Genomic DNA, 72,089 nt, shown 5'->3' with positions numbered 1-72,089 from the left:
GGTTTCCTTTTTTTTTTTTTTTTTTTTTTAAATGGAGGTACTAGGGATTGATTGAATCCAGGACCTCGTGCATGCTAGGCATACATTCTACCACTGAGCTATACCCTTCCCCTCCCTCGAGAATTATGTTTTATTTGGCAGACTTTCTGAGGACTTAAGCCTTGGAGACAGCCTCTCAGATCACTCTGAAGGACTGCTCTGAAGAGTTAAGAGAGGAGCCCAGATATATAGGAGTTTTTGCAACAAAAACTAGGTAGTTGAACATCAAAAGATTACTGTTAATTAAAGAAAACCTAACATCTCAGGTTAAGGAATTTAGTCTTTTTCTTTGTATGGGAAGATGCAAGAGTCTGGGCTCACTGAAATCATTCCTTTGATGTGCACCTTAACTATCTAGGGCCAGTGTCCTGTTCTTTCCCATCCTGAATCCCCTCTGGGTGCACAGTTGGGGCAGCTGCAGTGGCTGATGGCTTGATGGCTGCAACTTCCTTTGTTTACTGTTATGGTCCACAACGTTCTTTGTCCACAGCCCTGACTGATCAAGTAGGAACAGCAATCAGATGATCATGGAGCTAACTCTGTAAGAGCATGTCTGGTTTGTGCCAGATGTGACCAGCGAGAGCAACACTAGGAAGCAGCAGCTCCAGGTAGAGTGTGTCCTAACAAGGAGGGCCTCATTTGTGATCTCTGTGGAGGTCGGATTTTTATTTTGGTTGTATTCAATAAGGGAGGAAAAATGGATATGCGTGACTCATCAGACAGAAGAGTCTAGATAAGCAGAGGATCACAGTAGGGGAAGATCCAGGAGGGGCTCATTAAATCCCATGGCTGGTAACCTCTCCATTCCAGTGGACAGCCAGAATTTATTCTTTTCTGAAACCAGTGCCAGTGTCCTCTCTTCAGATCCAATTTCTGCCTCTTCCTGTTACCAGTAATTGCAAAATCCAGCCTTCCCTCTGGCCTCCTCTGTTCAGCTAAATATTGTTTAAAATTCTTTATCTGCATGTATAATACTTTGTAGCAAACCCATGCTCATGACAGTTTCTTTTTTATGTGTTGTTGGATTCTGTTTGCTTATATTTTGTTGAGAATTTTTGCATCTATATTCATCAAAGATATTTCCTGTGATTTTCTTTTTTGGTAGGATCTCTGTCTGGTTTTGGTATCAGGGTGATGGTGGCTTCACAGAATGAGTTTGGGAGTGTTTCCTCCTCTTTAATCTTTTGGAAGAATTTGAGAAGGATTGCTGTAAGTTCTTTGTATGTTTGGTAGAATTCCCCAGTGAAGCCATCCAGTCCTGGACTTTGGTTTGCTGGGAGTTTTTTTAAATTACAAATTCTATTTCATTTCTGGTAATCAGTCTATATTCAAGTTATCTATTTCTTCTTGATTCAATTTTAGTGGACTGTATGTTTCTAGAAACTTGTCTGTTTCTTCTAGATTCTCCAGTGATGTTTCCTTAATAACGATTTTTTTTCTACAATGGAAGTAATAGATATAGGAATCTTGGAAAATATAAACTTACAGAAAACCCCAGATTGTCCAAGTTCTTATCATTCAAAACAACCACTATTAATATTTTAGTGTATTTCTTTCTGTTTTCCTCTTACTAAGCATTTAAAAGTTTGTTTTTATTAAAGCAATATAAAAACTTAGAAAACCTTTGACATTATAAAAATTTCTCTGTTAAGCCTCCTTGCCCCTCCTCCCACCTCCTATGCCAGGTGTCACTTCTCAGGGGTAATCACTGTCCTCAGTAGTCTACTGAATGTAAGGGATTTTTGTTTGTTTGCGATGGTTACTCTTTAATCTCAAATAATACATTTCACTTCTAATTTTTCTTATTAATTTTAGGTAGCATTCATCGACTTGTTCTGAAAGATGAGGAAATTGGAACACTTACAGATACTCTACCTTTGTCCTTCCTGAGTTTTGTTAAATTTTTTAAATTGTTGACATGTGTCAAGTTGATATTGTCTCATGGCTTCGAGGAGCTCTTCCATGCTGTGTTTGTAGACTGAGTTTGGAAATGTAAACCCAGGGGAAAGAGAAGGAAGAGAGGAACAGAGGATCAGGGAGGGCCCAGTTGTCTCAGTGCTTCTTTAATTAATTACGCTGATCATTTCCCCTTCCCTAACTGACTTTTGCCAACGTTGCCTCTGAACTTGGAATTTCTCTGGGCCTCCTTTACAGAGGCCTCCTCTTACCTATGAAGTTTTGGGTTGTAGTTTTTCACTCCTTTATTGGCTCCTTCAGTCTGATCCTAATTAGTTTCTATCTTCTAAGATTTCTGCAAACTTGATCAGCCCTTTCCCCAGCCCATGGAAGGATTTTATGTTTTTAATCTTTAAAAATATTTTTTAAAATTTACATAGTGTCTCTTCTGTTATTTCCCTGGGACTCTGGGGGGGTGGGGGTGGGGTGGGCAGTCGATCACTAGGCAACACTAGGAATCACTCCCCCCCAAATGGCCATTGCGTGGTTTCAACCATATTATTATGAGCCTGATGTCTTACTAATTGAATTAGGTTATTTAGAAATCTTAATACAAACAAAACTAAAGAATCACATCGGGATTTATTCAGATGCTAGGATCTGAAGCTCCCTCTTCCCCATCATCTCTATCTTCTGCTGTTGGCCTTGCCTCCTCTCATTTTCTTCTGTTAGAGCCATTCTTATCCTAACCACCTACTTACGTGGTTCCCATAAATGCACTCTGCCAGAACCAAAGGGAAATTGAGAAGTAATTTACTCCTACTTAAAACTACATTAATTTTTTTTTAAGTATTTATTTAGTGCCTACCCTGTGCTGGGCCCTGTTCTAGGTGCCAGGCATCCGGCAGAGAATGAAACAGAGACAAAGTCCCACCCTTGTGGTTGCTTGTATTCTACAAGGCAGGGACATGTTATATCCTGTAGGACAACAGCCATCAGCTCCACACAAATTGGCAAACACCAGAAGGATAAAATGTGTAATGGTGCCAGCTTAGTAAGCACGTCGTCCAAACTCCTGGCTGGCTTATCAATACCCCAAACTGGGTCTATGAATTACTAGGTAGTCAGAATCTCTTTGCCCCTGAATCAGTGGATATTTAATCATGATAATAATAATCACACTTAAAGGAACAAATAAGTATTATCATTCAATTCTTAATGTTTGAAAACAATACCAATGTCTTACAATAGAATAATGATTTAAAAAGTTGTGACATACCTTTAAAATGGAAATATGAAACTACTATAAATAATATTTATGAAGATTTTTTAAGATGAGAAAATTGTTATTATTAAGTGAAAAATCATGATATAAAATCATGTATATAGTTTGATTCTGTAAGTTAATTAAGCTGTCTCAATATTCAAAGCTATAATGGTACCTTTTTTTTTTTTTTTTTTTTTTGGTAGTCACTGTTTTCAGCTGTGCTCTATTCCAGACTAACATCTTGGACAGATTCCATAACATTGTGGTTACTGTCAGGTTTTGAAGTGCAGTCCAATTTTAAAACTTCAGTTTCACTTCTGATTGAATCTCTTTACCTTCCCCCACGCAGGAGAAGCAAGAACTCTGAACACAGCAGAAGCAGGGGAGGCGGTACAGCAGGATCTGGAGGAGAGAGAGGGACTGTATCCTCCTTCTTCTGTGAGTGGCCCACGGGCCAGAGGTGGGAAGGTATCACTGGTCTCATGCTGGTTCAGCATGTTCTCATCTGATGCCAGTGCCCCTGAGGATGAGATGGTCTTCAAGCAGGTGAAGCGTGGGTCCCCTCTGTTGCTGGGAGGAAGAGAAGAGCAAACTAGACTTCCTTCAGGATTCCCAGCAGTTCAGCGTCTCCGCTGCTTCTCCGGGTTGTGCATATCCCACCCGTCGGCCTCCCGGGCATCCCTGTGCCCTTTTGCTTCTCCTCGAACTCCCCACCCCTTCACGTGGAATCATGAGACCCCTGATGTCCTGGCCATGTCCTTTAAAATCATGGCAAAGAGACTGGAGGCAGAGAAGTCCTCACTTTCTAAGCATTCTGTGTCTTCAAGCCTTATTGGGAGTGGCTTTTCTACTCTCACCTTCAGAAATTTCTAGACTTCTAGTGGGACAAGAGTCTCTATGCATGTCCCATGAGCAACGGAAAATACTCTCAAGAACTGGGAATGCTTTGTTCCAGTGGCAGCACCAAGTTGCAAAGGGGCTGCAACTTAGCAGGCACCAGTCAGGGAGGGAGATGCCGGTCTCCCTTTCTTCAAGACACTTCATGAATCTCTATGAATTATTCTCCTGGCTTTCTTCCCTTCATCCACACCCCCCGACTAAGCTTTTCCTTTGCTGAGGTGAAGCTAAGAAAGGAGTTTCCTAGGGTGGTGGTGGATTGTAGTAAGGTTGCTTCTATACTTTTTTGTTTTATTTTTTGTTTTAGGGGAGAGGGGAGGTAATTAGGTTTATTATTTATTTTCAGAGGAAGTACTGGGGATTGAACCGAGGACCTCTTACATGCCAAGCACGCACTCTACCACTGAGCTACACCCTCTCCCCCGGTTCTATGTTTTTTAATAAGCCCTAGTGGATGGGTTTTGAGCTCTTTAGAGAATGATCTCAGCTTTGGGCAGCAGCCACAATTCTGGGGCAACAGGGAAAATCCAATGTCACATTTTACTTAGCAGGAGGTAGGTCAGGGGAGGACTAGAGACACTTTCAAGCTTAATCATTTTTACCCCACTGTTTGTATTAATTTGTATTATCTGAAAAAAAGTCTTCTCAATTCATCCATTACAGTTTTCTTTTTTCATATGATTATCATTTTGATTTCAGCTTTATTGAGTTATAATGGACATACAATATAGTAAGATATTTAAAATGCATATTGTGATGGTTTGATATCCATATACTTTAAAAAAAATTTGTGGGGGAGGTAGTTAGGTTTGTTTGTTTGTCTGTTTATTTTGATGGAGGTACTGAGGCTTGAACCCAGGACTTCGTGCATGCTGAGGACGTACTTTACCGCTGAGCTGTACCCTCCCCCTGATATACATACATATTTTAAAAAGATTCCGCCATCTAGTTGATTAACACATCCTTCACCTCACACATTTATATATATATATATATTTTTTTTTGTGAGAATATTTAATATACACTCTCTTAGCAAATCTTAATTATATTATGATTTTCTTAAATATCTTGGATAATACCATAGTGTCAGACTCTACCTGGCTTCTGTTTCCTGTTACTAATGTTGGTGTCAGTGGTGGGCCAAGGCATATGAAATGGCTACCCTGTTCTCCCTAACCTGCTACCTGGTCCAGATACCAGGACCTCGACCTCACTCTTGTCCTGTCAGTAGGAGCAGGCAGGTGGCCTCTATGCCTTTCAGGGATGCCAGGCAGGACAAGTGGGATCTGGCTTCGGGCTGTCGGACTCCTTACCTGAGCCTGCGCAGCGAGGTCCCTTGTGCTTGTCTCAGCATCCAGCACCGTGAATTGTGTAGTGACTAATACTCGGCCACAGCCAGACTGGTCCTGGCTCCTGCTTTGCCTCTGAATTATCAGGAAGGGCAGCCTGTGCACGGCACCTTCCCAGAACTCTAGTGCTAGACCGTGACGGAACTCTAGCTTCCGCCTGCATCAGTTCACTAAAACGTCTTCCACCCAGGATAAGAGCAGCCATGAATTGCAATATTTTTTTTTAATTGTGGTAAAATACACATAAATATATATAAAATTTACCATTTTAACCACTTTTAAACCAACAATTCAGTGGCATTAAGTAAATGCAGATGTTGTATAACCACCACCATTATCTATTTCCAGAAGGTTTTCATCATCTCAAACAAAAATTCTGTATCCATTAGACAGTACCTCCCACCCCCTCCCCATCTTTTGTTTCTCGTTCCCTCTATTCTATTTTCTGTCTCTGTGAGCTTGCCTAATATAGATATTTTTTATTGTATTTTATTTATTTATTTATTATTGTATTATTTTATTTTATTTTGGTGGGGGGGCAGGTAATTAGATTTTATTTATTTTTAGAGGAGGTACTGGGGATTGAACCTAGGACCTCAAGCATGCTAAGCATGTGTTCTAACACTTGAGCTATACCCTCCCCCCTAGATATTTCATACGATATTACTGTTTTTTCCTCCAAGGCTTACTCACCTCTGGTTACACTGATCATTGAGTGCCAGATTTTGGGGGTTTTTTTAATCTTTTTTTTCTTTTGTTTTAATTGAAGTATAGTTGATGTGCAATATTGTATGTTATAGGTGTACAATATAGTAATTCACAATTTTTTAAGGTTATACTCCATTTATAGTTATTATTGTACAATATATCCTCATAGCTTATTTTATACAGAATAGTTTGTAATCCCCTACCCCTATGTTGCCCCTCTCCTCTTCCCTCTCCCCACTGGTCACCACTAGTTTGTTCTCTATAGCTGTGAGTCTATTTCCTTTTTGTTATGTTCACTAGTTGGTTGTAATTTTTAGATTCCACATGTAAGTGACATCATACAGTATTTGTCTTTCTCTATCTGACTTATTTCACTTAGCATAATGCTGTCCAAGTCCATCCATGTTGCTGCAAATGACAAAATTTCATTCTTTTTTATGGCTGAGTCTGTTGTGTGTATGTATGTGTGTGTGTGTGTATGTACCACATCTTCTTTATCCATTCATCTGTTGATGGACATTTAGGTTGCTTCCATATTTTGGCAGTTGCAAACAATGCTGCTGTTAACATTGGGTGCACTGACCCAGCAGTTCCACTTCTGGGTATATATCCAAAAAAAACGAAAACACTAATTCAGAGACTGCCCAGACTTTTGAAGCAGGAAAATGAGAGGGGTAATAGTTAATTTAAGAAAAATGTGCAAATATGTGTCACCCCCTCATCCACTTGCCCACCAGCCAGGCAAGATCTCGGTTTTTGACTGAAGCACAAATGTAGAGAACTGAGCTTCCCATGTCTACTAGCTTCATGAGTTTTGCTAAGTATTTATTATATATTTTTTAATATAAGGAAACTTTATATCACTGGAAAGTCAGTGACATTTATAAATGGAAGAAAACTATAAAAATTGATAGAATGGAAACAGTTATACATTTTAGCTAGAAACTATTGCTTGCAAAGGTTGCACACATAAAGCCTTACTGTTTTTTTAAGAAATGATTAGTAGGTATTTGCAAAGTACTAAAAACTGCCACCAGGCTGCAATTTTCTCTTTCCTGAATTTAGAAAGATTTAAAGCCAGCTATGTAATACTGTATCTATAGGCCACTGAAGTGATTTCATGTACCACTTGTATTAAGAGGCCAACACTTTGGGCAGGACTTCTTTGTAAATATTTTACTGTTTAGCTCATGTTTTCCCTTGTGTTATGTGGGTCCACCACACTTTACTTAGCCTAATATAAGTTCCTTATATACCTGTAGTGAGAAGGAACTTTAAATAATATCTTTTATCATTTCTTTTCCTTGGGAACCAGACTTCTGAAATCATTCACATATTGATTTAATTATCAAGAAAAAAATTTCAGGTGCTGAGATTTGAACTTACCAAGGCATAAAAGGTAAAAAAAAAAAAGGAAAGAAAAGAAAAAGCATGTTCATTCTTCTTTAATAATTCAAGATTTCAGTGATTTGAAACTCTTGCGGGGAAAAAAATCACCTGAGTAATAGAGCATGCATCATTTGAATGGATTAAAGTTCAAATCACTGCAAAGCAGCTTATTTTTCATCCATCACCATGGATACAAAAGGACAGCTCAAGTGCAGGCATGTGACATCACAAGCATGTCCAAACAGGCCAGGGAGGAGAGCTGCAGCAGAACCACAAAGGACGACGGGAGGAAAGCCCGAAGGGAGGGGAGGAAGAGGCAGAGGGAAAGGGTCATTGTTAAGATGATGAATCAGACGTTCAGTTGGGAGGATTAAATAGGAGGAGGCACGAGGCCAACTACAAAGCCTGGAGACCTATGTTGTTTACACTGACCTTTAAATACCTTCTTAGCCAGAAATAGAACCACGGGGAGACTGAGAGAAGGTATATCAGATCCTTTGCAACTCGATCGGCAGTTTCGATCGTTTCTTTTGTGTTCTCCTTATTTTATGTTGAGGCTTTAATTGTAACTAATGTTCTAAAGCTTTCACCTGCCTGGCTCACTCATTAAAACGCAATCCCCAAAGTTGCTGAAGTCTCCGAATAACAGCTTGAAAGACTCGATGTAAGCAGTACCCACGGGACAATAGAAAGTGGTAAATATTGAGACAAATTGCTGTTTTAGGTATTAAGTTCTTCTTCATGGGCAGACACAATTTTTACTACAGTGTAAGTATTTTTATCTGCTTAAAATTTCATTTCCCGTCAAGAGGCAGTGCGTGCATCTTATTCTCAGGTTGCTGCCTAACGTATAAAGACCTGGACTTGGAAACCCTGGGTTCAGAGGTGTGCTGGTCAAGGTTCAACAACCGGCTCTCTGGGGAAGGTCCTGATGTGTAGCATTTGCTGATTTCTGTGGTGTAAATGTTTTCACCATGGCTGATCTCTAGCTACCAATGTGATGTCAGCTGGTTTGCTGACTTTCTGAAGAGGTAACAGTTGGCTCTTGGGAGTTGGTACCAGTGGATTGTTTTCTGTGGCAGCTCTGACACCAACTTGCGGTGGGACTTTGGGTACCTCACTAGGCCTCAGATTCCTGATAGGATGAAGGGGCTGGAGCTGGGCTGAGACACTGGTTGTTAAAATTGTGTTGGTTTGCCCTGGACCCCAAAAGGTAAAGACCCCAGTCCTTGTCATACCTGAAAGATAAGTTAACAGTCAGGAGATGGTGCATTGTGTAGTGGAAGATTTTAACAGATTTACCTAGAAAAGGAAAAGCATGCCTCCAAGAACGGGAGGCGGGGCTGGTCCAAGGGAGGGAAAGCTGCAGTCTTTGTCCTTCCTTTTAAACCCTCGCTTAGAAGTGGTCTTTTGATTGATTGACAGCTTTTGTCCCTGGAATGCTTAGTAATGTTTGGCCCCTTTTGCACATGTCCTTACCCCTGGTGTACGCAGAAGAACCCATGAGGGGTGGCCTAAACCGAAATTTTAATTATAATGCAATGAACATTTGGTCATGTCTTGTTAAATCCTTTCTGCTACCGTGCAGTCGTGGTTGCTGGGTTCTAACTGGTGTCTTACTGGCACTCATTTAGAAGAAGTAAAGTCCCTTTATGCTGGAGGCGAGCATAACGCCACCTTCTGGACTGTGGTCCCTCTCCTCCACCTGTCTGCCCGGTGCCCCCACTTATCTAACTACCTAACAGCTTGAGAGAGAATTCTTGGGGGCCCGCTTCTGGGAGGGGGCGATCTGGGTTTAGGAGATCCTCACATGCACTTCACCTTTGCAGGGCTGACCTGAGTATATTTTAGATTTCTGGGTAAACTACTGTTTGAAGAGAAGCTTCTATTATTAAGAGAAAAAAAATTCAGAAAGCCGCTTGAATACTTGCTCTTAAAGCCCCGCTTCCATTTATAAAAATTGATGATTCCGTGAAATTAAAAATGTGAGTCAAACACCAATATACTGATGTCTGTGGATTGTACTGGACTTAAAATAGTAGTTTCTTTTCTTGTTGAATCTGAAACTAAACGCTGGTTGAAAGGGTCAGCTACACCTGAGTGGAATTGTATCCAAGAATCCTAGACTGTAAAATGAAAAGGATCTTAGAGATGATTTCCTCCAAGAGTTTACAGATACGCCGGAGGGATTCATCCAAGTCCCCTCAGAAGATGCTCTGTGTGTGTGTGTGTGTGTGTGTGTGTGTGTGTGTGTGTGTGTGTGTATGTGCATGCATATGCGCGCGTGTGTGTGCACGAACACGTGTGAATGCTGAATAGGTTGTGGGCCACTTGTGACCCTCCTCTCCTCACTGCCATTCCTCCTTCAACAGAGGAGCAAATCTTACGTTTTAAATACTGGCCTTCCATTTAGGATTTCACTTGAGGAAAGGATTCTCCTGTGTGTACGTGGAAGAGGGAGGGCCAGGAAGGAAGTAAAGATAACTAATTAATGCCATTTGCTTTGTTTAATAAACCAGGAACCAAGCTGTAAAGAAGAAAAATGCCTTGTCCACTATCCCACAACCAGTAAGAGGCTTAGTGATATCTAGAATTCAGGTCTTTAGGTTTTCAGACCACTATTTCCCTTTTCAGAAGCTGGCTACCTCCTTACTGAATGCCTCTGGGTAAGTAATCTAACTCTGTACTCTCCAGCAGGGTAGCCACAACCCACTGCTGAGGGCCTGAACTGTGACTGGTCTGAACGGAGATGTGTTGTAACTGTAAACTACACACTAAGTGTTACAGTCTTAGTAGAAGAAAAATGTGAACTATCTCATTGATAATTTAAAAATACCAACTGCATGTTGAAAATGATACTACTTTAGATACAGTATGTTAAATAAAAATAAAAATTTCACTTTGAAAAACTTACTTTAATGTGACTACTCAACAGTTTAAGGTTAAACATGTGGCTCACATTATGTGCCTGTTAGACAAATCTGATTTAACCTCAAGGTCAGTTTCCCCATCTATTGAAGGTCAGTTTCCTTATCTATTGAAAGTGGAAAATATCTGCTGTGTCTGTTTCTCAGGGCTGTTTTAAAATCAGATGAGGTAGTCTTTGTGAAAGTACTATGCCAAATGCTACCCCAATATAAGGTCATACTCCCAGGGTGTTTTAAAATGCCTTGTTGGATTACCCATTGTATTAGTTGCTCCCTGGACCTCGGTAAGGGTTTTGTGGAGTTTCCTTTGTCATCATTTATATGTTTTTGGAGGGTGGGGCTGGGGGAGGTGAAGTAATAGTGTAGCCTACAGACATAATAATGAGCACATCCATTCAGTCTTCTCATTTATATTCTGTGTGTGCGCTGAGTATCAGCTCACTAACCTCAGTACTGAGCCATGTAGATTGTAGATGCTATTTGCATGCAGTGAGGATCTCAGCTGGAGCCATGGACCTCAGAATCCTGCTGGGAAAGAACTTTTCCAAGGGGAAGAAGTACAGCTCCCTTGATCAGGAGCTGTCTGAGAAGGTAGCCTCTGACTCTAGCACTCTGATCCCTCCCAGTCCAGCTTCCTACTGTGTTTGCATCATAAGGCAAGAGAAATGAAAGCACTGTTTCACTAAGTTATATAAAACATCTGGGCATAATAAGTATTTTAGTTCAGGTTGCTATAAAAAAACAAAAAAAACAACACTGGACCATAGACTGGGTGGCTTAAACAAACAGGAATTTATTTCTTACAGTTCTGGAGGCTGAGAAGTCCAAGATCCAGATGCCAGTAGATCTGGTGTCTGGTGAGAACCCACTTCCTGGTTAGCAGATGGCTATCTCATTGAATTCTCACATGGCAGAGGGCAGAGAGCTAGCTTTATAGTTTCTTCTTATAAGGGCACTAATCCCATCTGTGAGGGCTCCACCTTCATGACCTAGTTACCTTCTAAAGGCCCCAATTCCTAATACTATCACATTGGGGATCAAATTTCAACATCAGTTTGGAGGGGGACACAAACCTCCAGTCTGTAACAGCAAGTAACACTTCACTGAGATGCATCTAACAGAGAGTAACACATAGGGAAGGGGGCATATCACCTTCACCTCCAAAACTTGGCTCTAGAACACTAGATCAGTCAGGATGCTCTTGGGAAAACAGAAACTGCACTAGATTTAAACGGAGGGTATTTAATACAGGGAATTGGTACATAGGTGTTGAAAGGCTGAAAGGTCACAATGGGAACACTGAGATAACCCAAATATTGTAACTGCAAAAAACAACTAACCTGTATGGTTAAGAGAACAAAAGAGTAGAAGTGGGGTCCCCAGGACCTAGGAACTCAGAGAAAAGGCCCCACAGGGCTGATATCTACACCCCTAGGAGAGAGCTCTAGGTACTTAGTCCTAGGAGCAGCAAAAGACAAGTTATACCAGAGCCAACTGCTGCTTCTGGAGTAACACTGATAGGAACAGGGACATGAAGAAGGAACTTCCCTGTCCTCAACACCCGCCTTCCAACCTTTCCCTAATGCCTCCTGCTGTCAGAACCTGACAATGAGCCAGCTTACAAGGGAGTCTGGGAAATGTAGTTTGCCGAGTCCTGGCTCTAGCATCACATAATAGAATACAGAAAGGCAGCCTAGGAACTGAGAAACAATAGGCATCTAATTGGCACTATTCCAGTTCAACTTTGGTACTGACATAAGTGGTGGTACTCAGTGAATCAGTGACAGCCACCAGTGGAAACTGGGGGGTTCTGCAGAGAAATGGGATAGGGCATGTGGCCCTGTTGCCTTTCCTAAGAAGGATGACCAGTGAAGGTAGATGTGTTTGTAAGTATGAGACATTCTCTGGAAAGTCCCAGAAATTACTGGTGGGGAAGTCTTTTGACAGTGGAGTACCATAAATCAAAAGGGGTCAAAAGACAGCAAAATTTGATTGATTCTTATTTGTAGCGACAGACTGGGGAACTTAAAATTACATATGCTTTTCTTCTTCTTCTTCTTCTCCTTTTTCTTCTGTTTTCTTTTTTTCTTTCTTTCTTTTTTTTTTTTTTTTTTTTTTTTTTGGTGGGGGGAGGTAATTAGGTTTATTTATTTATTACTCCTAGAGGAGGTACTGGGTATTGAACCCAGGACCTCATGCACGCTAAGCATGCACTCTTGAGCTGTACCCTCCCCCATTACATGTGCTTTTCTTAAAAGAATTTAAAAAACACCAGACCATATGAACCTATTTGAATAAAATTATCATCATCACTTTTGGGGACAGCTATTGGTTTTGTCTGGTATTCTTTCTTCTAGTAAAAGCATTCCAGTTTTCCTTTGGAGGAAAGGAGAACCTCTCTCAGCTCCTCTAGGTTAACATGAAAACTCAGATAACGTGATTATACCCTTTCCACCTCCCCCATCTCAGGGAACCACTTGGCTACAGTAATTAGTTTATAGTCAAGTATGGGCAGAGTTAATACCAGGATTTCTGCTGGACCAGTCAGGAAAGAGGTGGCCTTTTCCCCATGGGGTTGTTACGTGAATAGAAAGTAAGTGTGGAGCTTTGGTGGTCAAACCTGGCAGGGAAAGCCGGCCTGGTATAAAACCAACACATAGGAAACTATGTGCAAGAGATAAAGAGAAAACCAAATTTTAATAACATTGAGCACTTGTATCCAACCATATTTGGAGCCAGGCCTACTTCCAGACTTTTCTATTATATAGCTCAATTTATTCCTCTTTGTCTTTTACTAAGCCATTTTTTTAAATTGAGATAAAGTTCACATACAGTGAAAAATACCTATCTTACGTATAAATTTTGACAAGTTTTGATAAGGGAAACACTTTTAACTACTGCTCAGTCACAATATAGTATATTCACATCACTCTAAAATTCTCTCTCATTCCTTTCTGGTCCATTCCTATCCCTACGCCCGTGGTCGACTGTTCTGATTTTCACCAGAACTTCACCTGTTTTTGCACTGATTTTTAATGAAAATATGCATGATATATTCTTTTATATGATTTATTTTGCTCAACATCATGTCTGAAATTCATCCATGCTGATCAGTAGTTAATTCTATTGATGGCCAGTATTACATTGTAAGGATATACTATATTTAAAAATTTTACTCTCATGTTGATGGATATTTGGGTTGTTTCTTGTTTTGCCTGATATGAATAAGCCTGCTATAAACACTATTCAGTATTTTTTGCATACATGCTTTTGTAACTCCTGTGTAAATACCTTGTAAGTGACATTACTAGGTCATATTAGAAATGTATGTTTAATTTCATAAGAAATGCCATCTGCATTTTCACCTGGATGTCCCACAGATATCTCATAGTCTCCAAGCCACTTATGACTGTCCTTTATCTCACACTTGCCCTTGTGTACTCACTGTCTTTGGTGAAGGGTACCAGGGGTCTTTTCCAGGAACTTGGGGTCTTTTCCAGGAACTTGGGGTCAACCTAGGATTCTTCTTCCCCAGTCACCCTCCCACAGTCAGTCACCCAGACTTGTAACACAGGTTGTACATATCCATTTTCTTTCTCTCCTCACTACAGCTGCATTATAACAAAGTACAGTCATTTTCATTTTTTTTTATTTTGAGCCATAGTAATAGAATATTACAGGTATATAAAATAGAATAGTAATAGAATATTTACAGGTATATAACTGAAACAAGTTTTATAGAATGATACTTATCCTTCCTGTACACAATATATTTTCTTAGTTTCTGTTCTCTATATCCATTAAAAAATGTGGTTATAAACCATAAATTGATTTGATGATTCATTAATGAGTTACAATCACAGTCTGAAAAACAGATGGTTGAAAACCCAGGTCCTGGAGTCAGAGAGACAAGGGTTTAAACCTCTACTCTGTTTCTTAACTCTAACCTTGGGCAAGGTCCTTAGCCTCTTTTAGTCCCAGACTTCACTTGTAACAAAGAAAATAGCAAAAATAATACTACATCAGAGTCATAGTAAGGATTAAAATGGTTTGTAGCAAGGGTTAAAGTGAATGTGTAAAACTATAAGCTCAGGGCCAGGAATAGAAGATGCTCAATTGATGTCAGTTGATTCAGGCCTTCCTCATTTCTTGCCTTTGTTATCAGCCCTTTTCTGAAGTTTTAAAGTCTCACCCTGCGTGGTGCAACCCTGTGGGATAATCTTTCTTTTTATAGTCTCACCCTGCGTGGTGCAACCCTGTGGGATAATCTTTCTAAAGTGTAGATGAAATCGTATCAGTCCTCTGTTCAAAAATTCATTAGTCATTACCTATGGCTTTTGGGATTAAATATAAGCCTACAGAAGTGTTTGAACATCTAGCTTCCTCTCCAGCCATACGCTGGAGAGAGACAGAGGACCACTCCCTCTTCCAGGAGCACGCTCCCCCTTTCCCCATCATGGTTTACTAAAGAATTTGCCCTGCCTCTCTAATGCCTCGGTATATACTGATTTGTTTCTACTTTGTGTATCTTCCCACTTCTGGTTAGCTTTATGTAACGTAAGCTTTAATTCAAGAGTGATTTCCCCTGGGAAGCATATCTGGGCCACCAGGCTGAGTTAAGAGTCACTTCTCCAAGTCCCCTTAGCACCATAGGCATACCTTTATAACTGCCCTTACTCCACAGGACCTGTAATCAGAGAAACTTACCTTTCTTGTTCATTAGATAGCAGGCAGCTGGAAGACAAGGACTTCATTTTTCATCTCTGAATTCTCCAGGTACTTAATATGTATTTAATGAATGAATGAAGGTTTCTAATGTAGACATTTTCCATGGCGACTCTACTATGCCATTTTTTTTTGTTTTCATTTGGAGAAGTAGGTGGCTGTTTTATTATACTGGAACTCCAAAGTAGTAAAAACACTTTTTTTTCCTTACCTAGCATATTTATTGTGAATTAAAAATACAGTCACTGATTTTAACAGAATCACCTATGGATTATTCTCAGTTGAGAACAGGCAATTATCTACTAGGAAAATTGTATTAACACTCTCCCTTTCAAATCTAACAACATGAATACAAATAGAATTACAGCTTCTTTTGATGCTAGTCCTGTTGCTTTGGAGACAGCATTTGATCTGTGGGTCAATTTACTTAAAGATGTCATTGTGGAGTAACAAAATACTGAAAACATGTATTAAAAACTAGCTTAAACTAACTTTTGGTTTTGTTCTTTTTACGCAAAACAAAAGCAAAAGCCCCCTCTCCCCCATTCAAATAAACTCCATGGAAATGAGAAACTATCAATGATTTATTCACCAATTATGAAAGAAAAATAGTAGTAAACATCTCAACAGTTTTCTTTCTCCACTAACAAAATAATTGTAAATTTCATCAAGTGTTCAAAAAAGATTTATCCTTTCACTAAAAAAAGGCAATAATCAAAGGATATCAGCTTTCTGTACTGCAAAGGCAAATAACAACAATAATTATAGTAAATTTGTTTTTATAAGAGCAGATCACTTTGTCTCCAATTCCGCTGTTCTTCACACCCAACTTAAGTTTTCCTAAGCCATTCAATTTCCTTTAAACACCTGATGTATTAGATATTATTTAAAAGTTGATTTTATCTGCTAACAATCTACTACTTACCTGGACTTTATTAATAAATTTTAAAATTTCTAGCAATATACATTTTAGAATTTTTGAATTTTGTATTACTTATCACATACCTAGGTAAAATACATAAAACTGTGGCAGGGTTTTTTTGGTTTTTTGTTTAAGAATGGTATTAAATGGACAACTGAACTTTAGCTAAGAATAATTATATGTAGGTGTGCTTTCCAAGTTGTAATTATTTCTAGTATAGCCCTTTTAAATTATAGTTATTGTAATTTTTGGACTGTCTACAGTTGGAAATTCTACTTATTATTCTGCCTGTTAAATTTATGAAACTTCTAACAAATTGTTCAAACTCTTTCACTTCCCTATATGGAAAATGGGAATAGTTCTATTGGTAAGCATTTCTAGGAAGATTTTAATTAATATCATCTGTATCATTGCCACAGCATTAAACAAGGAAAACTCCTGCAAAAAATTAATATTCCGTTAAATCTGGAGATATTGAAATATCAATATAAGTCCAAGAATATTAAAAATAAAAAACTCCAAAGTCCTTAATGATTATTAGCATAATTTTTTTCATAAATACAATCTTTAAAAACAATACGAAGCCTGGTTCCTGTTGACTATAATTTCAACTGGCAGAAATTTTAAAATGTAGTTTTGTTGGCTGTGTTCCCTTTTATTTCTGAAAAACAAAATTCTACATAGTATATAATGAAATGAAATGGCAAATGGTATAGACTTAGAAAATTCCAGTCCCATCAATATGATTATATCAAAACCATGTAAAATCACATAAAACATTTGAAATTATCTCATTTGGGATAACATTTTAAAAAATTAGTTCAATAAACTGATTTTTTAACTTTCGTAGGTTTATAAATTCTTTCGGTCTTTTTTCAAGGTCAAATAAATTGATAATCACTGTTATTCTGAATATGATAGAGTGAATAAAACTGCACATTGTAAAGATTTTGAAAATGTGTTACACACAATAAGACAATTCTTTTTGAGACTCCTGAACTTTTAAATACAGTCTTGCTTTCCAGCAGCGCTACTAACCTATAGATGAAACACATTAAAGGCATTAAATCTGAAACCTGGAATTTAGCCCACCTACCTTGAATCTTGGCCCTAACACTTACTACCTTAGTATCTAGTGGTATATCCTTTAACCTCTCAGAATCTGTTTCCTCAGGTAGAACGCTGAATAACAATACCTGTCTAGAATCTGAATGAAGATAGAATTATATTACACTGCCTCTCACACTGTGAGGGCTGAATAAATATTGCTTTATTCTCAGCTGTCCTTGAGTGCTAGCAAACCCCAGCTGACTCTTCGGGGAGAGACACCGGTTTTTTGTTTTGCTTTGTTTTCTTTAGCTAATTACAGCATATTTTTTGACTGCTTATAGCAGCTCTCCTCAAAAGTAATTCACCCATGCGTTTATTAATCTACTTAGTATTAATTTTAACGAAATAATAACCAGTGAGCTATTTTAACAAAGAGTATTAGCTGATTTAAACAAATTAAAGTTATTTCAGTGCAGTTTTTGGTATTACTCATCTTAATTTTTCACTAAGATGATTGCTATCTTCTACTGATTATAGCTCATGCAGAAAAATTACATTTAATTATGGTGTTGTTTAGGTGGGTTAATCTTTAGCTTGAAGTAAAATATATTGATAGGATAAAATGAAAGTTTTGAAACAGTGCAAAATTGAAAACAAGGTCAAGCAAGAAACGGAATTACCATAATTCATGGGCCGAAATTGATTAGAACGCCTTTGTTTCAAGAATTAGATTCTCTGCGGAATGAAGGTGCTAGAGAAACTAACAATGGCGACAATAGCGGAGTACGGTGTTAAACCATCTTGATAATCAGACGGCTCAGAAAGGCTTAAAAGAACCTTCATCGAAGAAAGGATTTTCTTTTTACCTTCCCTGTCTTTCATAATTAATGCCGTTTAATACACTGTCCATGTTTTTTACAGGGGGAAAATATGCCATACAGTAGCTCTCAATAGGTTACTGACATGCGCCACAGACGTTTCCTTTCCAAAAAAAAAAAAAAAAAAGTGCAAATGTTTCAAATGTCATTCCACTTCAAACCCGTTCCAAAACCTAACAATCAGTTTCAAGCCAAACTCAGGGCGCTTTCGGCATTCACGAAAGCCAGAACCTCAAGACAGGAGCATCCTGCCTAACTCCACATCTTCCTGAAAATCAGCAATTTCAGTGTTAAGACAAAGACGCGATTAGAGGATTCCAGACAGTTTTCAACGTTTTCATTTACGCAGTCTCTATTTCTACAATTCATGAACCCCCTTTCCCATCTGTCTGTGCCCGTCTCTTCCCATCATCCAGAGCCCTGGATGCTCTGCGGTCGCCCCTGGCTCCGCGGAGCCTGAATGGCTGGGGGCTCTTCTCCGAGCTTCCGAGCTCTCGCTCGCAGCTACAGCCAGAGCGCTCAACCAATGGCCGCCTTCTCTCGTACTCATCGTTCCGCCTTCCAGTTCCACTGAAACCAATAGAAAGAGCCCTCTGGCGACAGAGGCCAATGGGAGGTCGGGGCGGGCATATCATTGGCTGCGGGCGTTCCACAGTGCAGTCTGGGCCTCCGCCTCCGTTACCCTGGAGCCGAGGTCGCCGCGCCGCAGCCACCCAGGAGCTGTCGTCTCCGCCCCTATCCTAGCCGAGTATTCAAACTTCCCGCACCCCTGCCACCTCAGCGCCCGCCCCGCAGCCCCCGTAGCCCGCGCAGGAGTCAGGCACTCACTCTTCGGCGTCCGGACGCCGAGGCACCGCGGAGAGGAGGAAGGCAAGGAGGCGGGCGCCGCGTCGGCCCTGAGGAGGGGCCGGAGCGGGTTGGAGGTGGGCTTTGGGGTGGGCGTGGAGGCAGCAGGGAGTTAGGTGTGCGAGGTGGGACTGTGACTCGGGCGTGGGGGAGCTGGCGAGGTGGCGTTCGTGGACGGGGAGTAGCGAGTGGAGTTGTTAAAGGATTAGGGATGGTGGAGGATCTGGGGACGCGGGGAGAAGAAAGTCCTAGGAAAATAAGTCGAGAGAGGCCCCGGGAGGGAGGGGAGGTCTACCGAAAGGTAGGGGATTGGGAGGTTAGGCAGAGAAAGAGTTGGGGAAGGGCTGATTTTGGGGATCAGGAAGAGAAGGCAGGGAGCGCATTTCAGGAGGATCTAGAGAATGGGTTAGGAGTTAGAAAATCCTAGAGGCCTGTAGGCACTGAAGATGGGGAAGGAGGCCGTGAGGCTTTGGGTAGATCTGGGATTATAAATAATAGGAAATGAAGGCTGTGATTAGAGTGGAAAGGCGCATTGGTTGGTGCAGGCTATGAAATTTTTTACACATCCTTCAGAGATGGGATGAGAGGAAGAAAGAGTTGACAAAAAAATGTGCCTTCTTGGCATAGATGGATTGGAGTGGCTGCTCAGATACTCGGTGTTTTACGTTGGCAGGACCAAGGGACAGCGTCTCAGTGGTGAAGAGCATGGGTCCAGCTCACCTGAGCTTAAACCCTTCTCATTCACTTTGTGGCCTTGGACAAATTACAGACATCAATTAGTAACAAATTACTGGCTAGGTACAAGCATCAACACCCCCCCCCCTGTCCATTTCGGAATGGAAATAGTAGATACTGTCCTGAGTATTAATTTTATTGAGATGTTTGCATCTATACTTACATAAATGAGGAAAAAAATGAATGGTTTTGTTAAAGTGAATTTGTTACTGGCATTTGGTTTGTGTGAGCAGTGGGCTGCATTGACTGGTGATTTTCTTAATCTTTCAGTCGTGGAGCCTTCTCTGAAAGTCTGAAGAAAGTTTTGGCTCCTCTCTCTCCCAACGCACACTTGGCACATCCTTGTGTATGACGTTCCTTTACCTTCAGATTGGGAACCTGGACTAGGTATCTCTTTGGGATCAAGACTCATCATTCAGATGATTTGTTGTTGTTGTTGTTGTTGTTGAGGGAGCTACATACATTTTGGAAAACAGTAAAACTGAAAAAAGGAGACAATTTTGGAAATTCTATAACTTCTCTTTTCTTTCTCTCTGTCTTTAGCCTGGTTGTTACTTTAATCTGTTTTTTCCAGTTGTGTAGTTCTACATTTGAATTTTATACTACTATTCTAAATATTTCACTTTAGGATTTTGCTGCATGTTGAGTTGTACGTTTATCCAAAAACATAATAGGAAATTGTTTTGATTCTGTTAAGTTGACAGTGTCATGTCAGATATCAAAAAGTAATTGTGACTTTTTTGGAAAAGGGATTTTTCTTCTTTTGTTAGAGTCACATATCTTTTGTTAAACAGTTATGGAACCGTAATTCTGTAAGACACAGTAGAGGTCTGTTACAATAAAGATGCTAATCTCTCTCCTGGTTCTTCTCCTGCCTGTCGTTCTCCATCTCCTTAATGGAATTCTCCTCCTCTGTCCACCATTTAATTATTGTGTTTCCTCATAATTCAGTCTTCCGTCTTCTCTTCATTCTGTATTCTTTTCTTGGCTGAGTTCATCTTCAGGCTTTTGGTAGTCTTGGCTTCCACCATCTGTATTTTATTAATGTAGTCTCAATATTTTATCTCCATCCTGGAACTCTTGAGTTAGCTACAAATTTATATAGCTGATTTTTGGTATTTCTGCATAGATTTCACATACACATCCTATACTTAGTGTGTCTGATAGCAAATTCATCACATTTCCCCACCCAAACCTGTCCTGTTGAATGGTACCATATTCACCCAATTTTTCAAGCCCAAAACTTTGTATTTATTTAGGTTCTTCTTTCATCTCATACTCTACATATCATCAGCCACCAAGTCCAGTTTATTTTCCTCGCTAAACATGTCTGAATCCATTCTACACTTTCTATGTCTAGTTTCCGAACCTTAATTCAAACTGCTGTCATTTGTCACCTGATTTCAAGACCAGGTGGTCTTCTTCCTTCAGCCTTATTGCTCTCCAATTCTTGGGTTAGAGATGGATTTTTGTAAATGTCACATCTGTTCATTTAAAATCTATTGAAGATGCTTTGTTTATTTTCAACCAACTTCTTAGTATGGCATAAAAATCCTTCCTGTAATGATCTCTTCCACTTAATCCTGCTTCACTTATTTTTACTTTATCACTGCCCCTAGCCAGTGCAGTCATTCTAAACCCGCATTGTCCAATAGAAATACAATGTGAACAAGGTAAATAATTTAACAGTTTTTTTCAGGTGCCATGTATGAAAATACACACAGGTGAAATTAATTTTAGTAATATGTTTTATTTAACCCAATATATTCAAAATACTATTTCAACACATAATGAATATTAAAAAGATTATTAAAGAGATAATTTATGTTCTTCTTTATGTAGTAAGTTTTCAAAATCCCAGGTGTATTTTACACTTACAGTATATCTCAGTTCGGACTAACTACCTTTCAGTGCTCAGTTGTCACTATATTGGACGACATCAATTGTAAACTATTTGCAGTGTATCTCATGCCTTTCACTTTTGCTCACATTGTTTCTTCTTACTGAAAAAGGATCTTCTCTCACCAGCTGCCTTCTTCCGTTAACCTTATCTGTCATCTCACCCCAGCAAAACAAGTGCACAACCCAAATCATGCTAACCTCCACTACTACCTAAAGACTCAATTTTAGGTATTCTCATCTCTGGAAATCCTGCCCAAACTGCCTCTTGTCCTCTCATCTTAGTTTTCAGTTTACTCAGCCTCCTTTACTTCCCTTTATCATTAGTATTTAATACTCTTGCATTCTCTTTCCTTTCTAGGCTGGGAGTTTCTTAATGGTAGGACATAAGTTGTGTCTCATTTTTGTATCTCCAGCTCCATTCAAAGTTCAAAGCCTGACACTTAGTAGGTGTTCAGTAAATGCCTTATGAATGAATGAATAGATATTCTGTGATGTTTTAATCTGACTGAAGTTTGGGAATACATACTGTAGTTAAGATACCTTAATTTGACCCATTGTTTCAATATGTTATTTAAAAGGAGTTGATTATACCTTAAATTTTAAGTCTAGCGTTTACTGTGATCTGATCTAGAGTCTAGGAAACCATACTTAAAATCTAAACGAGCTTGATTTTTAAGCAAAAGGAGGTGTTGTGTAAATAAATGTAGGATAAGGAAACACTTAGAAATACCCTGGAACGTAGAAGTAGAGGAGTGGAAACACTTAACTTGGTTTTATTTGTTTCTAATCACTTTTTCCCCCTCCTTTATAGGAGTCACAGTTTTAGTGCAGTAGTATTGTTTTTACCTTTACCTCATCTTCAGTTATTATTTGGGGAGGGGATAGAGGAGAGAGATCTTATTTATATCATTCTCTCTTAGTTTATTTTTATTTTACTCATCTAGTTGCCTGTTGTGTGAGCTCTTTTGCTGGCAGCAGAGGTAGCCAGGTAACAATGTTTTATACAGAGAAGCTGAACACAGGGAAATGACAAGAAATTAATGGTTCATTGAGTTTTACGGTTTTATACAGTTGTTCTTTTTTTTGTCTTAAAACTAAGAACTTTTCTTAAAGTCACATGAATCAGATGATGATTATGATATTCTATATACATGGAGTCTATAGCTTAGATTTACTTTCTGATTCATTTGAAACTAGATATAAAGGAGGCAGTTCTGGTACAGCAGGAGCTTATGGAACTTCTTTCTGGCATATTATGTGTGATGTGTACTACTTGAGACTTTTAAAATAAAAGTCGATTTTTGGGAAATGACAAGTACTGGTTTGATAGCTTTCTAGTATTGCCATAATAGAACTCTTGGCCATTTTTAGAAGATAAGCAATTCTTAGAAATTGAACTTGGACAAGACTGATAGGTTTTCTTTTTTGTTCTTATCTAGTTACTCCCGTACAAATAAGGGAAACAGATGAACAACTGTTAAGTGATTCATTCTCTGTCACAAAGAATTAAATTAGCTGGAGAACTATACATGGAATATAAATCTTCAGTGCTCTATCTGTTGATCTAGATAACTTTTTTCTTTTAAGAGAAAAAAATGATTTTATTCACATAATAATATTGTGACCAGTTTATGTTAGTCTAATAGAAATTATTGTTGTAACTGCAGGTAAAATTAATTTTGTCTGAAGCCCTATTAGGTCTTCTCTGTTATTTAAAATTAACCCAGTAAGAATATTCCTACTTTATGATGGTAATAGCTCTGAGCAAAACTTTGATTTGCTCATTTTTCTCCCTTCTTAGGTATTTTAGAGATTTAAGTAAGTTTTATGCAATTATTTGAAAGAGGAAAGATTTAATATTTCCTTTAAAACAGAAAGGCACATTTTATAGAAGGAAACTATTAATATTCTGTTTGGTATAGCATTGTAGAAAAATCATTCATTTCACAAAAAAATTAATGAATGGTGTTGTGGTTACTGTGGTGAGCTAGAGAGATACAATTTCTGTTCTCATGGGTCTTATGTTTAATAGGAGAGGAAGATAGTAAATGTAAGGTGATTCCCAATAGGAGCAAAGTCTATGAAGAAAATAAAACAGAGTAGTAAGATAGAGTGACTGGGCTCCCTTTAATAGAATTGCCACGGGAGCAGTCTATGAGATGGTGACATTTGTGGTGAGAACAGGATGAAGAGAAGGAGCCACCTTTGTAAGGTTCTAAGGGAAGGGCCTTCTCTAGGTACAGCAGGTACAAAGTCTGTGAGTTGGCAACAAGTTTGTCATGCAGGAGGCACAAAAGAAGGCCAGTGTGTCTGAAAAAGCAGGTGAAGGGAAGCATGGCATGACATGAGAATGGAGAGATAGGCAGAAGGGCTAGGAGTTTGCAGGTCTGGTTAAGGAATCTGATGACTAAGAAGCCATTGAAGGGTATTAAGCAGGAGAGTAATGCTGTCTGATCTCTGTGTCAAATAGCTCTTTCTAACTGGGGAAACAAGAATGAAAGGATATCACTTAGGCTATTGCAGAAGTTCTAGTGAGAAAAGATGGTGGCTTGGACCAGGGGACTAGCAGTGGGGATGGTAAGAAATCATCAAATTTGGAATGTATGTTGGAGATAAAACTACCTGGTTTTATAGATGGTTTGGATGTGGGATGTGAGGTTAAGAAGGGATCCTGGATAATCTGCATATTTGCAACGTGGATAATTTAGTAGATGGAAGTGCCATTTAAAAGATAAAAAAACAGGAAAGAGTGGGAGTAGAAAGGGGACAGATCATGATTTTGGTTTTGGACATGTAAGGTTGAAATGATTAAATTTAGATACCCAGGTGGAGTTGTCAAATAGGAAGGTGGATATATGAATCCGGAAGGCAGGGTAAATGAAGCCTGGATGAGATGCCTAAGGAGAGAGTGTAGATAAAGAAGAGAAGACCAAATATGTGGTGCCTTGTGTATTCCAAGATTAGAGATCAGGAAGAGGAGGCAGATTCCACAGAGGAGATGGAGAAGAGACAGCCAGTAAGGCAGTGAGAAAATCAGGAAAGCAGATGGCTATGGAAGTTAAGTAAGAAAAGAAGGTGTTGTAGGAAGGAGGGAATGGTTAGTCTTGTCAGATGTTGCTGTGAGGTCAAGGATGAAATAGAGTGGAAAATTAGTTATTGGATTTTGCCAGGATGAATGTCATTGTCTATTTTGACAATTCTGTTTCAGGGCAGTGGTGGGGATGAAAACCTGACTAATGTGGACTGAGAAAAACATTGTTGGAAAGGAAGTAGAGATAATGTTCTAGATTATAGACTACTCTTCAAAAAGTGTATTGGAAAATTGGAGTGGAGGAGTTGGGTTGTAGATGCAATTGGACATGGAGTCAAGCAACAGCTTTATTAGAGCCTCTATGTTGATAGGAATGATCCTGTAGGGAGGGCACAGTCCTTGAGATGGAGAGAAGGTATGGGAAAGAAGACAGTGAAAGGCTTAGCTCTAAAGAGGAGCAGAGCTGCTTCTTCAGTTTTAGCAGAGTGAGCGCAGCAGTATGGGATAGTTGCAGAAGGAGGTGGCATTCAAGATGACGCAGTTCCCATCTGATTGTCGACACTGAAATATTGAATAGGTCCCTCAACTAAGTCAGAAAACTTGTCCATTTCAAGTTTTATTAACTTAGTCCTATGACCTTAGATAAATTGTGATCTTGGATAAGTCACTTTTGTTTTTCTGGGTCTTGATTTCTTTAAACTATGTGAAGAAAGGAGTGATTCACAAGGGTTTGTTTTTTTTTTTCCAGTGCTAAGCTGTTACGTAATCTTATTAAGCTATAGTACTTCATTTGTTTTCGTTTGTAGTTTGTAAAAAAAAAAATTATTAGTTACTGTTCTAATAGTTGCCATACCTCATTTTTATTTCTTCCTCTCATCTTTTGGTCTGATATTTTGTGTGTTTTCTTTTTTTCTTTAACTTGTTAACTTTGGTTTTCCTGTTTGCCTGGCAGCACTGTCAGCCAGGCAACGGTGTTTCTACAAGGACTAAGGGGTAATTTTATAAAAGAAAACTTTCCCAAGTGTCTACATTTCCATTCTCTAGGAAAGCTCAGATCTTTGGGTTGCTACATTTTCTAAGGAAGGCTTGTTTGTTGTCATGAAGAATCGTAACACAATATGGAATATGTAGGTTAGGAATACCCATCTTACTTCAGAATAGATCCTAAATAGTCAGAAGTCTGGCAAAGGTAAGAAAATGTTCTCTAGTGTTACTGAGGCCATTCTTGAATTTGTTATCACTCTTAAAGTGTTCTTATGTAATTAGCATGTTATATTTTTAGGGAATATATAAAGGATGCATACATAATTTATTTTGACTGTTTTCCTTAATCATCTTGCTTTGATGGAAGAGCCAGACTGTGCCCTAAAAGAACTCATAGAGTATTCGTGCTCATCTTGGTTTCCTCATTGTCTAAAATGGCATCTGTGTCATCAGTAATATTTGATGACTGAATAGGTGTATGAATTGTAGTTTCATGAATTTGGGAAAAGTGATTCCTTATATCAAATTGGCTTAAAATGTTGGGGATAATTTTCAGAAATAATTGGCTTAAAAATGACCTGTATTTGCTGTCAGAGTTGTAGATTTGACCATACGTATTGTCTCCTCTCCCTTTGGAGACAACATTAAAATCATATTAAAGAAAGAAAGGGAATAAACCTATAACCCTGAAGGGATGATAGAGTACTGTCCGTAGGTGAGAGATTACAACACATTTCTGAAGTAGGAAAGAGAAATGGTGGATGAAACAGATTAAAACAGAGAGAACTATGTCCGGAGATATTCAAGAGGGAACTGCAGTAAAGAAACAGTTCTCAGGTATGCAACAGAGTTTCAGAGAATCTTGGGATTTAAAAAAGAGAGAAAGGAAAATTGAAAATGGGAAGGAAGAATAATTGAAAAATTATATACGAAATAGTTGTGCCTCCTTTCCAACCCAAGTTCATGCGCAGTGACAGCCAGTGTAGTATTCCCTGCCTTTCCCATCAAAAACTACAAAGGTAACTTCTTCTGGAAATAAAAACAAAGATAACACTGAAGGAGAAGTAGAGTTGCCATGGTGGACATTTGTGTTTGGAGATAATCCCTCCTCATCGCTAGCTTTCAGGGAGGTCCACGCATAATGGCCGAGTCTCTGCTGTTCATCCTAAAGCGAAATGTGCCTGTCAGTAAGCCTTGCTCACGTGTACATCATTTCCATTCATTCTTCTTCTTCTTTCTTAAATATCAATAGATGACTAACAATTATCTTCAAAGAAATAAAACCATCAGTGTATAAATAAAAATCCCAACATAAACAGAAAAACTATAACTGAAGCAGAGATTCTGGATCAGCAGAGACCTTAAAACAAATAAAATGTCTATTTAGTGTTCTTGGAGAAAAGAATATGTATTGCTTCATTATTTAAGAACAGAAGAATTATTTTTTAAAAATAAGAACAAGGGGAGGGTAGTAGCTCAGTGGTAGAATGTGTGCCTAGCATGCACAGGGTCCTGGGTTCAATCCCCAGTGCCTCCATTTAAATAAATAGATAAAAACCTAATTACCTCCTGCACTAAAAATAAGAACAAGGAAGAGTTCTTGGAAATTAAGTTGTTTGCACAAATTCAAAAAAAAACCTTAATGGTTTGGAAGATAAATTAAGTAAATGTCTTTGGAAATTAGAACAAAAAGACAAAGAGAATTGGTCTATTATTTAACCAATAGAAGTTTCAAAAAGAGCAAAAGGAGAGTCAATTATCAAAAAAGTAGTCCAAGAACATTTCTAGAACTAAAAGATAGGAGTGTCCAGATTAAAACGATGTGGGGAAGAAAAGGGCAACACAATAAAAAAGAACCACACCTATGTACATCATTGTGACATTTCAGTATAACAAGAGGGAAAATCCTAAAAGCTCCTAGGGAGTTTAAAAAAAAGATTACCTATAAAGGAATGAGAATCAGAGGAACATAATTAGTGTAAACTCCATAAGACAGGGATTTTTTTTGTTCTTTTTTTCATTACTGTTACATAGTGAGAACTTAAAAAATATATGTTGAATAAAAGATTAAGTATAACATCTCATAAGCAGCTCTGAGCATTTAAGCAGTGTCTCCAAAGTTCTGGGAGAGAGAATGACTTCAAATTTGAAAACTATGAAAATGATCCAGTATAAAGCAAATACGGACATTCTCAGTCATATAAAAACTCAGAACTTTTACCTCAGATAACCCTTTCTGAAGAAGTTACTTGAGGATAGAGAACAGTAAAATGACAATGAAAACCAATAAAGACACTGATACTGGCTACTCAGTGGTGGATTAACTCAAAAGTACAATAAAAGTAATTCCAGAATGTCGCTGGTGTAGCAGGTAGAAGGTAATTGGTTTAATTTAGAATAGGAACTCACTGATCTCCAAGAAAAATGTCTTTAAGAGGAAGAATAATGGATGTCAGGCTATAAATAGAATGACCAAGAAGCTGGTAGTTATCAGTGATATGATGAGAGGAATGTTTTTTCCACCCAATAAGAAAAAAGGACAATTAGGAATTCTAAGGAAAAAATTGCATAACTAACATGTAGTTGTATGTTGCAACCATTTAAGATGAGGTATGGGGTGGGAAGGGATAGACTGGGATTTCAAAATGTAGAATAGATAGACAAGATTATACTGTATAGCACAGGGAAATATATACAAGATCTTATGGTAGCTCACAGAGAAAAAAAGTGACAGTGAATATATATATGTTCATGTATAATTGAAAAATTGGGCTCTACAGTGGAATTTGACACAACATTGTAGAATTATTATAAATCAATAAAAAATGTTAAAAAAACAAAAAATAAATAAAATGAAGTATGAGTTAAATCCTCATCTTTCATCATCTGAAATTGCTAAATCAAGAAATAGTACAAGCATAAAAGTATAAGCCACTAAAATTGTTCCAGGGAACAGAGCTCAGATAATGGGGCAGTGGACATTTTCTTTAAAAAAGAAAAAAACCATGCATGTATTTGGGGCAGAGGGTAGCGAGAGATCTGGTGTGTTGGTGCATAGGAGATGACTGGCTGGTAATGTTTTGTGAACTCTTACTCTTTGCAAGAAAAAGTTAGGTGGCGTCCCTGACTTAGGATAGGTCACAGGGAGCTACTTCTGCTACATGTATATAAACAAATTATTCTTACTTAATGCCATATAATCAACTTAGTGTCTGAGAGCTTTCTTGCTTTCTAGAATGACCAAATTTCTAGAGTCTTAGGTTCATCTTGTATGTTTCCTCCCTTAGGTGTGAAATAAGACATTTTGAGGAGCTCTAGTTACTTTTAAAGGGAAATGATACCACATCTGGGGTGCTAGGAATGTTTGTTGCTACCTTGTTTCTAGGATTCTCAATGGACAGAGCTAGGAAGTAGGTTTGTTTTTTGTTTTTTGTTTTTTTTTTTTAATGTAAAACTCTTCATAAATTCATACTGATACTCCAGATTCACATTTTGGACTCCAGAATTTTGCAACTCATATTGGCTTACATTTGTTTCTTCCTATGTTGAAAATTCTAATGCCTAACTGCACCAACACAATTATTCATTTGCTTTATCTTACAGTACACATGTACCAGTGTGAGAATAACAGTGCCAACAATGTGATTATTGAAAATAGTTTTTAGAAAAAATTTGTACGTTTTTTGTCAGTAGGATATATCTCACTAGGGATTGTGTTTCAAAGTCGTTTGAACTGGTTAATCTGTGTGATGTTGTCACCAACTGTGTATATAGTTAGAATGATTTGTTTCATTTTCTTTTGCTTTGTAAGATGCTTTTTAAAAATTTAATTTCTAAAAATTATGATTTCTAAAGTTGCGTTTACAAAAATTATAGATGAAGAAGTTTACCTCCTACCCCTGTCCTTGAACTCCGCTTCCTCCCTTCCTTGACAGCAGTCTTGTCCAGCCAGCTAGCCACAGTACACATGGCTTTTAAAACTTAATTAAAGTTCAACAAACGTAAAAATTAGTTCCTCATTTACACTTGCCACATTTCAGGAGCCCATAACTGCATGTGGCTGGCTATCATAGTGAACAGATTTTAGAACATTTCCCTCTTGCTCAAACTTACTGGACAGCCCTGCCCTAGAGAACCCTTTTTTTTTTTTCATTAAGTGTTTAGTTTTTTCTTCTATTTTTTTTAAATATTAAAAGTTATGTATGTACCTTTATAACTCTCCTTCTTTGAATAATGGTAGCATAGTCTACGTGCTTTTCCCCCCCCTTCCTTTTCTTAATATATGCTGGAGATCTCTCCAGACTGCAGAGACGACATACAGAGACAGTCCTCATTCCTTTGATGGTTTCATAGTACTGTGCTTCATTGTGGGTGTTTACAGTGTACGTAGCCAGTTCCCGATCAGTGGTCATTGTGATGATTTTAGTCGTTTACCACTACAATAGTGCTGCAGTGAATAGTAGCAGTGTTGCCTTCCTCATGTCTTTTTCCATTTATTACTAGAACCAATATGTTTTGAACACGAATTTCATCAGTGGGCTTTTTGTTTCTTCTAAATATTAAAAAACAATTATTCTGATTATAAAGTTAATCCAAGTTCATTTTATTAGAAAATAAAAATATATTAAGAGACAGATAAAATTGTCTAAAATTCATGTTGCCCAGCAGACGCTATTTTGGTGCATATGTATACCTTGCTTTACAGTTTTTATCAGTTCCTGAGTTCAGTTAAAAATCGTACTCAGTACTTTCAGTATTTTTTCAATGACTATGTGTAGTTGAGATCACATTGTATATACCAGTTTGAATTTTTTCCTTACCATAATAGTATGAACATTTTCCTTGATAACACAAACTTTCTGTAAACATTTCTAACAGCTGCATGATATTATGCTGCATTGATTTTTATAATACTTTTCTTAATTTCTTAATTATTTTACAGTGGCTAGACATTTAGATTGCTTCCTTTAAAAAAAAAAAAAAGGTGTACTGCATTAAACATTTGTAGGGTGGAGGGTATAGCTCAGTAGTTGAGTACAGGCCCAGCATGCGCGAGGTCCCGGGTTCAGACCCCAGTACCTCCATCTAAATGAATGAATGAATAAATAAATAAACCTAATTACCTCCCTCCTTCAATAAGTAAATAAATAATTTAAAAAAATTAACACTTGTGCATAACTTTTCCCCTGTTTTTAGGGTTATTTTCTTGGTATTCAAGAAAGGAATTATTGGATCATAGGTTAAAAACATAATTAAAGTTTTAATATATTTTGCTGACTTTTTTCCCAATCTTTTCTTGATAGCCATGCTGGAAGTATTGTTATTTTGATAAATTTTTGATAATTTGTTAGGTTGAAAAATGGTATCTGAGGCTGAAGATTTTTATGTGCTGTTGTTTGTATTGCCTGCTATGGGTCTTAACATGTATTTGCCCACTTAACTTTCACCTTGTATTTTTCTTATGGGGTGGTATGAGGTATTTGTTTATTGTAAAGGATGGTAACTATTGTTCTGTCCTGTTGGAGATATTTTTCATCAAGTGCTTTAATTTGATTAATTTTTTTACATCCTTTAGCTTTACATTTTTATGTAGTCAGTCTTAGATATTTTCCTTTGTTCTTGCGAGCAGGCTTGTCCTTTACTACCACCTTACCCCCTCAAAGTAAAAGCACCTGGTAATTTGATCACTATTCACTTGTTAAAAATCAGCATTTGTGTTTATTACAAATCTTAAGATTCAAGGGAGTCAAATTCAGTTAACATTTATTCAGGTACTTTATATGTTCTCTGTCTAGACTATGACAGTCTGTCATTTCTCCAAATACTGTAAATCACTGTGTGAAAATACAAATGAAATTATAGAACTTATAGCCTCTTTTTCACTTGTAAGCAGTATATTATTTTGCTGTTAGTGTTTTCATTGTAACTAACTGTAGAAATCTATTTCATGAAATATGATGAGTTTCACTCCCTTTTCCCTAATTGTAGGGGAAAAAGTGTATCTTCTCGTCACCAATGTGAATTGTGGACTGCAGATATATAGAGAAAGCAGATTGCACAGATATGAATATTATCACGAGGATCTGAAGATTCTACAAAGTGCTCTTCAGGCTTGTCATGGATTTTTCTGAAGAAAAGAATCTGTAAAATTATGTGAATAGAGATTGTTTTTCAAAGCCATGGGGGAAAGAGAAAGAAGTCCAGATACTGATCAAGAAAGTAAGGCAGGCAAGCACTATTACTCTTATTGTTCATCTGACTTTGGAACTACACCACAGTCTTCTGGCCGATCATCTCTGGTCCATCCCTCCTCACCAAGGAGTATTAATGAAAAAAGTGCTGAAAAACAAATTTCAGACAACCAAGGGCATCATCAAGGTAAGCATTTTTTAAGAGTCTAGTAGGCCTGGAATATTCACTTTGAGTGCTTAAGGAAAACTTGTATGAATGAAACTCTTCTATTAATATATATAGATATGTGCATGGAAATGGGCTGATTTACATTTTAAATGGGATATATTTCTATAAATGTATATAAATGATGCTTATGGTACTGTGCGTTATCCTTTGTGACATTCAGAGTCATACTATATACAGAAGAAAGAACCATAATCAAGGCTTCTCATTTTGTCTTCTGTTGTTTCTAAGTAAATGACTGTCTTGAGATTTCTGAGGTACTGTAAAGGCAAAAAAAAAAATCATGAAACATCTATATCTTTCTTTGTCTTCATTTTCAAAAATGAAAGGCATTCATATAAAGTGGCTAAGGGGAATTTTTATAGATTGAGTAAAATTGCTTCCCCTAGGTAATGCAATGCTTACTACAAACATTCAAATTAAACCTAGAAATGGAATTGGGGACTTGGGACCACCTATCTGTTTTCTATTAAAACTCTGTTATAATGGAAACAAAATAACTTTTTCTTATTAAGATGTTACTAATCTGGAACTAGGTATTAATATGTATTTGACTAGGTAATGTTTTAGAAATCTCTTCTTCATCTTAATAAATCCCTGGTCATGAAAACCCTGATGTACTGAGTAACAAAATTTGTAAGGACTGCAAGTCCATCATAGAAAAGTAAGCTAAGGTAAGTGAGGTGTTTTTTTTTTTTTTCCTTTTTCAGTTTTATTAGGTAGAATTATTATTACAGTTTGACTGTGCATACACATTATATTGCATGTAAATACATATATACAGTATGCTGCACTTTTTTTTAAGTTTACATGTATGTACTAATTATGCAGCACAGCTGTAACAGCAGTAGCTTAGAATGATTAGAGTTTAGATTGCAAGGCAGGGAGTGGTAAAACTGGGAGCTGAAAAGGTCATGAAACACCTGGAATCCCATGTTAATATATTGGCTGTTTCTGTGGGGGAATCATTAGCTATTGAAAAGATTTAAGCAGAGGTATAATTAAATTTGCTTTTATGATTTTTTTTAACTCTGAAAAGCAAAATATTTGCTTTTTTAAAAAATCCGCAAAGAAGGTATATTCTTTTTGAAAGCAGCCCTTTCATGGACCCCTGATCTAGCTTCCCAGGGATGTTGATACTTTTAACAATTTGGTGCTTTTTCTTTTTCCTTCTTTTTTTGCAAGTATGATGATGCAGATTTCTTCATCTCTTCCTCTAAATCTGTTTCGGTGCAGTCTTCTTGTTTTGATTTTGTGTTTGAGCACATGATCTGATATTAAACTTTTGCTGTATAATTAAGAATAAATGGACCTTAGGGTTGAACCTTAGAAAATGACTGTTTATTCCCAATAAATCATTTACATACCTAGGGAATTATTGGTAGGAATACTTTAATTTTTCATTCCTTACCCAGAAACAGTTTAGGAGGCTACCTAATTAAGTAGTCAGAACTTCTTAACGTCTTATCTTATTTAAGAAGATAATTGAGAAAAGGATGAGAAATAGTTCTAGCATCACCCAGGAAAATTTCATTTCCTGTCTGCAACCTCACTTGTACTGTTTTCTGCTTTGTATTGTCTTTTTCATTGAAATTTGTGGTAATTTGTCCATCTTAGATCAAGCAACAGGACCAAATCGATAACTTTCCTTAAACACTAAGTTAATTTCCTTTGGCTTAAGTTGTGATCATTAGCGTAGACTAAACTAAGTAAAGAACACATGTGATTTTAAAAACATTTTGAGCACTTCAATTTGTGGAATTTCATGTTTGATAACATATTCTGCCTTCTTTTAAATTTTCAGCATATTTTATTATTTTAAAAATAAAATTAGTGCTCTATTAGAAGTTATATGTGTAATAAAATTTAATAATTTAGGTTATGCAAGTTTGTATGTTACAGGTTACATACTTACTCTATTTTTTGTTTTACCGGTAATATAAACATACTGGGTTTTCGGTAGATGCATAGTTTATCTTTGCTACATGCTTTTTTAAATGAGTCATACTGTAATTTTAACACCTGAAGGAAGAAAAAAGGCAGTATTTGGCCACACTCTTTTTGGTGGTGACTTAAGAGGGAGATGAAGAATGATACACACAACAGTCAGTCATCTTCTCACTCCTGCTGGGCCTATAGTTCATTTTGATAGTTTTGAAAATGAAAATGAAAAAGGTAGACGAAAGCTGAGAAATATGTTTGAGTTCTGGTTAGGTGTACTTTGTAGACATACTAATAGAATATACTAAAAATAAATGTTCAGATTTTTAGGATATCAGAAGTTAGTTGTGGAAGCCTGTTCTGTCTGGCTAAATAGTTGAAATAAAATATTAGTGGAAAGCTGAAGTTGAAAATATTAGTGAAAAGTTTTTATCCTGATCCATATACTATCTAGGCTTTAATTTTTTTTAATGCTTACTTTATTTATTTATTATTATTATTATTATTTTTAACATTTTTTATTGAGTTATAGTTATCTTACAATGTTGTGTCATAGGCTTTAACTTTTTAAATTAAGTTTCTATTAACATGAAATTTTGTTTGCTGAGCAATTTTATGCATAAAAAGCCAAGATTTGGAATGATTAACATTCATCTTTATATACAGTCATTTTTATATAAAGTTTCTGTCACTCTAAGAGCTGAGTACATATTCTATAATTGCAAATAGATACCAAAACTCTGTTAACTCAGTATGTTGGGAAAGAAAGAATGTTGAAATGATGGATGCTCTAGTTTAAAATTGGAGCAGTGCTCTCTAATGGAAATAAAATGCAAGTCACATATGCAAGCCACACATATAATTTTATATTGCCACATTTAAAAAGAAACAGGTGAATTAATTTTAATAATATGTTTTATTTAACCCAACATATTCAAAGCATTATAATTTCCAAATAAAGTTAATATAAAACATAGTGTATGGCATATTCTGCATTTTTTTTTGAAGTAAGTGTTTGAAATCCAGTATGTATTTCATAGTTATAGCATATCTCAGTTTGGACTACCCATATTTCAAATTTATCAGTAGCTACATGTGGCTAGTGACTACTATATTAGATAGTGTAATTTCAAAGTTGCAAGTAGGCTTTCCCTCATGTCTTTCTATTACCACTTCCTTTCATGTATTCAAGCATTATAGAGCTGGAATCCCAAATCAGTACACATTCAAAATAACTTCTATAAAATTTTCATCTCTTTAATGAAACTTTATAATGTTAAATTGATATTTCTGGTTATCCTTCACTTGTTTACATAATGAAATCAGGGTATCCATGGCTGCTGATGAGATGGGTAGGGAAAGGTTGGATTTTCTAGTTTTTCTTTGTTTTTTTTTTTCCCCTATGGAATGTATTTCCTTCTTGAAAAAATGCAGTCACCTTGGAGATTAGAATTGGTTATTCTCAATAGAGTCTGTGGCAGACTTCCAGATGCCTCTTTTAAAGGGCAGGTGCTCGTATATATGAGGCCTAAGTGTAATGAACTTTCAGTAAAAAATAATAACATTCCAAATTTTTATGAAATGTTGTGATTTAATATATACACTTTAAAGATTTCATGTGCTTGTATTTTTTTAGGATGTAGTTTTTTGTTTATTCTAAATTATGTCAGATGTTCTTGATTTGAACATCACATAAAAGAAAGCCTCTGAGGAAGCATTTAGCATCACATCTGTACTGGAAAAGTGTTTTCCATTTTCAGTCACTGGTAAATGGGATTAAGTTCTTATTACTGACAGAGAATATCTGTGGAGAACTTTTCTGTCTTAGGTGCATACTTCATTTAATCCTCACAACAAATGAAGTGTTATCCTCATTTGATAGATAAGGGAAATAGACCTGGAAAGGTTCAGCTGAATTGCCCAAGGATTTATCAGGTGGTAAATCTGAGTCCCAAATCTTCTTGCTGTCATATTGTCATCCATTTTCCCCAAATAAAGATTTCTAACTGGTTTAAGAAAACATGTATTTCCACGTCTCAAGTAATGATCCCAAATATCATGGCACAAACAACTTGAATATCACAATGTTTTGTCCAATGTTTTTAGGCATCATGCTAGTGCTGATCACGCCTGTATTTGAATTCTGGCTTGCTATCTTATTTATAAAGTTAAAAAAGGTAAAACCTGATACTGCCGTCTTTTAAAACAATGGTAAAATAATTCCCTGTAAGCAATTTGGAATATTATTTTGATGGATCAGAATACATTCTTGAACTTTCATAAGATTTCAAAACTTTCTTAATAAAAACATCACATTAAGAGCTTTTTAAAATAAAACCTGACATTCAATGAAATGTTATAAAGTAACTTTTTAAGGAAACAAAATAACTAAAAAGTGTTATGGATCCGCTTGTGTTAGGGTGAATGAATAATACTACATCTTGTACAGCTTTCACTTTACATTATTACTGTTTTCTTTTTTAGCCCTTAGGAAACCAAGCCCTAAGGGTCCACCAAACAGAAAGGGAGTCCGAGTGGCGTTTCGCTCCCAGAGCCTCAGTAGGGAGCCACTTCGGAAAGATACCGATCTTGTTACAAAACGGATTCTTTCTTCAAGACTGCTAAAAATCAGTGAATTGCAGAACGAAGTGACTGAACTCCAGGTCAAGTTAGCTGAGCTGCTAAAAGAAAACAAGGCTTTGAAAAGGCTTCAGTACAGACAGGAGAAAGCCCTGAATAAGTTTGAAGATACGGAAAATGAAATCTCACAACTTATTGCTCGTCATAACAATGAGATTACAGCACTCAAAGAACGCTTAAGAAAATCTCAAGAGAAAGAACGGGCAACTGAGAAAAAGGTGAAAGATACAGAAGGTGAACTATTAAGGACAAAATTTTCCTTACAGAAACTGAAAAAGATCTCTGAAGCCAGACACCTACCTGAACGGGATGATTTAGCAAAGAAACTCATTTCAGCAGAGTTAAAATTAGATGACACTGAAAGAAGAATTAAGGTAAAATTTCTACAGCTTCTAATTGTGCTGTATTGTATTGTTTTTCGTTAGGCATTTAATGTGCTCTTTTAAGAGTGCTTATTGCATCTCTTATTGCTTGGAAATGAAAACTAATTTTGTAGTATTATCTTTCTGAGTAAAGATTAGGAAAAATTTAAGATTGTATCTCTAAGAACAAGATGTAAAAGATGGTATATATTAATGGGCCACATGTTAATGGAATTTTAATTCCGTGAATCTTAGCCATTTGGCGGAAATATACTATTTGATTATATGATTGTTTTTCTAAAATTGAAAATAATACTATAATAGCTATAGTGTATAAAACTGACATTTTGAGGCTACTGTATAAGAAATGCCACATGAACGATACTTTCTGTTTTTATTTCTTTGAACATTTGTGAAAGGTATCTTTGGGGGCAGGGTGTGCCTCTACTCCCCCAAATAAAAACTGGTATTAGAGGTGGGTAGAATAATGTTGAATTAATAGTCTGAGAATACAGCAGATCTTTTAAAAATATGTTTTTCTTGAAATAAGAGAGGAAAAGAGTACTACCCCATGACTGTTACACAGAGAACTTAGATGCTACTTGAGATGTAGATCTCAAATCAAATAATGTATTTCTCCCAGATGGCTAATCTACGGAATTAAACATCCATTAACATTTGACATTCTCTCTATATATATTTCTATCAAATAAAAGCCCTGAGTCAGGACTTAAAATTACTTAGAATTGACAAACTAGTTTGGAAAGCCAAGGTAGGGGAAAAGTATGCAAATAATGCCTGCTGTGAGAGTTCTCTAAGCAAAAGAAGGTCAGAACTGTAAATAAATTAGCTTTCTGCAATGTATTAATTAGATGTTTTTAGTACCTGGTATGTTATAGTACTTCTTAATGTATAATATCCTATGCTCCATATACCAGTGCCATGCCTAAGGGCAGTGGCTTATTAAATAGAGTGTATGTATATCAGTGTCTAGAAAAAGTGCCTAACTTAGTCTCAAAAATTAGCAATCGTTAACTTGTTTCAATGCACAGAGGGTATCTTATTATGTAGGCTCCCAGTGATCGACTCAAAGTGCAGAGCAAACATAGGAAAACGTTTTTTTAGGGGGCACTTACCTATGTAGTGGGGTAGGGGTAGGGGATGGGAGCAACTATTGTCATAAACAAATAGCTGACATTGTAATTATTTTTAAAGGAAAGTATAAAATGTGCCACATTTTTAATTTTAGATTTTAGAGTTAGGAACCAAGAGCACAGAATGCTAATTAATAAGGATGGTTAAAAAAACCCCACACACCTCTGTGCATGTTTGTATAAAACTAGAGAGAACATGGAATTGCGGTACATTCACACACACATACACACACATATGCTGCAGTTCTCTCTTAGAGCCAGTTATGAAGTCTGGTACAAGAGGGAGGAGAAAGAAGGAAGAGGGGAAAATTATGTGGCTGCCCACTTAAAAGCATGAAATTCAGTCATCCGTAATGATAAGTCTTTGAAATACTTGTTAACTGTATAGTGTCTTCAATTCTTACTTTTTTTCCTTATTGTATTTAAGAAATTAAAAAAAAAAAAACCTTTATTTTGAGTTAATTGTAGATTTACACACAGTTGGAAGAAAATTATATAGAGAGATCTCATATACCCTTCATCTAGTTTCCCCAGTAGTACATACTTTGTAACTAGGATATAATGTTACAACAGGAAATTGGTAATGATACATTGAAACAACCCATCAACCGTATTCAGATTTCACCAGTTTTACATGGACGTGTGTGTGTGTGTGTATTTAGTTCTATGCAATTTTATCACATGTGGAGATTCATGTGATCATCACTGTAGTCAAGATGCAGAACAGGTCCATCACAGGAATCTCTTGTGCTACCAACTTTTCTAGGCACAGCTATCTTCCTACCTTCCCTGGCTCTCTGACCAACAGCATTCACTAATCTGTTCACCATTTCTATAATTTTGTCATTTTAAGAATGTAATATAAATGGAACCATACAGTATTTAACCTTTTGAGATTGGCAGATATCAATTTTTCCTTGAGCTCCATCTAAATTGTTGCATATATCAATAGTTTGTTCCTTTTTTGTTCCCAAGTAGTACTCCACGGTATGACTATACAACAGAGTGTTACAGTATATCCCGTTGAAGGACACTTGCATTGTTTCCAGTTTTGAGGTATTAACTAATAAAGCTGCCATGACCATTCATGTTTTTGTGTGAACATAAATTTTCATTTCTCTGGGATAATACACATGAAAGTGCACTCGGTGGATTGATTATATGATAAATGCATGTTTGGCTTTGTAAGAAACCGCCATTCTCTTGTAGACTAGCAGTACCATTTTACATTTTTACCAGCAATGTATAAGTGATCCACTTTCTCCACATCCTTGCCAGCATCTGATATTACTGCTTTTTAAATTTTTAGCCATTAAGTGTATAGTGCTATCTCCTGGTTTTAAGTTACATTATTCCTAATGGCTAATGACATTGAACATCTTTTTATATGCTTTTTTTGCCACAGAATATCCTATTCATTTTGTTCATGTTTTTGGCCTATATGTCTAACTGAGTTGTTTGTGCTTTTACAATTGATTTTTGATAGTTCTTTAGATATACTGGATACAGGTTCTTTGCCAGATATGTGGTTTGCAAATGTTTTTCTCCCATTCTGTAGCTTGTCTTTTCATCCGCTTCATAGGGTCTTTCAGAGGGAAGCTTTTAAATTTTGATATGGTCCAGTTTATCAAATTTTTGTTTTATAGATTGTGCTTTTTGGTCTCAAGTCTAAGAATTCTTTGCCTATTCCTGTCACCCTTTGCTTGTAGCCCCAAAGATTTTCTGCTATATTTTTATCCACAAGTTCTATGGTTTTATGTTTTACTTTTAAGTCCATGATTCATTTTGAGTTAATTTTTATGTAAGTTGTGAGGTTTAAGTCGAGGTTCATTTCTCTGTTTTTCCCCCTTGTAGTGCTCAGTTGCTCTAGTGCCATTTGTTGAAAAGGTTATTCTTCTCCCATTCAATTTGGCACCTTTGTCAAAAACCAGCTGGGCATATTTTTGTGGGTCTATTTCTGGATTCTTTAGTCTGTTCTACTGATGTTATGTGTCTGTCCCTCTGCCAATACCACACTCTCTTCATTATAGGCTACATAGTAAACCTTACATATGTGATTATGGTAGAATGATTTCTCTCATGTTATGCTTTGTTTTTAAAATTTTAGCTACTTTCGGTCCTCTGCCCTTCTACATAAACTTTATAAAGAGCTTGTCTCTGTCTGCCAGCGCCTTCCTGAGATTTTGACAGGCATTGCAGTAAAAACATGGATCAGTTTGTAGAGAACTGACATCTTTATTATGTTGAATCTTCCTATTCTTGATTACATTTTATTTCTCCATTTACTTAGGTCATCTCTTTTGGTTTCTTTCATCATTATTTTGTAATTTTCAGAATACAGATCTATACAGGTTTTGTTAGAGTTTTACCTAAATATTTCATTTTCTGTGGAGCAATTGTAAGTAGTCTGAGTTCTTTCTGGATGAGAAAATTACTTTTGAACTTTTTTTTTCAAATTTCAAAGCTTATTTTTATTGCAGTAATTATTTTTATAAGGGTTTATGAATGTTTTATTGCATGCAAAGGAATGGCTTGGTTTTAGAAGTTTACTCTCAAGTTTTAGGAATGTTGAGTTTATTAGCTCTAAGCCTCAAAGTTTGGTTGGGAGGTCTAAATTTCATTTCTGTTGTGATTGAAATTATATTAGAATCAACATATGACGTGTTATTACGAACCTACTCTCAAATCGATCCCACGTCAGCTGTCACACCATGCTAGCTCTCTTCTGAAGGGAGGAGCCTCGCAGCCCACCTGAGGGTAATTATTCTCTACTTCTTAGCTTACCTTTCCGAAACCTTCCCAAAGTTTTGGCCCATTGTGTATAATTATATCTTTCATAATCTCAGTAATCAGTCCAGAATTTGAAATATTTACTATCGAGTTTCTAAATTCAGTGTGAAATTTAGCTTTTTTTTTCATGCCTCATTCAGTTTTTTTCAAATTTTACTTCATTCAAGACTAAGTTTATCTTTTTTCTTCAAGGTTGTAGTCAGTACCACTCATTGGGTAAGGGAGGAATGTAGGAGCCCAGTTGAGGTGTTTCATTTTGCAAATTAACTAAAACCTAAGAAAGTCCCAAGTAGCCCTTGAAATTGCGGTAAAATCCTAGAAGTGCTGTCTTAAGTTCCGTGCTGTTCTTTCCTCAGGGTGGCTATCTGTATGGTGTTTTGTTTTTGTTTTTGTTTTTCTGGTTTGTTTGTTTGGTGTAGCTTTTTGTTTTAAGAATCTGTCTTTAAGCTGGAACTTGTGAAAAGCAGCTTTGTTTGTTTATAGATTGTCTCATTCCAGGAAGGATTTGGGGCCACAATTCTTATTCCCCTTGTGAGTTACATTTTCTTCTTAGGAGAGGGAAAAGAAAACATTCTTCAAGGTGACCTCTAAATAGCTGAGCTGTGAAAAACTTCCCTCTGCACCCTCTGTAAGTTGGGTACAGGCTTATTTTGTTAGCTGATGGAACTGACAGAATGCACAACCTCAGTCATTTAAGAGTACAGTGGTCGAGAAGTGGCTACATGGTTAGGGGGACAAACAACCAAAAGTATGAATGGGGACAGTCACTTGGGGAAGTTGTGTTTCCCTAGCCTTGTGCGATGTGGTCTGCTTCATCTTGGGCCATATATGGGGGTGAAGAATTACCTGACAGGATTAAACTTGTTGAGTTCTGTATGAAGGGGCAGACAGCTAAATTAGACTATGTATTTTTCTTCATTTAGGGTTGGCTTTATACCTTCATTTTGGCTTTTATTTCAATAAGTTTATTGAATAGGGCCTTTCAAAGTAGCATCCCCATTTAAATATATTTAATATTAATATTTAAATAAAACTGCAACCAACTGGGAAAAAAAACTGCAAAGAGACTGTTACAATTGTGTTAACATTTACAGCAGAACAACATTTTTTGTTATATAATGCAGTGATTCTCAAAGTTTTGGTCTCAGGACCCTTTTATACTATCTATTGATATTTACCATATTAGAAATTAAAATTGAGAACATTTAAAATATTTCTGAATTTATTTAAAATTAATAGTAAACAACTCGCTACATGTTATCATAAAATCTTTTAATGAAAAATATCTATTTTCTAAACACAAAATTAATTGAGACAAGTGGCATCATTTTATGTATTTGTAAATTTCTTCAATGTGAGGCTTAATAGAGGACAGCTGGGTCCTTATAGCTGCTTCTACATTCAATCTGTTGCAATATGTTGTTATAGTTGATAAATATAAAGAATATTCAGCCTCACACGGTTATCTGTACGAGTTAGAAAATGGAGGAATATTTAAAAGCCTTTTAAGATAACTGGATATTCTTTGATACTACATCAAAACTTAGTAAGTGGTGTTCTCAAAGGTATGTTGCAATGTGGAATCAGAAACAATATCGAGGAACTTTTTGTGTTCTGTCACATTAAAATCCATTGGTCTTTCTTCTCCTTTGAGTGAATGCTTTACCCATGAATGATTTTGTAATATCATGCATTAGTCATAGGGAAAATGTTCATTCATTGCATCAGGCAGTTTCCAACTGTTGACATGTTTCATGTAATATCACATGCTATATAGCTGTTGGAAAACTCTACCATATGCTCATGACAATGAATGAAAATAGCAAAGAATATCATATTATAAAATTGTTCTGACCTTGCAGACTCCCAGAAGTGTCCAAGGGACCTTTAGGAGTCCCTGCACCACTCTTCAAGAATCACTGATTTAATATAAATGGTTTTTTATTAGCAGCTTCATTAGCAGTTCCTCCAATTTGCAATTTCTATTAATGACTTCCAAACTGCACCATTGCCTGGGACTGGCCTCCGATAGAGACTGAAGATAAAGGAACCAATTCTGCACCCCACCCCCCGATAAGAAAGACTTACAGTTGGGGTTGCATTCCTGATCTAAGGATGAGGTTGCAGATTAGTCATAGATATGACCAACTGTCTGTCATAAAACAAGTATCTTGAGGTTGTTAACTATCATAAGAATCCTTAATCACTAAATGGGAAATTACCAACTAAGTTTTATGAAAAGATCATAAATGTAATAGCATGTACATAATTACTAAAAGTACTCCAGTAGACTGGAGTACTTTTAATACATTAAAAAATGCGACTCTTGGTGGGGAGGGATGGCTCAGTGGTAGAATGTGTGCTTAGCATGCACGAGGTCCTGGGTTCAATCCCCAGTACCTCGACCAAGGGAAAAAATAGAATAAAATTATTTTTTTTAATGCAACTCTATTTTAACATTAAATTCGGCACAGAGTGAATTACCTTGTCAGAAAAATATAATGAAACTATTAACTAGGCTTTCTCTCCCTTTTTAGAAATGTCTGAAGATTTGGGGGAATGATTGAGTAGCCTGAGTATCACAGAGCTATAAAAGGAAGTGTGAATAGACTGCTTTTTCTTTTGATAGTTTTTATTGTAAAAAATTGGTATTCAAATTCCCTTGGCCCTAGAGCTGCCCTCCAGTAGGTATTTGTTTCTTGCCGAATAAAAAATAATACTGTCCTCCACTGTAAATCATCTTCAAAAGAATTGACTCAGCATTGTCTTCCCTTACACTTACTAGTTGATTCAGAGTTGAGAATTGAGTTGTTGGAAGCCCCTCCCCCCTTCTCTGTCACAACCAGATTCCCAGTGGTTGAGCCTGTGGATGCCCCTGGGATCCCTATGGGGTGAAACAGAGTAGGGGTTCCCACAGAGTGACCCACAGTGTTGGGGGTCCTGGCTGTCACCCCTGGGCTCTCTTTTGCCACCGGAGGAGCTGGAGGCGTGGTGCTGCACTGGCCTGGGGAAGGAGCAGTGCGCTCAGCGTGTAGCTGTTCCTCTACCCTTTAGTGCAGTCTGCCTCGGTCTGTGTGGTGCAGGAGGTGTTTCAGCCTCACTCCTGTGTTCTAAGATTCTCTCAGTGGTGCCTTATTCATGCATATTTGTTCTTCTTGGAAAGGGGAGCCAAGTCAGGAACGACCTATGTCACCACCTTGGTGATGTCATTCTCTCATCTCTTTTTAAAGGTTATCTATTATTCCCTTGTGTAGACATATAATATGTTGATCTCGTCCCTTATTAATGTATATATTAGTTTCTTATTTGGGGGAGTATAAGTATACATGGCAGTGAACATAAGTCTTTGTATACATATATATAAGTAAACTAATGGAAAAATTCCTGCAGGTTGAATCCTCTGGATCAGTAAGTCATTTAAAAATCATTTTTGCTATTTGTTACTATAAGGACCTAAAGAATACTGCTGGATAATAGTTTTTATTGGAGTAATAAAGTAAATTATTCTATTTTTTAAGGATTAAATTAGCCTTCCTTGTGATTAATGTCATTTAAGAAGATTTTAAAACATATGCATTTTTATGTGAGTGTCTGTAATATGGAAACATTGTTCAGATTTGCCAACTTAGTTTTCAGAAATTATTGCTGTAGAATTAAAGGTCACATAAAATTATTTAGCTTGTATTTTAATTATGCTACCTCTTAAGCTGTTAAATTCCTAATGAAACTTAGAATTTTATACACACACATTATATAAACAAAGTTCAAATTCTCATTCTATACTGGGCTAGCTTTATGATGTCTTTACCACTTAAATTATCTGAACTCAAAGCCCACTTACATTTTTAGTCTGTAAAACCTTGCAGGTGGTGATAAGCCATGGGTGATAAAATTCATAATGAGTCTGGCTTAGTGCCTGATATTTATCAGGCACCTAATATATGGATTTAAAAAATGCACTGAAGGAAAAGTACACTATTTAAAAATAAACACATCACAGCATGTTAGTATTCTACAGTTTGAAAGGACTATATAAATGGTTTAGTGATTCGTTTTCAAATTGAGCTCAGTGGACTTTAAGGGTTCTATTTTTTTTCAAGTTCACAATTACTGATTTGGTCCATTGATCTCTCAGATTTTAGCAGTTCTTCATAGGTACCCAGACAAAGGCTGAACTTGAACTATTCTGTGTGGTGATTGGTGAGTTTTGATTTGCATTTCTCTGATAATTAGCAACACTGAACATTTTTTTCATCTGTCTTCATTGGAGAAATGTTTGTTTAGGTCTTCTGCCCATTTTTTGATTGGATTTATTTTTTTATTAGTGAGTTGTATGAGCTGTTTATATGTTCTGGAAATTAAGTCCTTGTCAGCTGCATCATTTGCAAATATTTTCTCCCTTTCCATAGGTTGTTTTTTTGTTTTATTTATAGCTTCCTTTGCCATGTGAAAGCTTTTAAGTTTAATTAGCTCCCATTTGCTTATTTTTTCTTTTATTTCTATTGCCTTGATAGATTGCCCTAGGAGAACACTGCTAAGATTTATGTCGGAGAATGTTTTGCCTGTGTTTTCTTCTCTACCAAATTTTTGAGTATGTTTTGGAAAATATTTCTCACTTAGAGGTATCCTCATCTTTTTCCCCATAAGGTTGTCAGATTCATACATCAAAATATACTTCATTTACTGTATTCTACTCTATACATATACTATATACATCTATATTCTAAACTATGTGCTGTACCCTCTTCTATAGTATATACTATATTCATCTATATTCTATAGGTATACTATATTTACATACTGGATTCTAGTAGATATAGTATGTCTTGATATATAGTAGATACAGTTAATCTTTCATGTTGTGATTTATTGGAGAAATGTGGGCTAGCTAAAAATAATGATAGAAAGCTTTACAGTTGGATCAGTAACTGAACCCAGAGAGTGCAAGTAAATAAATGGCTGTCAGCTTGTAGAGAACATTTCTAGGTGGGGGCTCTGAGGTGCCATATTAGACCCTGTCCCTTTCAGCATGTTTATCGGTAAATTTGAGTGGACTTCTTAAGGATAAGAATAGGTCTTACTTGATTTTTGTATATGCAACATTTGACATGCTGTCTGGCTAGAATTAGTGTTTCTTAAAGGAATGAATGGATGGATATATCAGTGAAATAAATTGGCATTCATGACAGGTTCACAAATAGGAGGAACAGCTAATTTGATGGATGAGAAGATTAAGATTAAATTGATCTCCCTAGGCTCAAAATCTGTGGAAAACAAGCAAGACAAAATTTAATCATGTTTACTGTTAAGTCCTCAATTTTTTTCCATTTATTTTATGGGTATCACAAAGAGGAGACCTGGCTTGAAAGTTATTCAGATTTTTTAAAGTACAAGGTTTTAGTTGATGAACCTATATAATCATATAGCTGTTTTAAAAGATAACAGAAGGGCAAAAACTGTCAACCAAGCATGCTGGTGCCCAGATTTTCAGAGGTAATAATAACTAAATTTACTGGCCAGATCACATCTGATAACAGATACCCAATTTTAGGTAACAAACTGACATGTAGAGAGCAAGCAGGAAAATCAGAGGGTCTAAAAAATGACATATAAGAAACAGTGACAGAAGCATGGGACTGTGGATAAGATTGAGATTAAGGGAAAATGTAACTTATTTCAGTATTAAAGAGCTGTCATGTGGAAGAGGAGAAATAGACATGCTTTTGGATGTTCCCGAAAGCAATACAAACCTACTGGATATTTCTGGTAAGCTGAATTCCACTACTTCATAAAGAAGAGCTTCCTAATAGTTGGAATTGTCCGATGATAATGAAATCAGTACCCTTTGAATTATTGTGCTTTTCTGCCACCAGAGGTATTTGTACCGAGGCCAAATAACAACCTATTAGGATTGTAAAAACTGTTCCAATAAGGTGAACTAGGGTCCTTGTTTATACAAGGGTTTGAGTCTTCAGAATTGGGTTACAGTAACACTGAGCAATGAATAAAACAATTGACATTTATAGACTTGTTTTAGTAAATGCAGTAGTGTTATTTAAGTATATTTTGCTTTATAAAAAATAAGTGAAAGTTTAAGTTCAGTTATCCTTTGGGTTTGCATGCAAAAATTAAATTATGTAAACCTTTACTTCTCTTTTAAGAGTTAGAATTATGTACTGTTTCCTTTTGGAAAAAATCAGTTAAGTATGTATTTTTTGTATTATTAAAATGTTTGTTAGTATGTATTTTTTGTATTATTAAAATGTTTGTTAAAGACATTTTTTAGATTTACAGTGAAATGAGCAAACATCCATAGTCCTTCCAGCTGAAGATAACCACTATTTATATTTTTTTCTTTTTCTATTCAATATCTTTAATTTCTTAAAGCACTTTTACTTTTTTCTTATGAAATATTTTGAACATACAGAAAAGAAAATAATGTTTAACATATTCATCTACCTCCTTGACGTTTTGCTAATTTTGCTTTAGGTCATATTTTAAAAACTAAGGTGTTAACTTTAAATAAAGTTCCTTTGTACACTTTCTCTAGAACATTTCTCAACTCTCCCTCCTCAGAAGTAACTGTTCTGAAGTTGATAAATGTACCTTCTTCTTATTGATTTTTTACATTTAAACACATTTTTAGAAATTGTCTTTTTATTTTATATAAGTAGCACCTGTACATTTTTAAAAACTTGTGAAAAATAAGTTTTAAAATTCTTACACCCAGATATCACCAGTTTTAGCACCTTAGTATATATCCTCCTGGATCTTTTCTCTGTGTGTATATAATATATATTACAGATGAAGAAATTTCCTTCTGTTACTAGCTTGTCAGGATTTTTATTTTAAATCATGGATAGTATGAAATTTTATCAAAAGATCAAGTGCCCTTTTTTTGCTTTTATTGAAGTGGTCAAGTTTTTTTTTTCATTTAATTAATATGGAAAATTACATTTATATATTTTTTATTATTAAGCTACTATTCTGCTTTGCTTTTTTGAGAAAAGTACTACTTAGTTGTGATGTAATTTTTGTACATTGCTAAATACCTTTTGCTAATATTTGTCTGGGATTTTTGCAACAATACACATTTATAAGAAAGGCCCATAATTTAGTTTTTTCAAGCTGTCCTTACCCAGTTTTGGCAACAAGATTATAAAAGTTCTCACAAGGAATGACTTGGAGAGTCTTTCCTTCTTTCTGTTTTCTTTTACAGATTGTAAATGATAAGGGATAACTCTTTCTTAAGATTTAGTGTTATCACTTCTGAGACCTGGAGCTAGTGCTTATTTGTGAGCTTGTTTTTGTTTTTTAAATTTTTTCCTACTTATTCACTTCATTTATAGGTTGATTCAGATCTTGTATTTCCAGTTACTTTTAGTAATTTATATTTTTCTGGAAAATTGTTCACTTTACCTTAGATTTTGTATCTGTTAGCATAGGTTTTACATAGTATTTATGATTTTTAAATTTCTGTCATTTCTGTAGTTATATGCCCCACTTTTATTTCTAATGTAGTTAATATGTACCTCTTCTTTTTCTTGATAAAGTTTGCCAAATAATGTAGCATGTTTGGAAGCTGTGTTATTTATAGGTTCAGGATTGAACTTTAAATATATTCAGGGTTGTTTTACCTTTCTGGTGTTTTTTTTAATCAGTAAGTAAAAATTCCTGTCCCACCCTAATAATGCTTTTTGTCTTAAAGCCTATTTAGTCTACACTGCTTTTTTTTTTTTTTTTTTTGGTAATTTTTTTTTTTTTGCCTAATATATTTTTCTTTTACTTTTATCTCTTTGTGTTAATGTTTTATCTCTGTGCTTATACAGTAGTTGACTAAATTTATTTTCTAAAAGAGTTCAACATAAGAATATCTCATTCAATAAAGTCACTTATTTACATTTGTTGGAATTACTGAGGTATTTAGATCTATGTGGGTTATCTTTAGAAACAAAATTATTATCTTTTCTCCCTGCTTTTTTTTCTTTCTGCCTCTAACCCTTTATTCTATTTTTCCACTGATTTTAAAATGGCACGTTCTATTCTTTTAGAGTTTATCTTTAAATTTTTCAGATATATGTACTTGAAATAAGGAAGTCTAAAGCAATTAATATCTATATTTTTTTCAAATTCAATCAGGAAAGTAGAACACTTTCTCCAGTCTCTTCTCATGTCATCTTCCATATTATTGTTGTCTGTTTTAATTACCTTATTTTGAAACCCATCAATTTTTTAACCATTCTTATGAGGTTTCCCATTAGTTTCTTTGCTCATTGTTTTTTCTTGCATCTCATTTATAACTTGGAATGTAAATGTCTTATTCCTCATCAAAATTTAACATCCATTGATGATTCTTTTCTGATCCAGTCTTTAGCATGATGGTTTTTCCAGCACTCTCTCTCTTTTTATATCTTCAATTCTGGAAAATTCTTAGCCTTTTTGTTTTTTAATATTACTGTTCCCGTATTTTGTCATTATCTTTTAAATTCCTATTACACCGTATTAAAGCAGTTTATAAAGAATATGGATGGCCAATATCATAAAAATTAACTTCAGTAATAATCCAAGAAATACGAATTAAAATAATAATATCCTTTTTTGCTAGTCCAATAGATTAAAAAATTATACTATCCAGTTGTTGCAAGAATGTAGTAAAATAAGGCTACTAGACTGTTGAAGAGAATGTAAATAGTTACAGTCTCTCCAGAGGGCATTTTGCTGATGCTTTTTAAAAGGCTTGAAATTGTACAAATGTCTGTCAACCCAGAAGCTTCATTTCTAGGGTTATAATGATAATGATAAATAAGCTTAAATTTATTTATAATAGGATGTTCACCATAGGAAAAATTGGAAGCACCCTAATGTTGAGCAGCAGAATGTGGTTAAATAAACTATGATTATCTACAAAGTAGAATATCATTTTATTAAAAAATTTTATGGTATTAGTGTATTTATTGACATAAAAATCCATTTATGATATTTATTTACTGAAAAAAAATGTATAAAATCCTCAAATTATATACACCAAAGTGTTGGCAGTGATTATCACAGAGTGATGGGACATTTTAAAAAATGTTCTATTCTTCTTTGTTAATTTATAATACTTTAAAATAAACACTTATTACACTTATAATAAAATGTTTTAATTATAAAAGACATTGTTTTTATCCAGAAGTTAGAAATAGTATCTTGACAACTTAAGTTATTTTAAAAGAAAAACTTTTTTAATAGGATAAATTTGATATGTATCACTGTATAAATTTAAGATGTACTTTGTGTTATTTTGATTCATTTAAATATCATAGTATGACCGTCATTTTAGTGATGTTTATCAGTAGTACATAATTATAGTACAGTATTATTTGTCTACATTTACTATGCTGTGTATTAGATCTCTATGGCTTATTTACTACTCGTTACAAGTTTGTACCCTAAAACACCATCAATCTTATCCCCCCAGCCCTTTTCCCCAGTAACCAACATTTTACTTTTTTTTTTTTCAGTTGCTTGTTGTAATGTTTAGCGTTTAGATGAATTCTTTTACCTAATTCAGTTAACCTTTTTATTACCAGCGTTTTGAATTACTTATCTGTTGTTTCTGTTTCATTATTTCTTTATTCTAGGAGTTTTCTCTTGCTCTTTCAGTAGAAAGTAGTTCCTCTGTCTATTTATTTTTCTTAACTTTCTCTGCCTCTGCGAATCTACGTGAAACAGTTACCTATTGTGGTCTTGAAGGGATGTTCTTGTTTGGGAGCATCCCTATGCGGACTGCATGTGCCCAGTGTTTTGGGGGAGGACTGGATTTGATATGGACACCAGTCACATTATTCCTGAGGGTGTGCAGGCAGTTCTTACCTTGGTAGGGGGTGCGACTGGCAATGGAGGGGCTAGCGCCCCCTCCTAGTGTGAGGCAGGACTTCCTCTTGTTCAGTGGCTCTCACTGCTCTGTCAGGGTGTTCTGATCCCAAGCTGCTGAAGCAGAAGCCCTGAGTGTCAGGCTTGAGCTGTCTCTGTTACCCTTTAAGAGTGTTTTCTCTTTCCTATTGCCCCAGAGGAGGAAGATGCTGAAACAACTGGGGCCTGTTCACGTACAGAGGTCCAGTGCACTGTTGTGTAGGCATCTGTGTCTCCTTTCCAATGCTGCCCATGGTCAAGTCTTTTCCCTGGTTGTGGGCATCTCAGATCCTGTGCCACATGTGGCTCAGATGGAGTAGGGCCAGAGTATTCGTTTGGCTATGGTTGGAGCATGCAGTGAGGTGGTCGCAGAAAGCAGAACTGCCACTAAATCAGACTTCTCCCTGCTCTGCCTCAGGAACAAGACCCCATTTTCCCTCACAGCTGATCACTGTCCCCAGCTCCAGTGTGCTGCACAGAGGAGGTGGGACATGTGTGGTTTCTCTGTTTATTGGGTAGGGGTGGGGACTGAGATGTAGTAGAGTGGCTGCTGTGAAAAATCTAGCCTCCTTCTGGATACTGCTTGAATAAGCACTAACACAAGCTGCTGCAGACCTGCCTGGGCTCTGCCCTGGCACTGGGTTGCCTCTGTGTCCCAAGGGCAAGTCTTTTCCCTGGTTCTGGTCATCCCAGATCCATTACCGCACAGTGGCATGGAGTGAATGGGGCCGGAGCATTTGCTCAGCTTGAGCTGAGGCACCGAGTGATGTGGTCTCCAGAATCCCAGTAGCTACTAGAACAGACCTCTCTCCACCCTGCCTTGGGGGCAGACCAGTGAGCACATGCTCCTCACAAGCAGTGTCCAGGCTTCTGTAGCCTTTCTGTCAGTCCCAGTGGTCCTCCAGCCAGCCAAGGGGGCTTGTTCTCTCCACGTAGGACCCCAGAATTTAATGCTTAAGAATTTGTCTACAAATCATTGTGGAAAACAAGGAAAGGAATAATACGCTAAGTATCTCCCTAAATTGTTGGTAAAGCTATATTCCAGTTGATGTTTACAAACACTGTGCCCAACCTGATTTGTGTGTTTTATTCAGTACCACGAAAAATGTCATTTTGACACTGAGTGTGGTGTTTTATTGTTGAATTTTTTTTTCAAGTACTATTTTTTGTGTCTTTGTACACATATCATAGGAACTATCGAGAAACCTTGAGCTAAGTACTAACAGTTTCCAACGACAGTTACTTGCTGAAAGGAAAAGGGCATATGAGGCTCATGATGAAAATAAAATTCTTCAAAAGGAGGTACAACGACTGTATGACAAATTAAAGGTAAGCACTTTAAGTTGCATCATTTCTCCCTATAATATATATTCAATGAAAACTCAATATGTTAAAACACTATTATCATTTATAGTTGGGACTTTGGTACACTATCATTTATAAAATTCTAATATTTTTTTCTTTGGCACTTACAAGGAAAATATTTGTTAATATAATCACTATTACCAAAAATGAGACACTAATAGGAATGATGTAATGGGAAAAAGTTATAATAGAATCTTGCATAGAATTTTCATTTTGTTAATCAAATTCTCAGAGAAAGCCATAGCCCAAAATGCTCAAGAACACTTGTGTTTTTAAAAATGGTCTAATTTTTTTTATTGAGTTATAGTCATTTTATAATGTTGTGTCAATTACCAGTGTAGAGCACAATTTTTCGGTTATACATGAACATACGTATATTCATTGTCACGTTTTTTTTTGCTGTGAGCTACCACAAGATCTTGTATATATCTCCCTGTGCTATACAGTATAATCTTGTTTATCTGTTCTACATATGCCTGTCAGTATCTACAAATTTTGAACTCCAAAAATGGTCTAATTTTTAACTCCTCATTAATTCGGAACCCACATTTGAGAGATGCTAACTAAATTCCTGTCTCTGTGGCTAAGCCTAGAAGTCAGTTGAAGACAGTACTACCTCTGCCAGGTAGGAGTGGGTGGAAAATGAATTTTGCTTTATTTGTCCTAATTTTCTTGACTGCCAGGTCCTATTGGACTTTTTAGGGAGAATTATTGCTCTACCGTAACCTAAATGTCCTAGGGACATTCCTTTCTATAGCTGGTAGTTACAAAGGGAAGCTAAACTAGATATATTCCAGTTTGGTGAGCAAAGTACCAGTTGACGAGGTGAGGATTTTTATTTTATTTCAAACTGAGACTCTACATTCTTAATTGTATTGGATTTGTTTTCAGGAAAAGGAGAGAGAACTGGACATAAAAAATATATATTCTAATCGTCTGCCAAAGTCTTCTCCAAAGAAAGAAAAAGAACTTACATCAAGAAAAAATGGTATAGTAGCTATTATTATTGAAAAAATATTGTAGTTAATAAAAACGAAATAAATTAATTTTGAAGTGGAAGAAAGATGAGGGCAAAGAACTTTACTGAAATAAATTTAAATTTCCTCATAGGTACTTTGCAGAAATCCTTCCACCTTTCTGAGTTTTTTCCCCTGAGGTCATTAACATTGTGTTTTACATAATTAAAACATTTTTCTTATTATAATTTACTTTTAAACGTTTATGAAAAAATATAAGCATACCCTAAACTAGAGATTATAGTATAATAAAACTTTATGTGTCAACTTTAAGGATTATACATTTTACTAATTTTATTTTATCTTTTTTTCTACTTTTTTTCTAGAGTATTTTAAAGCAAGTATCAACTGCCATTTCATTTCACTCAAAAATACTTTGGGTTTTTTTTTGCATATCTTTACTTTAAAAAAAAAGTATATAATTTTCTTCTTCTCTGAATTGCAAAAGTTAAAAACATAAACTTGGTAGAAGTTTAATAGGATTTATCCCTCAGAATTATCCTCAAATTACAAAATTACCAGTAAATCCTAGAAATAAAATTAGTAATAGTGAGTAGTCATAGAGCTGAGAAACATGCATTATCTCATTTAGAGGGTGAACAGTTGAATTCCATAGATCTTAGAACTGTTCAATACAATTAGAAAAACTCTTTTATAATTTTTATGGTAGCTGCATGCCAGAGTGATTTTACAAACCAGTGTACAAAAGGAGTACAAACCAGTGAAGACTTCGAGCTGGAGAAATATCCTATAACCCCACAAACAGTTATGTGTTATGAAAACAAATGGGAAGAACCTGAACGTCCTTCTTTGGTGAGTCTAGCAATATAGGTACTAAACTCTAGGTTTGAAGTCACTCCTAAATACACAATATCAAACACTTAAAAATTTCAGCAATGAAGCTAGTACTGTAGCTGTATAAATAAGCAGCTGGTCTTTTAAAGAGAGAGACAACATCTGTATATTTTATTAAACTCCTTTGGATTGATTCTTAGTTAACACTGCATCCTTCAGATGCTTCAGAAAGGTCGATTGTACCTTCCAGGTTGTAGGAGGAAAAGAAAAATTTCTAAGATTCTTACCTTTTATGTCTCTTACCTGATAGTCTCTAAAAGTCCTTCTTGCTTTTATATTTAGTAGCAAATTATAGTAGCTTTCAAATGATGTGTTAGAATTTGACTACATTTAATTTGGGGGGCCTCCTGTATAAGAGAATTTTACAAGTTAGCTGAATGTTGAACAAAGCAGCTGCAGTGGAATCAGACTTTCTATCATTCAAATTAAGGTGGAATTCAGGCAGTCTGTGTTGGACCTTCACTTAAAGGTTCTCACATATTGAGTACTGGAAGGATCTTTCCTCTAAGAGAGTTTTATCTTTAGTGTTTACAGTTGAAACTCCAAAGAAAACAATATATGAGGGATCCTGCATATTTTACATAATCCTGTATTTCTGTGCCTTGTAAGTTTCCCAGTGACCTTGAGCTCTCTTCCTGTGTGTGGTATAAAACAGAAGGGTGGACTGAATTGGTTCCTCTGTGTACTCTAGCTTTCTTTTTTTTTACAGTTTAGATAAGTTAGCTGTATCTTATAAGTGTGTTTCTCCTTATATTTATATATTGTTGAGACTGGATCATATTAATTTATCTTTCTGAAAAGGTAAAGTGTAGAATAGCAAAGTAAATCTTAATTTTAGAAAGATTAAAAAAAATGGTCTTTATATTATAAGATTCAGCAGGAGGAGCAGCAACCTGATATAGTGAGAGTATATAGCCTTGGAGTTAGCACTGCTTTTTAATTAAATTACGGTTCAAACACTTTAGTGACTTGTGTGACTTCTTGGAGCCTCAGTTTCCTAATATAAAACAGGGGTGGGTTACCTGTCAGAGTTGTGGTAATAACTAATCACAAAGTTTATAAAGCTGTTAAGACTAATCCTGTTGCTTTAAGGGGCCTCAGCAAAGGTGAGCTGTGTTAGTTAAAGTACAGGCTGTTGCTATTGGAAGGAGACCCAGAATACAGTGGCTCAAGCAAGATTCAGGTTTCTTTCTCTTGTAACAAACTGAAGGTCACTGGGTAGTGCAGGGTAGGTAGACTTCTTTGTTCCATGGTACTCATTCTCTATTGTTCTTCCACCTTTGAGTGTAACCTCCTCTGTATGGTTCGAATTGGCTTCCCACACCTGTGGGAAGGAGGGGTGAGGAAGTGGAGGGCAAAGAGCTTTTGTTTTTATAAATGATCAGAAGTTGCATCTGTATTTCCACTCACATCCCATTGGTGCTGTCTAGCTTCAAGGGAGTCTAGCAAATGTGGTCTCCAGTGGAGCAGCCCTGTGCTCTGCTAAAACTCCAGGGACTCTGTAACTAAAAGGAGGGGGAAAATGGATACTAGGGGATAGTTCTGTACAAGTCCACTAATAATAAATTTTACTTTTATTAAGAAAAATTACACACACACACGTGAAGGGGCCATAAGGAACAAGGAATTGTTTACATTGTAAACAAGTTTACATTTTTATTTAACTTAAATATTATAAGATTTATTAGTTAGAGGCTTTGGGCTAGTATAAACTTGAAAGATTCACTGTAGTCGTTACTGCCACTGTTACAGTTCAAAAGCATATCACTTGGCCTTTAACAGTTGTTAATAGCCTTTTCTGGTTAACTGAGTTAGTCAGGTTTTGTTGTGAATATACAAAGCCAAGGATACTTCTGATACTTGTCTCTTCAGAAGTTTATGTAGGGTATTGGCTTTGCTTCCATTATATTAGTTCTGACATGTCTTCCAAATGCCTCTTTAAATTTTTTAACTAAGGTAAGAAATAATCCTGTGTACTTTCGAAAATCTTTCAAAAGGTATTAACTTGTGGCTTGCCGCTTTCGTAATTGAAAATTTGCTTTAATTTCCAACTTGGTATTTTGCTTAAGGGAGATAAATCTATGGTATTAAAATTGCTTTTCCCCATTTTTCTGCATGTGAACTTGAATTTTTTTTTTAATGTGTAATAGTATCTGGAATCTCAAGAGAGAGAAGATCATGAAGAAGCAGGGATTCTAAACCCAATTGTGGAAAGAGAAGACAAATTTGTTAAAGGTCAAGGACGCTATGCTGTGAAACAAGAGGTTGAGAAGCTGGAGGATGGTAAGAGTTTGTTTAAACAAGTGATGAGTCAGCATGCATCCCTTGAGAAAGAAGGGGTTAATATCTCCTCTTCCAGCTCAACAGTGAGTTGGTTATACAGAACAAGAAAAGGTTGATCACAGTGGTGGGGGGCTGTCTATCAAGAGTCACAACATAGGAAAGAAATTACTAAGGAAAGAAAAAGAATGAAGACTGTCAGTCAGCTGCTATTTGAGGTTAAGGGATAAAGACAAGTTACCTTCAGAAAATTCAGATGAAGTAGAATTCAGATGAAAAGGGGAAAAAATTCTTTGTGAATTAATCAAAACCTGATGAAGAGACAACTCTGAAAGGCAACCCTGTTTATTGGCTTGACCTTGAGACTCTAGTCTGTAGACTAGCCCAAGCATTAAAATAATCTGTTGTAAGGCCTTGAATATGTTTCTTTAATTTTTCTTTGGTTTTGATATATAAAATAAATCTTTAACATATTCAAGCATTAGTGTGAAAGTTTAGTGAACCAACTCACATAGTTTTAGATACTGGAAATGAAGTTCAGGAATAAATTCATTTCCATTTGGATAAAATGTGTTAAATGTATAAGCGAGAAGGATCACAGACTCTAATCCTTTGCATATATTTTATTAGTTATATATTAGCTGCTTATCGAGAAATACTTCTTTTCCTTCAAGTTAATGGAACATAAAATCATGACTTAATTGGTGCTTCAATTAGTGTATGTATATTTGTGTGTGTGTATTTAAAGCAGTTGAAATAGAAGCCATATTTATATCACCGTTGGCTCATGCACAAAGGGAGATGCTTGCACATTTTAAACTGTAGAGTAGAAAATTAGGTATTATGTTCAGTTCTGTCTAAGCACCAGGAAAAGAAACAAGTAACAGAACACTGTCACTTCTCTTTGTCGTTTTTGACTGATTTTTTTTTCCTGGAGTCTGTGTGGAATGATCTTTGATATCAGTAAGAATGAATGCCATTTACTAAAGTTACCAAATGCATAGTATTCTCACATATGTTAATATTTTTAATTTTTTCATTTAGAAATCCTTTCAAAATTATAGCAAAGTGGCAATAATAGTCAAAGAACCACTTAAAAGTAAGTTGTGTGCCTCGTGCCCATGTCTTAAAATGCTTTCTTACGTATTTCTCCAAAATAGATAAAGATACTCTCTCATCATTCCAGTATAGTTTTCAACTTCAGGAAATTTAACTTTGCTACAACACATTTCTCTAATCCACCATGATTACTACAGTTTTGTCAGTTGACACAGTACTGTTCTTGAGAGCATTTTCTTCCCTCTGGAATGCGATCGTGAATTGCACTTCGTTCTCTTATCTCTTATCTCCTTTAATCTAGAACAGTTTCTCAGCCTTTTAAAAATGTTTTGTGCAGTTAACATTTTTGATAAATACAGCCCCATTTTAAAAAATAGAATATTTCTCATTTGGGTTTTATCTCAAGTTTTACTTAGATTCAGGTTAATGCATCTTCTGTCAGAACACTGCATAAGTGGTGTTGTGCCTTCTCAGGGTGTGACATCCAGAGGTTCAATTTATTTCTCGGTTTAAAGTAAAAGTCTTGTTTCATCCACCCCACCACCCTCCATTCAGTGTACAACACTATGTTAGGTTTAAAAAATAGGCAGGGAACCTTCTTCCTCGCCCCTAAATTGAAGAACAAAACTGTTTCTATAAATCTGAATCTTAAATATATATTAAGTTTATTCTTTTTGAAACCCAGAATATCAAGTATAAAAATGAAACTTATGGTGTCTACCCTCACTGTACTGATCACACACAAATTAGATAAAGATTTGTTTTATAAAAGATGAGAGTTTTCTTACTTAAAAATATTGACTACTGTAAAATCACATTTTAAACATTTGGTTTCATACAGAGTGGGAAAGAGAACTTGTTAAAAAGCAAAAGGAAAAAAAGACATCTTTGCTAGAGAGAGAAGAAAAGCCAGCATTGGAAACTGGAAGATACCAAATGGAAACATACCAAATTCAAGATATTGATAAATTGGAAGAAGAGGAAGAAGAAAGGCTGAAGAGAGAAATGCTACTTGCTAAACTGAATGAAATCAGCAAAGAACTCCAAGATTCTCAGAATGTAAAATGTCTTTCTCTCCCATTGCTTCCTGATTGGGAGTCAAAACTGCACTCCCCAGAGAGAAGCCACAAAACATACACGTTTTCTGACTCCCCAGAAAGATTATTTAATGGGCATCATTTGCAAGACATCAGTCTTTTAACTACCAAAGGAGATGGTCAAAATCTATCTCCTCTCAAAAGCCCAGTCTCTCCAAATGAGCTTGCATTTGGGAGCTATGTGCCTTCGTTTGCAAAAACATCAGGGAAGTCAAATCCATCTAGCCAGAAGAGTGGCCTTTTTGATTTCCAAAAAAACAATATAGAGAAATTTAGTAAAGACAGTGTAGATTTGATCACAAGGAAAGAGAAAAAAGCTAATCTGATGGAACAACTATTTGGTACCAGTGGCAGTACCACCATTTCCTCTAAAAGCAGTGACCCAAATTCTCTGGCTGCCAGCAAAGAAGACTTTGACCCTCTAAATTTTCTCCCTGGGGATAAAAGCAGCGGGGTTAGAGAACATGATGATGAAGATGAATTTTTCCTCAGCGAAGGAAGGAAGTTTTAATTCAAACAGACACCGATTAAAACATGCAAACAGTAAACCAGCAGTAAAAGCAGTTGATTCTGTAGAAGATGAAATTGAAGAAGTGCTACTGAGATGACTGACCAGAGTGTACGTTTTTTCCAATTGTAAATACGGAAATATTTAATCCAGAATTTATTATAAACATTTACAAGTTTCAATAGTGTAAAGTCCTTATTAAGGAATAATTTTTAATATATAAATACAATGGAAATAAAAAGAAGTATCATATCACAGTTCATAGCTAGTTTGCCAAAAATGAAGGATGCTCTTTTGAATGAAACCAGAAATAGAGATATATCTCACTTGGTTTGACTTTTTATTTACAAATAGGTTTTACCTCTAAAACAGCTCTATGGGGAGTTTTATTCCATTGGAGTACATACTCATTTTCTACTTGTATCCCTGTTTATTTATGTATTTATTTTTGGTCCTGTCCTCACTGAGCTAAATACAATCCTCCCACTGATTGTTGAATGGCAATGAAAAGTGAGAGGCTCTGTTGGGAAGTGTAGCTCCCAAGAGGTGGAGAACCAGTGTTGCCAGGAGCCCTGTCCTCTGTGAATAGGGATGGGAGTCCCTTTCTTACATGGCGAGGCTCAGCTACTCCTAAGTAGAAACCGTGACAACACGGGCATTTCCCATTCCTCTGGATGTAACCACAGTTAAATGCTACTCATTTCCCAATTACAAGTCTCGTTAAATCACTTACCCACAGCTGTGCTAACACATGAGGCTGAATTCAGAAGACGCTTGTTTGCACGGACAGCTCCCTGTCCTGGCTCCCTGAGGCTTGCAAGCAGTGTGATCAGTAATTCCCCTTCCTGTTCTCCTACACTTTTGTTATGTCAGAGACTGGATGTGAGATTTCATACCAAATACGTGGAATTGAAGAAATTCCGTCCTAGTATAGCATGATTTTCAACTCAGTTATGTTTCCAGAGTAATGTAACTTGGAAATTTAAAAAATGTACTTTTAGTATTTGAACTTCCTCTCAAACCAAAGAGACAATGGTAGTGTAATACCCTTGGACTTACAGGACTAATTGTAAAGCAGCCTTGGTTGAAGGTGTTTTAAAAGATGAGGCGCCTGCCTTGCTGAGTAGGGTGGATGGTTTTTGGTTGAAAAGTGTTTGGTATTTGCTGTTTTTTGCTCACTTCATCTGCAAAGGAGTTGATGACCTTGGATTATGTTGGGCGTGATTGGTCTTCAAGAAGCAGTAATACACCACCAACCAAAGAGAAAAAACATGGTTCAAATGAAGAGTGGTGGAAATAGGAATAAACAAATGTTGATTGGCACTTATTCTGAAGTGACCCGTTGGTTTCAAGAATTTACTATGTATTTGCTCTTAGTATGTTTTCTGATGTCAAGCATATGTACTGATGAGGGGGCTAGAGTTACTGTTTCCTTATGAATGCTTATTATTGAATGTAATTTCGTAATTATTTCATAAGACTTAACCTGGTTAGGTCTCTAATTAAAAGATGTACCACCTAGCATTTTTTAATTGTGTTCCTGTTATTTATTGGGAACTGAATCTCCCAAGAGTGCTAAACTATATTAAATTTTTTAAATAAAGAGATTTTTATAACTGATATAAATAAGCATTTAGTATGTTGTAAATCATTCTAATATATGTAAACCACATTACTGTAATACAGTTCTTGATAAAATACTATTATGTAATGGTAATTTTGTTCATAATTGCTAATCTTTCTGCCAAAAGTATTCTGATTTTTAGGTTTTGTTTTAAAGGGTTTTTAAAAAGTATCAGGAAAGTTTTATATTCGGGTCATTTTAATTAGTCTCTTGCTTTTTTATACCTGATGTTTTCTAGTCTCAGATGCAATAAGACAGAATTATTGAAATTAAACCTAAAATTGTTATAGACTTAGAAGCATTATAGTGTTAAGCATTAAAATTGGAGATTAAAATGTGCAGAACAAGTTTTGAACAAACCTTAGAGAGTGATTAACTTTTTCCCTAATGTAAAGTTAAATTTATTTGTACTCAGAACTCTTATTAATAAAAGTTTAAAACACACTCTGACTCTTTCTTTAAATGATACCTTAGGTCACTTAGGAAATATATAGTGGAAATAGGACCTGCAAGGTTTTTATTTCATTATTCACCTTTTTTTTTTCTGGTCAGTATTTTTAGTTAAAGTGGATGAATTTGCCCTAAATCAGGTTAGACAGTATGCTTAGTCTTATCAGATAATTATAGTTTTAATTAATCTTTTCACCCTTAATAACTATCATAACGGCATATATGGCTCATAATATAAAAGGTGGGGTAAAGAGGATGAAATTGGATCATACAGTAAACTTACTTCATGGCTGACGCACTGTGTTTCTGATCCTGCTCTCCAGCTCGGACTCAGACATCCTCAACGTCCAGTAGCCCTGGCTGGGTGTTAGTTGGGTAGAGCCTTCAGGTCTGCCTGATGCAAAGGGGAAGGGACATTGGTATTACGGTGACAAGGTAGATTTTTTTAGGATTAAAGAAGTTACTAGAAATTCTCAAAAAAGGATCTGCTTTTAAAGCTTTTTCCTTTCTACACAATAAATGACTCTTTCACATTAAAGTCCCCTTTTATATCACTTGAAAGTGTCCTGTTTAAAGTAAAGAGCATGGCATGTATTCATTAACTATCCGAACGCTTCCTGGGGGTTCCCTGCACTGTGTTAGGTTCCAGGAGAGTAAGACCTTGCCCCTGCCCTCACAGGGGCTCCATCCCACCCAGTTCCATCCCTGCCCCCTACCCCTCCCTGGGTGTCCTTGAGTTCCTCAGCTGTTACTGGTCGTTTATAACACATCTTAAGATGGCTATGGGGAGTAAATTAAATACTCTGGTTAATGCGTGGCAGGGCACCTGGTACCTATAAGCACTCAGTAAACATCAGCTGCTGTTATCCCAGCTGTTTATGAGTTTCTTTCAGGGAATAATTGAAAAAATAAAGCATAGGTATGTATATATAATACATCGACACTGTCCTTTGAGTAAGATACAAGCAAAAAGAGCTTCTAAACCTCCAAATTCACTATCATAAAACATCTGTACTAAATCTATTGTGCCCTTAGGTCTGCACTTAGAACTTTCCTTACTTTATTCAGCACTAACAGTGCAGTATGATTGATGAGCTTGTTTCCTAGTCTACAGAAGAGTAGCTAAATTTTGGAAAGGTTTTCTGACGACAGGATTAGTGACATAAGGGGAGGTGAGAGTTAGCCTCACAGCAAAAAGAAAATGAAATCCTGCAAACACAGGACTTTGCATAATATGGCAATCTGTATCCCAGCTTTCTCTGGAAGTCTGTGTATCCACGGATAAGTTACAAAGCCTCTCCGCACCACCCTTCCTCCAAGATGGGGCTAATGATGACCTCAGGTGTTTGCATACATTAAATGAGTTGATACATGAAAAACACTCAGAACTGTTTGATGCTCAAATTGCTGTTGATGTTTTGGAAAGGTAACCAGAGAAAAGGGGGCAAGAATGGTATTGTTGAATTCTGTGCATGGCGGCTGGTGTTTTTATGTCTGTGGCTTAATTCTCAAAGTTTTTTCTAAAGAAGATGCTTATTATTGCTCTCATTTCACAGCTGAGACGAATAGCTTGTAACATGGAAGTGATAGATTACACAGGTAATAGACTGCCGTCAATAGGCGTAATCTAAGAAGTCCAAAGAAATAAAAGAGTTTTGCATTACTTCTCTTTAAGTGGGAAGTGACAGACCCCAACTAAGACTAGCTTAAGCAAAACAAGGAAATTCATTCTGGCTGGAATCTGGAAAGCTCAAGAAACTGTGGTTTGACCTGGAGCTTAAATAGTAATGCTGCCTCTGTCTACCTCTTTGCTGGGTTTCATTTCCAGATAAATTCTACATTTGCTAATAATATTGTAATTGGCAGCCTCAAACCACAGTATCCCTTCAGCAGGCGCCCACCTTAAAAAGAGAACATTTTTCCTGTCGTTCTGGCAAAAGTCTGCTTGGCTAGTTTATGTTCGATGCAGGGGAAGGACGGACTCCCTGCTCCTACCCTGCTCTCTTTGTGGAATGATTGGTATTTCTGTGGACTCTGGGAGGCATTTTTCCCTGATGCAGACATTCTGGACATACCAAACAAGCATATTTACTGTATTTCCTAATTTTTAAAAAATTAATGACTCTTAAGGAAAAAAACATTGAAAGGCTCTTAATGGAATAAGCATTAGTTACTCAACATACTTATTCCCAGGAACAAGCTATTTCTGTGATAAGACAGGAGTCCAGCACGGGGTTGTGCCGTGAAATTCATTTTATTATGAAAGGTGAGAGTTTCAGCACTGAGACGAGTACACCAGACATTTAAACTATACTTGAGGGTTCCTAGAAACGGCTTAGCGATCCAGATACCTATGTTCCCATACTAAACGCTACCTTTGTGAAATATATACATGTATGTAAATGAAGATACTCTGTCTCAGTCCAGCACAAAATGAAAATTAGAAATGAGTAGCCAGGGGTAGGGTAGAAAGAACACCGGCTTTGGGGTTGGGAGTTTGGCTGGAGGTTACCACTTACTAATTACAACTTTGGTCAAATAATTTAACTTTCTTAAGTTTCCTCAGATGCGAAATAGGACAGGTCATAGCTGACAAGGTCATTGTGAGGATTAAACGAGATAATGTGTTCTCGAGAGAAGGAGGTAAAACCCTGCGGCATGCCAGCAGAGGGAGAGAATTACTAGTCACTATTTTATTTCTGTATCAACACCTCAGACTTACTTTTCTTTAAACAACAGATGCTTGTTAACATGGAATGTAAAAAACCAAGTGTTATTTCACCCTATAATCTGCCATCTTTGAAATGGCTCTTGTCTCTACAGACCCACGCAGAGGTGACTGTCTTCCACAGAAAGTACTTCGCTGCTTCTGTGAGCGAGCAGCCTGTGGGAGAAGCAGTTTTACACACATAGTTTTGCTTCACTGGCTGTTTCCATGGAGGAGGAATAGATGGAAATTAGGAGCCCATACTGTGGTCTGAAGACAGGGCATTGAAATTCAGGGTGACACCTCCCTGTCATAGAGCCAGGGTCGCCCTGAATAGCGCGGCCAGAAGCAGCTGCCTTTCCTCCCTCTTTAACTGACCTGAATATCAAATTCCAAAATTCCTGTCCTAGTTGATATTGATCTTGGCTAGGCAGGCTTCTCACAACCTGTACATAACAGGACATCATAGATTTCAGGGTTTTTTGTTTTTATCCTGATGAAAAGAACCCAAGAATTACCTTACATCGGCAATCATGGATACTGAAAACTTCCGGGTACACCTGGGAATAAAGGTTTAGTGAAGTCTTTTTTTTCTTCTATAAGAACTTCCCTCCAGATCTTAAGTTTTGCTTCAATATTTGCTTCTAATTTCAATGATACCTGTAATATTTACTCTCCTAAGCACTTACAGAGGAAGCTTCTTGAAGTATTCAGTACAAATCTGTTCTTTATCTAAAATGTTTTCACTAGAGAAATAGACTCAGCAGAACCAAAGAACAGAGGCCAGGAAAAGCTGTTAATGTTATCACTCCAAACATTAGCACCATTAGGATCCGGAATCAACAGAACACATACCTCTGAAGTCTAGCTTTATAATAAATACGTGCTTCTTGGTCCTGCACAGGAAGTAATGGCATGTCCCTGAACAATAACCACAGTTTTCCTCAGATTGAGCATCATTTAAATAGACACATTTGCTTTCTACTTGAGGCAGTAGTTCTCAAAATGTGTATGTCGTCCCCTCCCCCAAGAGCTGCACCAGTGTCCCCTGGGAACTTGTTAGAAATGCCACTCTCGGGCGCCACTCCAGACCTCCTGAATCAGAAACTCCAGCGATGGGACAGTCTGTATTCAAAGAAGCCCTCTAGGGGATCCCGGTGCAGCTCAAGTCTGAGAACCACTGCTCTAAGGCAACAGTAGTAGATGGTGGCGGGTAACATTCCTAGACCGACAGAAAAGGCTACCTGCCGGATTTTGCAAATGCAAATCTAGCACTTAGGGCTTGGGGTTACAGTGTGTGGGTGCAGGACATGGACTCACCTTTGCCCCCTCTGCACACTGTCTAGACTAGAAATGAACTGCTGTCTTTTTTATGCTAGAACCAGATATGGTCTAACTGTTAGTTCTCTGCGGTTAATATATCAGAAGATTTGAACTAGTCAGGAAAGACAAATGCTCTTGGAACAACCAGCACCGAAAAGATGGGATAGTTCATATGTCAATACTTCACCGTAGCCTATAACCCCCAAGCTTCCAGAAAAACCTTCAAAACGTCCTCCAGTATTTCCTGAAGAAAAACTAATCAGTGAGGTTTACATTTGACGTTCTTTGTGAACATGCATTTTGTTATAGCAACAAGTTTCTTAAATTGAAAAGTTTAGCATTCTCAAAGTTTGTGATGTGTGTTTGTGTGTGTGTACTTAATGGTCCAGGTAAGTCGTTTCTGTGCAAGAGGTTTAAGAAGTGTTAAAATTATCTAAAGGAAATTAGCCTATATAAAGGGGATATGTTAAATAAAAGAAAACTTCAAACTAAGTATTCAGATTTCTCACGTGTCCACTCCTTAGCATCAGTGAAGACAGATGTGTATAAACAAGAATGCCTGTATACATCAAAGGAAGTTTTTATTTATAGACAAAGTAGGTTATGTTTTCATGAGTTTGGATTTTGTTTGCTATACAAAGTCTCCACCTGTCTTTCTCTGGTTTTCTTGATTTATGCATCTATCACCTGAGAAAACTCTCTGCCTCATCTAGGAAAGATCTGTTTCTGTGTGATCTGTTATAAACAGCTATAGATATAAGCAGATAAAGATGGGGCCACAGGCAAAGTAGACTAGCGGTGGTGGTCATGGTGTGTGGGGACTGGTGGTGAAAGGATGTAGTGGTGGTGAAATCAGCAACATTTCCACATGTATGCTCAAGAGAAACATGTTTCTCCAGAGCTTCGTTCCCTTAAAATGCATCACCACTAGAAAGTGAACATTTAGATAGTCTATTGAAAATGTAGTGGAGTTTCAAGTTTGAATATGTCTATAAAGCTATGATTATGCCAACATAATTTTGATCCTGGGACTAGCAATTTCTTAGAGTAATTAAGATTTTGGTTCTGACACCCCTCCTGCAGCCATAAATAAGTTTACCAATTTCATTGCTAACTTTGCTTATTGATAAACACCTTCCAGAGTAAAAAGTTCTCTTTTTAGTTAAGAAATTCTTCCCTTATGCCCCTTCACCAGTGGTTCTCAGTTTCAACTGTGGCTTAATTTCTGTTTCTGTTTTTAAGCATCTTTTTGATTAAACTGCAAAGTTTGATGGAGACTGGCAGCGTAATTAAATCAGTGTATATTGTCAGCTGGGTCTTTCCTTAGCTGCTGAGAAGTTGCTAGGATACTCTCTTAAAGGTACAATTCTCTTGATTAACTGCAAAACCCAGATTGCCCAAGTAACATTTTTATTAATTCATAAAAATACAGGTCAGGATTACATTTAAATTTATAGCAAGATGAGCACTATATTTCTCCAGAGGCTTTTAGCTTTACAGAAAAGTGTTTAGGTACACTCACAAAGAATGTGTTTTGAATGATAATTTAGTGGATGAGAATTAGTCACTTTTTTTTTAGGGAGTGCATTCCTTTGTGTTGCACAACATACATGGATTTAGAGCTGAGAGAATTCTGAATTTTAAATTACCCCTAGGAAATACATCTCCATTGTGTCTATAGCACTGCAGAAATCCTATTGTAGTTATTATGATGATTGTTTATTGGCCTTTTCAATTTCAGAATTTCATAAAAGCTGCCATCATGGTCTCTGGTTGATTTAGTAAAATAAAATCAAGAAACTTACAGAGAAAAACAACTTCATCTGTAATAGTTAGATGTGATTTTGGACAGTTATCTCAGAGGTTAAGTTCTAGCAAAGGGCTTTAACTGTTTGGCATTTCTTCTAGCAACTATTCTGTGGCTAATAAATCTGAAAATAACTTTGCCTAAATCTACTCCCTGCCCGTCATCCAGTTGTCCACTTACTCGTTCATTTAACAAGAGTTTATGGGCTTCTAGTACATAAAATGCAATTTACTAGAAGTCAAAAGAGGATTTTTAGATGACTGTTTCATTTTGGAGTAGTAGCTTCCATACTAATGTGGAAAACAGATTAAACTGTACAGGAATTGCAGATAAGAAATAATGAAAGAATGACATCACCAAGGTGGTGACATAGGTCGTTCCTGACTTGGCTCCCCTTTCCAAGAAGAACAAATATGCATGAATAAGGCACCACTGAGAGAATCTTAGAACACAGGAGTGAGGCTGAAACACCTCCTGCACCACACAGACCGAGGCAGACTGCACTAAAGGGTAGAGGAACAGCTACACGCTGAGCGCACTGCTCCTTCCCCAGGCCAGTGCAGCACCACGCCTCCAGCTCCTCCGGTGGCAAAAGAGAGCCCAGGGGTGACAGCCAGGACCCCCAACACTGTGGGTCACTCTGTGGGAACCCCTACTCTGTTTCACCCCATAGGGATCCCAGGGGCATCCACAGGCTCAACCACTGGGACTCTGTGATGGAGAAAGTGGGGAGGGGCTTCCAACAACCAGCACTGGGAATGTGACAAACTGAACTCCTACCTGCAGAGCCCAAAGAGTAAACCCAAGCCGCAGCTTTTCTTATCTGCAGACCAATTTGGTGGTGCAGTCTGACAAGGGAACTCGGTGGCGTGTAAGTCTGCCTAATTAAAGTCTTCAGTTGAAGAGATCTGCCACCCCTGGAGCCTGGTCTGTGCATGTTCAGCAGAAGGACTGAGTCATAGCCTCACCTGCTGTGGATTATGGCTCCCAAGCATCATCTGTGCACCTAGAAACTGCACAAGCCAGCAGCTCTTGAGTTGAGAGGTGCGCGGACAGAACTGACAGTCCCCAGAGCAACACCAATGGCCTTGCTAGCCAGGGAGCATGGAGCACAGGTAGGCTAGGCTTGAGTCAAGACCAAACCAAAGAGCCTGTGGCCTTGAAGCAGCTTCTCTCGCTGCTTCCAGGCAGGGAAACTAACTCACAGCCCTACATATTGCTGATGACAGCCTTCAGCCTGCCGGACCGAGGAAACCGTATCAGAGCACATGGGGAGCTGTGTAGCCCACCAATAGCCCCGCGTCCAGTGACACCTGAACAGAGAGCACAGCCCGGGCTTTCCCTGTCTGCAGAGCAAAACCGATGGCCTCACCCGACCAGGATATTCCGTGCACACTCTTGCCTCCTTTGGGTCCCTAAACAATGAGCCATCCAGGCTCTGCGCCCCTTCCTGCTACCCAACCAGGGCAGGGAAGCTAACTTGTAGCCCCACCTACTGCTCAGGATAATCCCGGCAACAGAGAGGCCATCCTACAGCCTCACTTGGGCAGGGAACCATGCCAGCAGTCCTATCCAGCCAGTGGCACACCCCATCCCACCACTCCCAACCTCAGAACTCAAATAGTTGTTTCAGCCAAAAATAGACCCTAAAAACAGGCCCTACGTGCGCAAAGACTTGACTAGCACTCACATCCAGAAACTCAAACTGAGCTGACTGGCAAAGAGCTGTCTCTGCCAAAGCAAATCTGCAAAGTCTGGATGAGGACACCAGTTACTCAGACGCACAGATCCCAGTGCAAGGAATCAAGAGTCACAAAAAAGTTGGGTAACTGACACCACAGAAGGAAATTAATAAAGCTCTAATAACTGACCCTAAAGAAATGGGTATCTATAAACTGCCAGGCCAAAGAATTCAGCCTTTAATCTTAAAGAAGTTTAGTGAACTATAAGAACACACAGACAACTAAAAAAAATTAGGAAACCAATACATGAAGAAGACAAGAAGTTCATCAAAGAAATAGAAACCATAAAAAACAAATAAATAGAAATTCCAGAGCTGAACGATACAATAACTGAACTGAAGAATTCAATAGAGAGCTTTGAAATCAGACTTGACCCTGCAGAAGAAGGACTCAGCAACTTGGAAGTAGGACATTTGAAATTATCCAGTCAGAGAAGCCTAAAGAAAAAAGCAGGAAAAAGAGTGAAGAAAGCCTATGGGACTTATGGGACAAAATGAAAAGATGCAATATTCAAACTATGGGAATTCCAGAAGAAGAGAAAGATAAAGGAAAAAAAGGTGTATTTAAAGCAATAATGGTTGAAAACTTCCCAAGTTTGTGATGAGAAATAGACCTCTACATCCAAGAGGCCCAGAGGATCCCAAATAGAGTGAATCCCAACAGGTTACACTGAGACACATTATAGTTAAGCTGTCCAAAGTCAAAGACAAAGAATTGTAAAAGCAGCAAGAGAAAAGAGAAAAGTTACATACAAGGGAAAGCCCATAAGACTATGGGTGGATTTCTCAATGGATCAACAGAGTGAAAAGACAACCTATAGAAGGGGGAAAAAAAATTGCAAGCTATATATCTGATAAGAAGTTAATATCTAAAATATATAAAGAACTCAATAGCAAAATTCAAATAATACAGTTTAAAAATGAGGAGACCTGAATAGACATTTTTCCAATGAGGCCGACAGGTACATGAAGATGCTCAGCATCACTAGTCATCAGGGAAACATAAATCAAAACCACAGTGAGATGTCACCTCACAACTGTCAGAATGGTTGGCATCAAAAAGACAAGAGGTGAGAAATGCTGGTGAAGACAGAAAAGATAGACCCTGTGCACTGTTGATGGGATTGTAAAATGATACAGCCACGATAGAGAACAGTAGGGAAGAGCCTCAAAAAATTAAAAATGGAACTACCATATGACCTGGCAATTCCACTTCTGGGACTATATCCCAAGGCAATGAGAACACTGACTCAAAAAGTTACCTGCACCCTTAGGTTCATAGCAGCATTATTTGCAATAGCCAAGACATGGAAACAGCCTAGATGTCCACTGATTGATGGTTGAATGGATAAAGAAGTTGTGAGTATATACGACTCAGCTATAAAAAACAAGGAAATCCTGCCATTTTGCAACAATGTGAATAGACCTCAAGGGCATTATCCTAAGTGCAATTAAGTGAAGTAATTCAGACAGAGGAAGATAAATACTGTATTTCACTTATATGTGGAATCTAAAAACAAACAAACTCATAGAAAAAGATCAGATATGTGGTTACCAAAGAAGGCAGGGGCAGGGCATGGGAGGAAGGTAGTTGAAAACACAAACTTTCAGTTATATGAGGGATGCAATGTACAACAGGCTGACTATAGTTAACACTGCTGTATGATACATGTGAAAGTTGTTAGAAGACTAAATCCTAACGGTTCTCATCACAAGGAAAATTTTTTTTTTTTTTTGCTTTTGCTTTTCTTGCTTTTTCTTTTCATTGAATCTATTTGAGATGGTGGATGTTAACTAAACTTACTGTGGTCATCATTTCACAATATATGTAAGTCAAACCATTATGGTGTACCCCTTAAACTTACACAGTGATGTTTGTCAGTTATATCTCAGTAAAACTGGAAAAACTAAAAACAATGAAAGGGAGAGAGTCAATGGGAATACACTAGAGATGAATTGTAGAGTATTGACAGAGAATTGACAGCATTTGGTAATCAACTAGATATGGGAAGCGGGGAGAGAGGAGGCCCAGAGTCACTGAGGAGATGACAGTGACATGGGTTGAAATGGGAATGAGGGAAAGAAAAGATATAGGAGGAAGGAGGAGATGGAAAGCTGCAGGTTAATCATGTTGGATTGGTCGTGGGATGTCCACGTGGATAGGTCCAGCAAAAAGGGAAGATCTACACCAGAGCTATTGATGTGGGATTGAATCACGCATGTATGCAATTTGTAGCCACGGGTCTGCACAAGATTACAAAGTGTGTAAATGGTGTAAATAGAAATCTCAATAATATCAAAGAGAGAATCATGTCAGTTTCCCTAAGAAGATGAATCTCTGATTCTCAGAAGGCTTTGATCCATAATCATTTCCCTCTGGTAAACTTTCTAGGAGGGATTAAGAACATCTCATTGTTTTTCTAGTGCTGCAAAAGAAACGAGTTCATTGAGGAAATAGATAATACAAGTAGAAAAAAATAGGTGTGTATGTTTTTCGTGTCTATTTTTGGACTTTATATCTGGTTCTAATGATCTTACACCAGTACCACAGATCTCACTGTTGCATCTTCTTTTTTTAAATTAAACATTTTGCCTAGGTAATACATTCCATGGTTCAAAAATTAAGATGATATGAAAAGGTAGACAGTAAATCATGTTCCTCTCGTCGTCCCTGATCTAACCAGTTACATACACATGTACACATATAACTATGAGAATCCTTCCAAATTTTATGCAATTGCAAGCTATCTAAGTTTTTACTCTTTGTGGATAAAATGTGGCATATTTTATACACTACTGTGCACCTTGATAAAGTTTTCACTGAATACATTTCTTGGTGATTGTGATGGTTAGTTTTATGTGTCAACTTGGCTGGCTGTAGATCTGGTTATCCAATCAAACACTAATCTAGAGAACACCACATGAGGGCGGGGGCGGGTACTGAATTGATATCTCCAAGCCAAGGAGCACCAAGGATTGTTGGCAACCAGTAGAACTAGGAGGATGGTGTGGAGCAGTTCCTCCCTGGGGCCTTCAGAGGGAATGTGGCCCTGCCAGCACCTCAATTTCAGGTTTCTCATCTCCAGAACAGTAAGAGAATGAATTTCATTTTCTATAGAATTGATGCTTATAAAAATTGTGAGATATGTTTTCAGCTGAATTTTTTTCTCCCAAATGGCTATCCAATTGTCTTGACACTATTTGTTTAAAGTTCATCTTTGGACTATGATTTGAAATTCCACCTTCATCGTATACTGCATTATTTTATGTATTTGGGTGTATTTCTGGAATTTCTATTCTATTCCTTTGGTTGTCTGTCTATTCATTGATGCTTTTATGATATTTGGCTGACTTGTCTAAGAATATAGTATATGTTTCCATCTGTTCAACTTTTCTGTACCTTTCAGAATGTTTTAAAGTTTTGTTATTATTATTTTTCTATAGGTTTTACACATTTCTTAAGTTCATTCCTAAGTTTTAAATCGTTCTGTCACTATTATAAAGAGCAACCTAC

The 72,089-nt window shown here is 36.8% G+C and overlaps 1 protein-coding gene across 3 annotated transcripts; it reads left to right on the top strand.

Moving 5' to 3' along the window:
- Nucleotides 1–18,605: 18,605 nt before the first annotated feature.
- Nucleotides 18,606–60,991, top strand: LCA5 (lebercilin LCA5). 3 transcript variants are annotated; one of them, XM_032484503.1, is made up of 9 exons: nt 18,606–18,970; nt 28,833–28,955; nt 31,534–31,923; nt 36,388–36,917; nt 51,935–52,072; nt 53,000–53,096; nt 53,795–53,937; nt 56,130–56,262; nt 58,160–60,991. In XM_032484503.1, exons 3-9 carry the CDS (start codon nt 31,725–31,727, stop codon nt 58,924–58,926), a joined length of 2,007 nt encoding a protein of 668 aa, XP_032340394.1. In that variant the 5' UTR covers nt 18,606–18,970; nt 28,833–28,955; nt 31,534–31,724; the 3' UTR covers nt 58,927–60,991. The 3 variants fall into 3 exon arrangements, with proteins under 3 accessions (XP_032340394.1, XP_006182155.2, XP_032340395.1); XM_006182093.3 differs by lacking the exon at nt 28,833–28,955; XM_032484504.1 differs by lacking the exons at nt 18,606–18,970; nt 28,833–28,955 and adding an exon at nt 26,192–26,382.
- Nucleotides 60,992–72,089: the final 11,098 nt, after the last annotated feature.

This window comes from Camelus ferus, chromosome 8 (assembly GCF_009834535.1).
Source record: "Camelus ferus isolate YT-003-E chromosome 8, BCGSAC_Cfer_1.0, whole genome shotgun sequence".
Lineage (NCBI taxonomy): Eukaryota > Metazoa > Chordata > Mammalia > Artiodactyla > Camelidae > Camelus > Camelus ferus.
This window is presented reverse-complemented; position numbering and strand designations above follow the sequence as displayed.

Bases quoted from the DNA above. Each gene is read 5' to 3' on its own strand.
- LCA5 (XM_006182093.3), top strand. From the start codon at position 31,725: ATGGGGGAAAGAGAAAGAAGTCCAGATACTGATCAAGAAAGTAAGGCA. The intron at 52,073-52,999 runs GTAAGCACTTTA...ATTTGTTTTCAG, and splicing joins GACTGTATGACAAATTAAAG to GAAAAGGAGAGAGAACTGGA. The intron at 53,938-56,129 runs GTGAGTCTAGCA...AATGTGTAATAG, and splicing joins AACCTGAACGTCCTTCTTTG to TATCTGGAATCTCAAGAGAG.